General features: G+C 43.5%; 2 protein-coding genes across 2 annotated transcripts in view; one reads left to right on the top strand and one right to left on the bottom strand.

Moving 5' to 3' along the window:
* LOC137561923 (olfactory receptor 1500-like) overlaps nt 1–857 on the top strand; it is a 71,895-nt gene extending 71,038 nt beyond the window's left edge. The window contains exon 4 of the mRNA XM_068273269.1: nt 1–857. This exon is cut by the window's left edge and continues 73 nt beyond it. Coding sequence (XP_068129370.1) covers nt 1–857 — 857 coding nt within the window.
* A 20,370-nt stretch (nt 858–21,227) lies between these two features.
* On the bottom strand, nt 21,228–63,334 carry LOC137561922 (olfactory receptor 1J2-like). Its single transcript, XM_068273268.1, has 3 exons — nt 63,196–63,334; nt 61,284–61,378; nt 21,228–22,154 (listed from the first exon to the last, which is right to left on the bottom strand). Exons 1-3 carry the CDS (start codon nt 63,332–63,334, stop codon nt 21,228–21,230), a joined length of 1,161 nt encoding a protein of 386 aa, XP_068129369.1.
* Between the last annotated feature and the right edge of the window lie 8,755 nt (nt 63,335–72,089).

Genomic DNA, 72,089 nt, shown 5'->3' with positions numbered 1-72,089 from the left:
TACTTTCTTCTCTTCTGGTTGTGGCTTATTGTGTGACATTATTTGTAAACATCCTGATCATTGTGCTGGTAATCCACAGCCAGATCTTGCAATCTCCAATGTACTTTTTTCTTACACATTTATCTACAAACGATATATTGCTGACCACAAATATTGTGCCCAATATGCTACCTGTCCTGCTAAAAGATGGTGAGACAATTGCTTTCTCCGGTTGTATCACCCAGTTTTATTTTTTTGGTGCTACAGAAACATTAGAATGTCTTCTCCTTACCGTGATGTCTTATGACCTATATTTGGCCATCTGTTACCCTTTGCGTTATCCCGTGTTAATAAACCAATCCTTCTGTCAGAAATTAGCTATGGTTTCTTGGATAATAAGTTACTCGGTCATACTAATTGACACCATAACCTTATCTAAATTAGAATTCTGCAGATCAAATATCATTGATCATTTTTTCTGTGACCTTGCTCCTCTTCTAAAATTGTCTTGCTCCGATACATATATTATTCAGCTGGAAGCTTCTTTATTATGCATCCCACTTGTTGTCATCCCGTTTATAATAATCGTAACATCGTACGTCTGCATTATATTAGCTATTCTGAAGATCCAGTCTAAGGCGGGAAGACAGAAGACGTTCTCTACTTGTAGCTCTCACCTGACTGTGGTCATTCTGTTTTATGGGATTCTAATTGGAATTTATGGTCTCCCAAATGGTGGGCAAACACTGAACATAAATAAATTCCTCTCTTTGTCATATACTGTGCTGACTCCTTTGGTGAATCCCATTATCTACAGCCTTAGAAATCAAGACATCAAGAAAGCCTTGGAGAAGATGAAACCATCACTGGGCTTTTAGGAGTAGAAGCCTAAAGATGGGTAAAAAGATGTCTTAGGGGTAAAAAAAAAATAAGTTATGGTTTGTGTGTGTTATAGCTAAAATAGCATGTTTTATTTTCTTTGTTTTTTTTTTTTTTTGGTTTCAAATGGAACATGTAAATAAGATATTAAATGGGTACATATTAAAAATAAAAAGACATTTAAACAATGGGTAATGTGCAGTAATGATTTTAATGTTCTTATCACAATCACAATTATACAAAATGTTGCATAAAATTTAGCAATTTCAGCCATATGTAATTATGATTCGGATATTCAATTGATTTTGTGTAACCCATTCATAATTTCACGTAATTAAAGGATAACTTAGCTCTCATAACTTTAAAAAAAAAGTCATACTCACTTCTCCCACTGTTCTTCTCCACCCCTATTCGTTATGTTCTAAAGGCCCCCTGAAGCCAATACCGGGTCAGATAGAGACGGTGAGCAGTGCACAGGTACTGCCCGGCGACACATGTACTTGTCAAAAGCGATCCGCATGTGTGCACTTTGTAGTCTTAATGTCACAATTACATAGTGTGCATGCGTAGAGCATGTACTTGTCAAAAGCAATCCGCATGTGATGAGCGAAAGTGCAAAAATTTGTTTCGACGAATTTTCGACGAATTTCACTTCGACAGGTGAATTTTCAATAAAAAATGTTCACATTAATTTTCACCTAATGCCCGTCATTTTCGTGTTACTTGCGTATTATTGCGGACATTTTTCCGCATAAGGGCATAAGCGTCCACATACAGTGAAAATTCTTGCGCATTATTGCGGACATTTTTCCGCATAAAGGCATAAGCGTCCGCATAGAATGAATTTCCATGCGAATTATTGCAGACATTTTTCTGCATAAGCGTCCACATACAATTTTCGATGCTGGTCGAAATCGCGAATATTTCTGAAGATTTTGTCAAAAATTTGCCGAATTCGAAAACGGGATTTTCGATGCGAAAATGACTTAGGAGAAAATTCGCAATCAACACTGATGTAGAGCACTCCTGGCGGGCGACGCCTGCACACTGCTCACCAACCCTGGCCAACCCATAAGTAGCTCCAGGGTAGGGATGCTCGCTGGATTCCGCGGAATTCTAAATTCCACAATTCCGTCCAGAATTGGGCCAATTCCGATTCCGCCGGTCAGAACGGAATTGCTATACCTCTTAAACAGACTTCCGCAGACATTTTTTTAATTCTGTGGAATTTTACGGAATTAACATTTATTTCCTCACCTATCTGTTTCCCTCTCCTCCCTCCCTCTCTTTCTCCCTTTTCCCTCCTGCCGGATTGAGGAGGGTCTCATCTTCCAGGGAATTGTAGTATTTCAAAAGCCAGCTTACATACCGTGGGTGGGAATTGAACCCAGGCTGGACTGGGAATTGAACCCAGGTCTCAGTGTGTGGTTCTGGTCCATGTGATCAGTGGTGGCTGTACATGAATTCAAGAAAGTGATTTCTGATCATTGACTTTATTGCAAGAGAAGCAGGAAAAAAATTATTAGCCTATGCATTTGCAGTATGCAGCCATAGTTTTACTTGAGCCCCTTGTACACTTCTCTATAGACTGAGCCCCTTGTACACTTCTCTTTAGATGTCACTTACTTTCACTAGGTCTCTCTTCTCTGGTGTAGATCAATAAGATCTAGGCAAAGGCGAGTTTCTCTACTATTGTTCCTCCTCCAAACTTTCAGAAAGTTGATGTAACTTCCCACTGATCAGTGAAAGGGATTATAAATCCCTTTCGCTGATCGGACCCCCCCCCCGGAGAAAAGCCGACAGCGTCTCTTCAGACACTGCGGCTTTTCTGAGCTCTGGTCTTCTTTCTACTGCCTGGGAGCGAGATCGATCGCTCCCAGGACTTTTTGACTTTGGCCATCTTGTGGCCAAATAGCAAATTACACCAACAACACACTTTGTGTTAAATAAATACATTTTAATACATTAAAAAACCCTGTTTACCTCCCACACCAAAAAATACCCACATACAAGTTTAAATAAAATTTTTTTTTTACAATAATAAAAAAAAAAACATAAATAGTTACCTAAGGGTCTGAACTTTTTAAATATGCATGTCAAAGGAGTATATCAATATGATTTATTAAATTATGGGCTTCTAAATAGTGATGGACGCAAATTGAAAAAATGCACCTTTATTTCCAAATTGAATATCGGCGCCATACATTGTGATAGGGACATAATTTAAATGGTGTAATAAGCGGGACAAATTGGTAAATAAAGTACATAGGTTTTAATTATGGTAGCATGTATTATTTCAAACTATAATGGCCAAAAGCTGAGGAATAATGATTTTTTTCCATTTCTTTCTTAATATTCCTGTTAAAATGGATTTACAATAAATTAATTCTCAGCAAAATGTATCACCCACAGAAAGCCTAATATGGATATAGATCCATTCATTGTGCCAAAGTAGTGATAAAGTTATTAGCAAATGAATGGGAGGTGAAAGTTGCTCAGATGCAAAAAAAATTCAACCCTGTGGGCTTAAGTGGTTAATGTTGGCATAGCACACCAAATAAATATATGAAATATATGCACAAACAGGATAAAAAAGGCACCCAAAGGATAATAAAATTAATTAGAATCCATAAAATAATTAATGTTTGAGGTGGCTTACCTCAATGAAGACAAATTCCTATATAAATTAATAATTTTTAAAAGCACTGGTGACGCATTTTGTGGTTTTCCACCCACTTCCTCAGGCCAAATCAAGTGCCATGTCCTGGCTCTGAACATTCAATTCAATTCAATACAATTCACTTTATTGTCATTGTGTAACACAACGAAATTACTTTTCATGACAACCCCACGGTGCATATAGGGAACACAGTGATAGTAACAAGGAAGAGAAGAAATTATACAAGTATGCCAGGTATTACAGATGTTTAAACAATTTGTACACAGTGTTAATTATTTCAGAGAGGATTCAGAGTTTATCAAGTTTATGGCGGATGGGAAAAAGCTGTCTTTCAGTCTGTTTGTGTGTGTGCGGATTGATCTAAAACGTTTACCTGATGGAAGGAGCTCAAACAGGGCATTTCCAGGGTGAGTGTTGTCCTTGATAATGTTTTTGGCCCTTCTCAAGCTGCGAGTATTATACAAAAGTTCCAGTGATGGTAGTTCAGTGCCAATAATGGCTTCTGCTGTTTTAACAACTCGCTGCAGGGTTTAGAGCCAGGAATAGAGCGCCTTGGACCCGTCTATGCAACCCTGGACCCTTTTGTCCTTGAAAAATACAACCATTTCCAGCTGACCAGGACCCCCGAGTGGAGTTGGGTTTATTGATTTCCACCTGCCTGCAGTGGTTGGTTGCCCCATTGCAACCTTCCTTTGTGAATACCCTCCCTATACTATTTATTATTTTCTCTATTGAGTACTGCACCGTTGTTGTTTTTTTGTTTTTGTTTTTTCGTTTAGGGCGGCAGCTCAAACCCCCTCCCCCCTTCTATATATTTCATTTATATATGAAATATATGTTTCAGAAACTAAAAAAATAAAAAATAATACAGACTCAGGGTTATGATTTGAGTCTGTATAATTTTATCTTGTAAAATTCTAAATATATATATATATATATATATATATATATATATATATATATATATATATATATTTTTTTTTTTTAAATCACCTGCCATTTTTGCATTTGCATATTTTAAAAAGAATGTGCACCCCCCCCCCCCCAGCCTCTTTTATCCCTTATCACACATGTAAGCAGTAGAAAGGATTGGCTAGCATATCGGCTTCTCAATAGAGCCTTTATTCTCCAATCGTGTGTCAAACACCAAAGAACAATTGTTTTGGGGCCACATAGGGTCCCCTTCTTCAGAGTAGTGCAGAGAAGCATTGTTCTGAAGAAGGGGACCCTATGTGGCCTCTGAAACAATTGTCATTTGGTCTTTGACACACGATTAAAGAATAAAGGCTCTATTGAGAAGCTGGTGTGCTAACCAATCCTTTCTACTACTTGAAATTCCTGGGATACTGCTTAATATCTCTGGTTACGCACCTGATCTGATACGGCAAAGTGTGCCTCTCCTCACCTCCTACCTCTTTATCACACATGCAGACATTGTGACCCAGACATTATAAAGCCTGCCAGAGTGAGGTCCTGGCCTGTGCCTTGTATGGTCCATAAAATGTAAACTGAAAAACAGGGGCAAATGCTCCCGTCCCCTCTTTTGAAAATTGCCTTTGTTAAATGGTATGAAGATAATGCATGGAGAGGTAGGCGCTATGTGGGGTTATGGTGGAATCTGGGAGCCATGTTAACCTTTTGGGGACCACGGACATTGAATCAACGTTCAGCAGGTGGTGCTACCATTCTGGCTGGACGTTGATTCAACGTCCGCGCTAAAGAACTATCCCGATGCGATTGTGCGCACCTGAGAGGGGAGATTAAGCTGTCATATGACAGCCGACATCTCCCCTCAGTGAACAGCAGCCATCGCGTATGGCTGCTGATCACTACGATCGCCATTGGATCGTAGTGATCACTTTGACAGCGGCAGCGGGAAAAGAAGAGGATCCACTCGCCTCCCTGCTGTTCCAGCAACAATCGGTGCCCCCCTCTGCTCTGGCCGGCATCTCTGCTCCATCTGAGGTCAGCGCCGGGTCCCGGCTTGATGACGTCATCAAGACATGACCCGACCTGAGCGTCATTTGGAGCGGAGATGCCGGCTGGAGAAGAAGGGGGCTACTGCGGCTCATCGCTGGAGCCTGGAAGGTAAGTGATGGCTGCTGGCGTAGGGGGGGACACTTGCCACCATGGAGGGGACACTGCCCAGCCAGCCACAGATGGAATCCAGCCACCTGACCCCCCCAAATGTGTGCACCCACCTTCACCGCAAAATGCCCAGTCCTTAAGGGGGGCTAGGCGGCCAGTCCCGAAGTGGTTAATAATAAGGGGGCATATAGATGTTTACCCTATCTCAGCTTAAGTATGGATATTTTAACCTCTTACCTATTAGAAGAATGTCAATGAAACAGTTTATTTAAATAAAAAATATAATATTTTAGGAAAAATTGTATTTTCTTTGGATTATGTATATCTATTCTTCTCTTATTTCACCTGCATTTTCTTTATGTCATTAATAAACATGCCTACCTACAAGGTGATCTCATCCCTGCCATCCCCAAGTGGTTTGAATGACTGGTAACCACATACATCAAAGCCTCTATCCAAGCAAATCTAAATCAACACCAGTTTATCTACTGAACAAATCAACTGATGACACAATCTATGGAGGTCTACATGCTGTCCTCTCACACCTGGAATAGTATGACACCTATTTCAGAAAGCTCTTCATTGTCTACAGCTTGGCATTGAACACCATCATACCTAGCCAGCTGATCAGCAAACGCAATGCACTAGGTCTTGCTCCCTCCATATGTAACTTGTTATTGGACTTTCTTACAATTTACCCTCAAGCTGTCAGGTTAGGAAAACTCACCTCCTCAATCCTTACCATGAGCACTGGCATGCCACAGGGCTGTGTGATAAGTCCACTCCTCTATGCACTTTTCACCCTTTACTGCCAATCTAGCCATACATCGAACATACTTGTTACATTTTCAGATAATATGACTTTTGGCTAATATCAGTCAATGTACTGTAGAGTCTGCATACAGGGAAGATGTTAGGGACATGACTGCATGGTGATCGGGGTTGCTCTCCAGAGATCGAAAATTCAAATTTACCCGTGATCACGGTTAGATTTTCATGGTTGCCGAATTTGAATTCAAATTTAAAGAGCGATACTGCTCCCGAATTTGAAGTCGAATGTACCCAAATAATTCCTCTTGAATTTGAACGGGTGTTAACGCGTGATCACGAATTTGGCTTCGCCATACAGGGAATGACGTCATTGGGCCAATCAGAAGGCCCCTAGCCTGCTTTTCAACTGTTAAACCCAGCGTTTTGCATCCTACACACATTCTACACACCTTTATTATATTGCTGTATAGTTAGATAGTGATTTGATTGTTATAGTTCAGTCAGCTAGTGTAGTGTTACTGTATACTGTGCTAGGCTAGTGTTAGGTCTGTGTGCAGGCTAGGCCTGCTAGCCTAGGTAGCCTTAGCCTCTACTAGCTTAGGTAGGTTAGGGATTATAGTTAGTTGTGTACTAGTACTAGTCAGGGGCGTAACTAGATATCACGGGGCCCCCCTGCAAAAGTTTTGGATGGGCCCCCCCACCCGCATATTATCCTACTAATATAATAAATGGGAAAGTTCGGATGTTTGGATGTTTGGATGTTTGGATGTTTGTTACTCGATCACGCAAAAACGGCTGAACAGATTTGAATGCAATTTGGCACTCACATAGTACATTACCTGGAATAAAGTATAGGATACTTTTTATTCCCATAACCAAAAAGAGACAAATACAAATTTCACTGGAAAATGTAAACTGCAGCCATACACTGTTACACTGGAGGTGTGTTTAGCTTCTAAGGGTAGAATGGTTAATTTGCATATATTCAGCAGTGATGCTCTGGGAGACGTCTCAAGCTCACTCCAACCTGAATTATCGCAAATTCTTTCTGTTTTAAGAAAGCAAACGTTTGTTTTTCTTAACATCTTAGTAAGGGGACTTTTAGGACCATTGTAGTCCCTTACACACTCCAATGAGTTCTGGTGTTACAAGCCCTACTGCATAGAGCCAAATTAATCTATGCCATGCACTGATAAGGATCAAGCAATCCAAAACAGTCTGTATGCGTGTTGGATTATTATGGCTCTGCACAATTTAACAAGCTGACACATCATTGCATTCCAGCGGTTCTGGAGGTGTGTTTAGCTTCTAAGGGTAACAATGGTTAATTAGCATGTTTTCAGCAGTGATGCACTGGGAGACATCTCAAGCTCACTCCAACCTGAATTATTGCAAATTCTTTCTGTTTTAAGAAAGCAAACTTTTGTTTTTCCTACACTGTTAATGGTAGGGTTCTCAAACTTTGCACAGTTGGTCGTTGGATGACTAGGGTTATTATTCAGAAAAGTGGTTGGAGCCTATAAAAGCCAATCAAAATTCACCTAATGATTTTCAAGGGGAATTTTTACATTTCTGCCATTCTTACACTGTTAATGGCACAAGCCTCAAACCTGGTATAGTTGATCATTGGGTGACTGGGGTTAAATATTTAGAGTAGGCGGAGACAAATACAAATTTCACTGAGAAAATGTAAACTGCAGCAATTCTTACACTATTCATGGTAGGGTTCTCAAACATTGCACAGTTGGTCACTGGGTGACTGAGATTAATATTCAGAAAAGTGGGTGGAGCCTACAAAAGCCAATCAAAATCCACCTATTAATCTTTAAGGGGAATATTTAATTGATGCCATTCTTGCACTGTTAATGGCACAAGCCTCTTGCACTGTTAATCACCTGTACCTGGTACAGTTGGCCATTGGGTGATTGGGGTTCAAATTCAGAAAAGGGGTGGAGCCACAGCCAATCAGATTTATTTTATTTCAATGCAAATTATTGATGCCAAAGACCTCAAAGCTCACAAACTTGGTCATTAAGTAATTTTGTGTTTGGGTTAGAAAAAGTGGGCGGAGCTAGCACCAGCCAAATACATACCTGGGCAATGCCGAGTCTTCAGTGGGTGGAGACAAACACAAATTTCACTGGGAAAATGTAAACTGCAGCCATTCTTACACTATTAATTGTAGGGTTCTAAAACTTTGCACAGTTGGTCACTGGGTGACTGGGATTAATATTCAGAAAAGTGGGTGGAGCCTACAAAAACCAATCACAATTCACCTATTGATTTTCAAGGCAAATATTTAATTGCTGCCATTTTTGCACTGTTAATGGCACAAGCCTCAAACCTGGTACAGTTGATCATTGGGTGACTGGGGTTAAATATTTAGAAAAGGGGTGGGGCTACAAACAGCGAATCAGATGTGTTTCATTTCAATGAAAATTATTCATACCAAAGACCACAAATCTCACAAACTTGGTCATTGACTATTGACAATTGTGTGTTAGGGTTAGAAAAATTGGCCACAGCCAACAGCAGCCAAATACATACCCGGGAAACATCAGGACATCAGTGGGTGGAGAAAAATAAAAATTTAACTGCCAGAATGTAAACTGAAGCCATTCTTACACTGTCTGTCAATGGCAGGGTTCTTAAACTTTGTACAGTGGGTGACTGGGATTAATATTCAGAAAAGTAGGTGGAGCCTACAAAAGCTAATCAAAATTCACCTATTGATTTTCAAAGTAGTGGAGCCACAGCTATTTATTGATGCCAAAGACCGCAAAGCTCACAAACTAGGTAATTGTGTGTTAGGATTAGAAAAAGTGGACAGAGCTAACACTAGCCAATTACATACCCGGGCAACGCTGGGCGACCAGCTAGTATATATATATATATAAGTGTTTCTGATACTGAAACCAGGATAATTGATAGAAACATGGATATGGCGAATAATTTACTACATTGTACTAGTGCCTCTTTAAGTTGATAAAGTGAAAAAGAAGTTAAGTTTTTGCTGTTTTACCAATTCAGGACATTACCTATCGTTAAGATATATACAGTATGTTGTACCAGAACTTGGGCTGTGTTTATAACAATATTTGATTTATAAATGCCTCTTCTCTGGCAAGATGACAAATGGCAAGATTACATTTGTCTCCCTCATGGTTCCTAGGATTTGTCTTAAATGCATTTTATATTTCTGCGCAGCTACTTGCCAATTTTGAAAGATTTTTCAAAAATTACATTTAAGTAAAAGGCACAAATGGTTAAAAGGGATGTATAGCAAAGCCCCCATGTGTGCTGTAATCACCAAATTTTCTAGGTATTTTAGAAAAAATAGTGTGAACAATAAAAAAAAAAAGAAAAAAGACCTTGTAATTTTTTTTATTTTTTTTAGAAAATTGATTTTAACAATTTTGTTATGAACAAGATAAATTTTCACATTTTAGAGCTCCTCCCTTTCATTCCCCAATAACGTTATCACTACTTATCACAACAAAATGACCTATACCTTAATTTTTTTCGCCACCAATTAGGCTTTCTTTGGGTGGTAAATTATGCTAAGAATTATTTTATTTTAAACTAGCTGGTCGCCCGGCGTTGCCCGGGTATGTAATTGGCTAGTGTTAGCTCTGTCCACTTTTTCTAATCCTAACACACAATTACCTAGTTTGTGAGCGTTGCGGTCTTTGGCATCAATAATTGGCTGTGGCTCCACTACTTTGAAAATCAATAGGTGAATTTTGATTAGCTTTTGTAGGCTCAACCTACTTTTCTGAATATTAATCCCAGTCACCCACTGTGCAAAGTTTAAGAATGTACACGTATGAGGAGAGTTTTTAGAGGGTCGGCACTACACACGGCAAACTCTGAAAAAGTCGGCAGGGTATCCCTTTAAGACAATCCCACGGTGGTAGACTGCGTGCTCAGGATATGTACAATAGTGAATCTTGTGTGCAGGGAGAGGAAGGAAAAACATCCGACACTGCAGAAAGCGTGTTGTGCTTTAATTCAATTCAAGCTGTATACATATAAATGCATGCAACATTCTTGTCAGCAAATCATTGTAAAATGATACAGTCCTACCGTGGGTGTATGGCAGCGGGTGCAGGGTGCATAAAGGGCAGCCTAACGGCCGTTTCGCATGGCGGTGCTTCTTCTGAGGCTGTTCCACGGTTATGCACCCTGCACCCGCTGCCATACACCCACGGTAGGATTGTATCGTTTTACAATGATTTGCTGACAAGAATGTTGCATGCATTTATATGTATACAGCCTGAATTGAATTAAAGCACAACACGCTTTCTGCAGTGCCGGATGTTTTTCCTTCCTCTCCCTGTACGCAAAGTTTAAGAACCCTGCCATTGACAGACAGTGTAAGAATGGCTGCAGTTTACATTCTGGCAGTTAAATTTTTATTTTTCTCCACCCACTGATGTCCTGATGTTTCCCGGGTATGTATTTGGCTGCTGTTGGCTGTGGCCACTTTTTCTAACCCTAACACACAATTGTCAACAGTCAATGACCAAGTTTGTAAGATTTGTGGTCTTTGGCATGAATAATTTTCATTGAAATGAAACACATCTGATTCGCTGTTTGTAGCCCCACCCCTTTTCTAAATATTTAACCCCAGTCACCCAATGATCAACTGTACCAGGTTTGAGGCTTGTGCCATTAACAGTGCAAAAATGGCAGCAATTAAATATTTGCCTTGAAAATCAATAGGTGAATTTTGATTGTTTTTTGTAGGCTCCACCCACTTTTCTGAATATTAATCCCAGTCACCCAGTGACCAACTGTGCAAAGTTTTAGAATCCTACAATTAATAGTGTAAGAATGGCTGCAGTTTACATTTTCCCAGTGAAATTTGTGTTTGTCTCCACCCACTGAAGACTCGGCATTGCCCAGGTATGTATTTGGCTGGTGCTAGCTCCGCCCACTTTTTCTAACCCAAACACAAAATTACTTAATGACCAAGTTTGTGAGCTTTGAGGTCTTTGGCATCAATAATTTGCATTGAAATAAAATAAATCTGATTGGCTGTGGCTCCACCCCTTTTCTGAATTTGAACCCCAATCACCCAATGGCCAACTGTACCAGGTACAGGTGATTAACAGTGCAAGAGGCTTGTGCCATTAACAGTGCAAGAATGGCATCAATTAAATATTCCCCTTAAAGATTAATAGGTGGATTTGATTGGCTTTTGTAGGCTCCACCCACTTTTCTGAATATTAATCTCAGTCACCCAGTGACCAACTGTGCAAAGTTTGAGAACCCTACCATTAATAGTGTAAGAATTGCTGCAGTTTACATTTTCTCAGTGAAATTTGTATTTGTCTCCGCCTACTGATGACCCAGCATTGCCCGATTATGTATTTGGCTGGTGTTGGCTGCGCCCACTTTTCCTAACCCTAACACACAATTACTCAATTACTCAATGACCAAGTTTGTGAGCTTTGCGGTCTTTGGCATCAATAACCTGCATTAAAATGAAACAAATCAGATTGGCTGTTTGGGGCTCCACCCCCTTATATACATTTAAACCCCAGTCACGCAATGATCAACTGTACCAGGTTTGAGGCTTGTGCCATTAACAGTGCAAGAATGGCAGCAATGAAATATTCCCCTGAAAAATCAATAGGTAATTTTTGATTGTTTTTTGTAGGCTCCACCCACTTTTCTGAATATTAACCCCAGTCACCCAGTAACCAACTGTGCAAAGTTTGAGAACCCTACCATTGACAGTGTAAGAATGGCTGCTGTTTACATTTTCCCAGTAAAATTTGTATTTGTCTCCGCCCACTTATGACCCGGCGTTGCCCGCTTATGTATTTGGCTGGTGTTGGCTGTGCCCACTTTCCTAACCCTAACATACAATTAATCAATTACTCAATTACCAAGTTTGTGAGCTTTGCGGTGTTTGGCACTGCATTAGAATGAAACAAATCTGATTGACTATTTGTGGCTCCACCCCCTTTCTGAAATTGAACCCCAGTCACCCAATGATCAACTATACCAGGTTTGAGGCTTGTGCCATTAACAGTGCAAGAATGGCAGAAATGTAAATATTCCCCTTGAAAATCATTAGGTGAATTTTGATTGGCTTTTATAGGCTCCAACCACTTTTCTGAATAATAACCCTAGTCATCCAACGACCATCTGTGCAAAGTTTGAAAACCCTACCATTAACAGTGTAAGAAAAACAAAAGTTTGCTTTCTTAAAACAGAAAGAATTTGCGATAATTCAAGTTGGAGTGAGCTTGAGATGTCTCCCAGTGCATCACTGCTGAAAATATGCTAATTAACCATTGTTACCCTTAGAAGCTAAACACACCTCCAGAACCACTGGAATGCAATGATGTGTCAGCTTGTTAAATTGTACAGAGCCATAATAATCCAACACGCATACAGACTGTTTTGGATTGTTTGATCCTTATCAGTGCATGGCATAGATTAATTTGGCTCTATGCAGTAGGGCTTGTAACACCGAGAGGGACATGCTACCCAGCAAATTCATGGTGACCCAGAACTCATTGGAGTGTGTAAGGGACTACAATGGTCCTAAAAGTCCCCTTACTAAGATGTTAAGAAAAACAAACGTTTGCTTTCTTAACCTCTTGACGACCAGCTAACGCCGATTGGCGTAAACTGGTCGTCTGCGGGTTACCATGGAAACGGCCGCTCGATCGAGCGGCCTTTCCATGTCAGTTCACGGAGGGTGTCTCCGTGAACAGCCGGAGAGCCGCCGATAGCGGCTCACCGGCGAAATGTAAACAGGCGGGGAAGAAATCCCCGCTGTTTACATGATACGGCGCTGCTGCGCAGCAGCACCGTAAGTCAGATCGGCGATCCCCGGCCTCTGATTGGCCGGGGATCGCCGCCATATGATAGGCTGAAGCCTATCCCACAATGCGCAGGACGGTTATCCGTCCTGCGCAGCCCAGCAAGGGAGAGGGAGGTAAGGGGAGGGAGGGAGCGCACAAAACGCTGCGGAGGGGGGCTTTGAGGAGCCCCCCCCGCTACCCACTAATGGCCGGCGGCGATCAGACCCCCCCAGCAGGACATCCCCCTAGTGGGGAAAAAAGGGGGGTAGTCTGATCGCCCTGCTGCACTGCTGATCGGTGCTGCGGGCTGTAGAGCCCACGCAGCACCGATCAGTGAAAATTCCCCTGGTCGGCAAGTGGTTAAAACAGAAAGAATTTGCGATAATTCAGGTTGGAGTGAGCTTGAGATGTCTCCCAGAGCATCACTGCTGAATATATGCAAATTAACCATTCTACCCTTAGAAGCTAAACACACCTCCAGTGTAACAGTGTAAGAATGTCTGCAGTTTGCATTTTCCAGTGAAATTTGTATTTGTCTCTTTTTGGTTATGGGAATAAAAAGTATCCTATACTGTATTCCAGGTAATGTACTATGTGTGTGCCAAATTTTATTCAAATCCGTTCAGCCGTTTTTGCGTGATCGAGTAACAAACATCCAAACATCCAAACATCCAAACATTCAAACATCCGAACTTTCCCATTTATTATATTAGTAGGATGCATTTTAACGGGAATAATAGGAAAAAAATGGAAGAAAAATCATTATTTGTCAGTTTTTGGCCATTATAGTTTTAAAATATTACATGCTACCATATTTGAAATCCACACATTTTATTTGCCATTTTGTCCCGATTATTGCAACACTGACATTTTATCAGTTTTACATCCATCACTAATTTCTAGCCCATAAGTTAACAATAGTATGCCCTCTTGACATACATATTAAAAAATGTTTATTCACTAATGGCTTCAAGTGTAATTTTACAATTTGGCCATAAGATGTCCTCGCACAGTACTTGCTATAAGCATACAGTAAGTATGCTTAATAGGAAGCAATGCGTTACATTGTTCCTGAGAAAGTGTCACAGGCATTTCATTGATGCCTGCATGACGGTGGCATAGAGGGGAGATGAATGAATGGGAACAATGTACCCATTCATTAATCTAATGATCGGCAGCGGAAGCGTCGGAAATGAGCGAGCGGGAGACAGTGCAGTTGCATGATTTAAGAATGATCACAGTTTTTTACCAAAAACAGTGAGGGCCCGTTTCCACTAGTGCAGTGCAATTTATTGCAGAAAATGCATAAACAAATTTTAAAATTGCGATTGTGGGCTTCCGCCTGCACAATCACGCACAGAGCCCCCCAAACTGCAGGGACGTGACTATCGTAGCAGCTATCTCTGCGGACAGCCGCAGTGACACGATAGACACTGACACTGCATAGACACTGCATAGAGCCCACAGACAGTTGCCAGCAGTGGTGCTCATCCGGATTCCAGATATCCGAATTACCCGGATAATCCGAACTTTTTCCACTATCCGACCTCGGATTCGGATTCTGGATATCTGGGCAAATCCAGAATGCGGTCTCCGGATTCGCAGTGGTATCCGGATAGGAATTTGGATATCCGCCGAATATCTGAATCCGGATACTGTAACCATGGAGATGATGTCCATGACATCATTGAGCCAGTCAGAGGGCTCCCAGCAGAAGCCCTAGCAGAGGGGAACCCTGGCCAGCCCCCCCCCCCCCCCCCCCTGTATATAAAGAGACTACCATGTTGAGGGAACTCATCCTTACTTGTGACTGCTCACTGAGAGACATCTCCAGTGCTGTTTGGCTAAGCAAGTGCTTTCTACTGTGAGAAAACCTACCGTTTTTGCACATAAACACCTGTACTATACACTCTTATTGTTGTTTAGTTAGCTAGCTTGTATTTTGATTTTAGTTAGTGTGTGTGTGACAGTCCCTGTGCTGCAACAGCTCTGCTAGTTAGGTGTCTGTGTGTGCTGTTGTGCACACAGGCCAGGCCTGCGCTATATTAGCCTTAGCTACAGTATAGATTAGGGAATAGGATTACTGTGTATTGTGTATTTATTTAGTACTGCAGTGCTAGTAGTTGTTAGTTGTTAGAGTAGTACTGTCTGTGTTAGCTTCCTACTACAGATTACTGCATTTCTGCTGCGCTGCTAAATGTCAGTGTGACAGATAGACCGTTAGTGTGCACACTGTCTTCTTCTACTCTGCTGTCTTTCACTCCATGCTGATTCATCAAAGTCTAACACCGATTTCAATAAAGTGCAAGTACTCCACATCCATCTGGGGACATCATCATAACACAAACTTGCACTATGTCTGCTGGCACTGGCAGCCGGGGAAGGGCAGCAAGGCCAAGAAGAGAGGGAACATTGCTGGCACCATCACCGCCAGCAGTTCTGCCGCACCAGTGTCCATTCCACTGCTAGCCATTGGCCGTGGAGGCACTGGGCCCCCAGCTGTTAGTGGGAGTCACGCTGCAGAGGCGCGGCAGTGTGTTGCGGCCATTTTTCAGCAGGTTTGGCGGCGCAAATTGTAGGAAAAAGACGTTGAGTCTGTGATGATGTGATGATGTGATGGTGGATGAGCAGGCCACCACCACCAGCTCTACAACAGAGAGCTCCACCCCCACCACCACTCCTATTTGCAGGAGCAGCAGCAGCCACCCAGCAGTGCATGGGGACTCGTCAGTCATCATGTTGACCCCAACGGGCAGCCTACCCTCAATCAGCACACTCTGTACTCCAGGCACCGTGAGCACAATCAGAGCTGCTACTTACCAGTGACTTTAAGGAGGATATTCTGTGTGCAATGGGGTATTTGGAGGAGTCACAGATGGTGACGGTGATTATTTGGGGGGGGGGGGGGTCCTTGCCTGATGTGTCTGCAGAAGTGGAGTTTGGGGGGTCATCAACATCTTAGCAATTGTTTGAGGAGGGGAAGTATGATGCTGATAATAATGATGATGAGATGAAGGACCGTGACTACCATCCACAGGAGGGGGATGTTAGCTCTCAGTCTGAGGAGGAGGATGCGTCGGTGGGTCTGGCATGGAGGATCAGCATCGCTGACATTGGCAGGAGCAGCAGAGGGCATGGAATGCGGGACCCACAGCCTGCTGCTTCATCTTCTGCCGCTATCTCCAGCAGCACCACTCAACCCCAGGCCCCAACCACCGTAGCGGAAAAAAAAAGGCAGCAGCAGCCCATTCAGGGCATAAGGGAAAATTCCAATCCCCAATCTGGCAGTTTTTTTATCTGCCCTCAGTGGACAGCCAGTTTGTCACTTGCAACGTGTGCAAGATGAAGCTGAGCAGAGGTTGTAACCCCTACAACTACGGCACCTACAGCTTCATCAACCATCTGTCAAAAAAAACATCATCACGAGCATGAGGAGTTCAAGAGGCTGATTGAGCTGGCACTGGCAGTGTTCCGACCAAAAGCACCACCAGAACCCCCTTTGCCAGTGCCACTCCTGCCGACACTGAGGCCTGGTCAGACAGACAGTCCTCCTCAGTGGTCTCCTCTGCTCCCTCCTCTTCCCGTGCAAGCAAAAGATGCCACCAGACCCTTTTGAGTAAGTCCTTTGTGGTCAGGGCTCAGCCTCCCGGCAGCAGTTGCATCCGCCAGCTAAACGGCCTGCTTGCACGTGCCATGTCCTCCCAGCTCCTTCCGTACTCTTTTTTTTTTGCAGGAGGGGAGCGACATGCATGCGCTCCTGCAGAGCACAGCGCTAGATTGGCCAATACCCAGCCGGAACTACTTTTCACGCACGGCCATCCCAGCACTGCACCGCTTTGCGATGGCCAATGTGGAGCGTGGGCTGGATCATGCGGTGGGTGAGCGGGTCCATGTGACCATGGACTCCTGGAGACGCAGGTTCGGGGCAAGCCACTATCTGTCATTCACGGCGCACTGGGTCAGTTTGGTGGAAGAGGGTGAAAGAGAACAGCAGCATCGGGCACAGCAGCAATCCAGTGGGTGGTGCCAAGCCGCTGCAGAGTCAGGGAAAGTGCAGCAGGTTCCTATGATCCGGTTTCACCCTCCAACAAACCTGCCGCCGCCAAACACCCCTCAGCAGCAGTGTGAAGGCCTGCCACTGCCAAGCGCTGCTGGAGATGGTCAGCCTGGGGAAGCACAGCCTAGCAGCAGACCACGTCCTGGCCAAACTCCTAGAGCAGCAGAGGAGTTGGCTGACCCCCAGTGGCCTGAGAGTCGGATAGGTGGTGTCCGACAATGGGGCCAACCTTGTTGCTGCCATACACCGTGGAGACCTCACCCACATCCCCTGTCTGGCCCACGTCCTGAATCGGGTGGTGCAGAAATTTCTAAGCACCTACCAGGGGATGGACACACTTTTGAAAGTGGCTAGGAAAACGGTGGGTCATTTCCGCTGCTCGGGTGGTGCCTCAGCATCCCTGGAAGGCGTGCAGAAGGAGCTGAACCTGCTATAACACCATCTGATAATAGACGTTCCAACACAGTGGAATTCCACCCTGGCCATGTTGGAACGTCTGGTTGAACAGAGGCAGGCTGTCAACCAATACCTGGATGCCACCGTGTTCAGGACCGGCACCACCCACCTCCCAGACATCATCCTCAATGCTGAGTGGGTAAAAATGCAGCTGGCATGCTTGGTGCTGGCACCCTTCCTGTAGGCCACCAACATGGTCAGCCAGGACCGTGCGTCGCTGTGTGGGTGGGTGCCCCTGGTGTGCATGCTGGACAAGGCCCTCTATGCTTTGCTGGAAGTGGGAGAGGCAGCCTTGATCCAGCAGGAGCAGCAGCAACCTTCACAGTCCACCTCTGTGCATCAGGAGGCGGAGGTTGAGGACTTGGAGTTGGAGGAGTTAGAAGTCCCTGACCTTGAAGATGAGAGGGCACAGCCGAGTGCAGCTGCAGTGGTGGTGGAGAGAGCAGGGGGAGGCTCAGGAATCAGAGTAGAAGGACAGCACTGTTGGCTCTGGGAGTGATGATTATGCGTCAGATGAGATGGCAGCCCTCTTCCCCATGGCAGTGCACATGCTGCAGTGCCTGTGCAGTGGCCCAAGGGTGAAGCGTGCTCGGGGGGACATCTGGATCACCCTGATCCTGTGCGCCGAATGAGGGACATGCAGCGGTCCCTGGTTCGGCGCTTGGAGGAAGCCTTCCCCCAGACTTCCACCCCCCTGCTTTCACAGTCCACCCAGCACAGCAGCAGGTGCCTGCGTCCAGCAGCAGCAGGCACCCAGCAAACCTGTTGTCTCTCACGAAGGCACTCTACGCCACACTGGTACAGCTGCTGACTGAGGAGGTGCCTGCAGCAGCATCTGGCTAGCCAAGCCAGAACCAATTGCCTGACCCAGATGGTGGCAGACTACATGGGGTCCTACAGCGGGCTTGACAGCGACACCCCTGTGGACCCCTTGGATTACTGGGTCAAGCACGTAAATATATTTGGAGTGAGCTGGCGCAGTACGCTCTGGAAGTCCTTGATTGCCCCCCTTCCAGACTGACGTTTCTCAAAATAAACCAGGCTTGGGTGGTTGGTGAATTCCTGGCCCCTGTTGTTGTCAAGAGGAGGACATGAAGTGGCTGGAAATAACTATGCCTGTCTTACCACCCTTTACCACCACAACCTCCTGGCTCCATGACTAGTAAGCTTGGTTCAAAATTTTTTAACAGCCGTGGTACCAACACTCTAGGTGCCATGGTCTATCAAAACACAATCGCTGTGTAATTTTTCTGGAGGTGTCTGGGCTTATAACTGTGCTGTCCGAGTTGTTGGGAGGCCCCAACTGCGGCAGTACGACCGCTTCCTGGAACCTCTCATTTGTAATGTATTTGATGTGCCATGATACTAAAACTAGGTGCCATGGTGGACTATGCTGCCTGCCACATGTTACACTCCTTCTACACCCCCTGTCTCCTGATGCCTGTGCTGCTCCCACCAAAAGGGTGCATCTACCTACTCATCCTGCTGCTCCTGTCTGTGGTACACACTACCCACCAACACCAGGGTCCACACAGAACTATATCTTCTGCCACTGCCACCAGTTACTATGCCACTATAATAGCTGCATCTACCTACTCCTCCTGCTGCTGCTGTCTGTGGTTCCCACCAACACCAGGGTCCACACAGAACTATATTGTCTGCCCCTGTCACCAGCTACTACGCCACTAAAATAGCTGCATCTACCTACTTCTCTTGCTGCTGCTGTTTGTGGTACCCACCAACATCAGGGTCCATACAGAACTATATCTTCTGCTACTGCCCCAGCTACTACGCCACTACAATAGCTGCATCTACCTACTCCTCCTGCTGCTGCTGTCTGTGGTACCCACCAACACCAGAGTCCACACAGAACTATCTCTTGTGCCACTACCATCAGCTACTACGCCACTACAATAGCTGCATCTACTTACTCCTCCTGCTGCTGCTTTCTGTGGTACCCATCACACCACCAGGGTCCACACCGAACTATCTCTTCTGCCACTACCATCAGCTACTACGCCACTACAATAGCTGCATCTACTTACTCCTCCTGCTGCTTATTGACAAGTTTAAAAATAGGAGTGAATTGCATATGGGCCTATGTGTGCAATAGTTTTGGAGCATGTGAGTGCAATTTTATAATTAAAGTTTTAAGTTTCATATGGAGTTACGCTATGCAGGCTATTTCTTTGAGGTACTATACATGGATTATGTGGAGAATGATGGTGGTCTAAAGGGACAGCATTAAAGTGGCACCAGGATCCTGAAGCACTGAGGCTCCTGGATTTGTGCATGGTTGGCCAGTCCAGCAGTGGCCAATACATCTGGTGAGTCTGGTGGGTCTGTTTACTGTTGGGTGTCCATGGTGATGGTGGCACAAGAAATCAAGATACTGCATATGTGGACTCTGATGTGATCTTCATGTGATTTTTAGGTGGACTTTTATATGAATTAGGATGTACGCTTAAACAATTGTGTACAAATAGTGTAAGGAGGGCTGCAGTTTACATTTTCCCAGTAAAATTTGTATTTGTCTCCGCTCACTTATGATCCCCACTTATGTATTTGGCTGGTGTTGGCTGTGCCCACTTTTCTAACCCTCACACACAATTAATCAATTACTCAATTACCAAGTTTGTGAGCTTTGCTGTATTTGTTATCAATCATTTGCTTTGGAATGAAACAAATCGAATTGGCTGTTTGTGGCTCCACCCCCCTTTCTCAAATTGAACCACAGTCACCCAATGATCAACTGTACCAGGTTTGAGGCTTGTGCCATTATCAGTGCAAGAATGGCAGCAATGTATATACTCCCCTTGAAAATCAGTAGGTGAATTATGATTGGCTTTTGTAGGCTCCTCCCACCTTTCTGAATATTAATCCCAGTCACCCAGTGACCAACTGTGCAAAGTTTGAGAACCCTACCATTAATAGTGTAAGAATGGCTGCAGTTTACATTTTCCAGTGAAATTTGTATTTGTCTCCGCCCCCTTTTTGGTTATGGGAATAAAACGTATCCTATACTTTATTCCAGGTAATGTACTATGTGTGTGCCAAATTTCATTCAAATCCATTCAGCCATTTTTGCGTGATCGAGTAACAAACATCCAAACATCCGAACTTTCCCATTTATTATATTAGTAGGATTTATAGAGCACCAACATCTTCCACACCACTTTACAGAGTATATAAAATCTTGTCTTTAACTGTCCCTCAGAGGAGCTCACATTATAATCCAGACCATAGTCATATGTCCATTGTAGTCTAGTGTCAATTTTATGGGAGAATCCAATTAACTTATCAGTATGTTTTTGAGATGTGAGAGGACACCTAAATCCCCAGGGCAAACCCAAGTAGACATGGGGAGAACATACAAAACTCTGTGCAGATAGTTCCCTGGCTGATATAGGAATCTGCGACTCAGTGTTGTAAGGCCAGCGTTGTATTCACTACAGTATTAAAACATCCAATTATTCAATTTTATTAAACACATTTAATAGTAAGTCATTTTCTTATAAAGGGCTTTGAAAGCTTGCTTGATGTCTCTGTTCCTCAAGCTATATATAAATGGATTTATCAAAGGACTAAACATGGTGTAAAACATGGCCATTATCTTACTAGCCATCTGAGACTGCACCTTATTTGGAAGCATGTATGAGCCAGTAAGAGTTCCGTAAAATATTGATACCACTGTCAGATGGGAGCTACAAGTGGAAAAAGACTTCAGTCTTCCTGCAAATGAGGAGATCTTTAATATGTTCGATACAATGTACATATAGGAGAGGATTATCATAAGGAAGGGTAACACTAACACAGGAATTCCTAGCAAGGTGGATTCCATCTGAACAATGGACACGTCTGAACAAGAGAGTTCCAAGAAAGGGTTAAAATCACATAAGAAATGATCGATAGTGTCTGGCCCACAGAACTGCAACTGACTTATCCCAAATGTTAACGTGAATAGAAAACAACAACTTATCAGCCAGCATGCAAGAATGAATTTAACGCAAAGCGCATGGTTCATGGTTGAAGTATAATGTAATGGAGAACAAACTGCTAAGTAGCGGTCGTAGGACATCACTGTCAGGAGGAAACATTCAGATGTTATTGACATCCCAGAGAAATAAAGCTGAGAGATGCAGCCAGAGAGGGACAGAGAACCCCATTCATGCAGTAAAACATGTAACATATTCGGAGAAACAGCTGTGGTCAAGATGATGTCAGCTATGGAGAGTTGGGTGAGGAAAAAGTACATTGGAGAATGGAGGATCATGCTGAAGGACACCAGAAGGATGATTAAGAGGTTTCCACATAATGTCACACAATATATCACCAGGACCAGGGTGAAGAGCAATAGAGTCAGTTTTGGTGTGTGAAATCCCAAGAGGAAGATTGTGGTGACATTACTTTTAACTATTCCCTGGGTACCATGAGAGAATAAATACCTAAAATACCTCTAAAATGTTAACATATACAGTGCTTTAATGCAACATACAATTCTAAAAAAAAAAAAAAAAACTATAAAACATCTTAGACACTTTCCTAAAATGTATCTTCTTCAGTCAAAGAAGCTCAAAGTGCTGCCTACCATGTGGTCTGACAAAAAACAACAAAAAAGTAACCTATTAGTAGAATATGTACTTTTCCCCTCATACCAGGCATTCAGTTGCTGTTTTTATTTCTCTCAAGAGCAATACCAGAGGGTTGCACTCCTGACTTTACTTCATATCTTCATCTGTTGTCTTAGCTTAGCTGCCTCTTTTGTGCTGCACCCAAGATGTGTGCCATTTGATCTTATAAATTCTGGATAGAAGAAGCAGTCATTGTGGGAGAAAGAGAGCTGAAAAGAATATTCATGCTGATAATTTCTAAACCCTACTGAGAACATGTAGTTGTGATTTTGGTGCAAGTCTTTGAGCACCACCTTAGATTATAGATGTACAGTATACTGATCTCACGACACCAACACACTTTTGTTTACCTGGACACAGTTTAAGCGATTTTCGCGTCACTGTATTAATGGGTGGCTTCAAATCGGGAAACATGAGACTAACACAAGAAACAAAGTTTATACCTTGGTTCAAAACTGTAGAAGATGGTTTAAACAAGGACTCCAACTTCTTGTGCTGGTACGACGGGTTTTAAATGCCACAATTTTTAATTTTTCTATCTTTTCATTCATTGTGTGTGCCATATGCTGTGTAAGATGGTGTTCACTGTCACTATTCATTTTATTTGCTTTCATGTGCTGGTTTGTTTTAAATGCTACAATTCTCTTAAGCTTAGAATTAATGGTACATGTAACCAGCCCAGTTACAATTTGAACTCGGAATTTACGATGTCTCCCCATCACCAGAGTCTACTTTATGTTATGTTGAGGGAACTGTTGATCTGATTAATTTAGCCAGGGTGCCTGGGAAAGCCTCCTGAGTAACAGTTGAGGAATCTAATTACATTTATGTTTGCTAAAGAATGTTTCTCCTCTGTATGTCAGTGTAAATAAGCTGTGTTTTTCAGTATTTGTCAGAAACCAGTCAAACGAAGGCTTTTTATAAGCTGAAAGCTCACTTTTTATCCATCTCTAAGTTAGCCAATAAATGGGATCCTCCTGATTCAAAACTCCCTATTATTTGAAACATACAAAAATGTCCCTTTTCTAGTGAGTAGATAGAAATATTTGGGAAACTGTCCAAACAATTTAAACTTGAAAGCTATAAAGTAGTTATAAAACCCCTCATTGTGTAGCAAAAATAAAGTTAAAAAAAAATCAAAAAAACTTTAAAAACTACAAAAATAGGACAATATCAAAATATGGAACTTACAGAAGTCTCCAATCCAGGGTTAAAATCCATATGTTAAAATCCTACAAAAATATAGATGAGTGTGATTATTTTGGACATTGTTTAAACCCTGATAAAAATGTAAACATCATTTTTTGATAATTATTTATACTTTCATATAGTATACACAATTTAAAAACTAAAATAGAATGCGAAGTAATACAAAAAAATAAACTGTAACATAAAGAAATAGAATATAAGGGATGAATATAAGGGATTATTTTGCTACTGCTTTAAAATAAATAAAAAAGCATTAAAATCATATATTTTTTTTTAGTACAGCAGAAATGTACAAACTCACACTTGACTAAACTGTGTCAGTCAGTATGTTATTAGCTTAAAAATAAGATATTCTCATGAATAAAGACACGTATTTATACACCTGTACAGAATATGAATTATTCCCTTATGATTGTATCCCTAGGACCTTTTTGCTCACGTCTTTAATTAAAAGATTTTTACATATATAAATACTTTGTCTCCAAGGGATTGTGTGTAGTGTTGGGCGAACATCTAGATGTTCGGGTTCGGGCCGAACAGGCCGAACATGGCCGCGATGTTCGGGTGTTCGACCCGAACTCCGAACATAATGGAAGTCAATGGGGACCCGAACTTTTGTGGTTTGTAAAGCCTCCTTACATGCTACATACCCCAAATTTGCAGGGTATGTGCACCTTGGGAGTGGGTACAAGAGGAAAAAAAAATTAGCAAAAAGAGCTTATAGTTTTTGAGAAAATCGATTTTAAAGTTTCAAAGGGAAAACTGTCTTTTAAATGCGGGAAATGTCTGTTTTCTTTGCACAGGTAACATGTTTTTTGTCGGCATGCAGTCATAAATGTAATACATATAAGAGGTTCCAGGAAAAGGGACCGGTAACGCTAACCCAGCAGCAGCACACGTGATGGAACAGGAGGAGGGTGGCGCAGGAGGAGAAGAAGGCCACGCTTTGTGAGACACAACAACCCCGGCCTTGCATGAGGGCAAGAAGCGTGCGGATAGCAGGCTTTGTACCGCCATGCAGTCATAAATGTAATAAAGATAAGTGGTTCAATAAACAGGGACCACGCGGCAACGCTAACCCAGCAGCAGCAGACGTGATGGAACAGGAGCAGGCGCAGGAGGAGAAGGCCACGCTTTGTGAGACACAACAACCCAGGCCTTGCATGAGGGCAAGAAGCGTGCGGATAGCAGGCTTTGTACGGCCATGCAGTCATAAATGTAATAAAGATAAGTGGTTCAATAAACAGGGACCACGCGGCAACGCTAACCCAGCAGCAGCAGACGTGATGGAACAGGAGGAGGCGCAGGAGGAGAAGGCCACGCTTTGTGAGACACAACAACCCAGGCCTTGCATGAGGGCAAGAAGCGTGCGGATAGCATGCTTTGTACCGCCATGCAGTCATAAATGTAATAAAGATAAGTGGTTCAATAAACAGGGACCACGCGGCAACGCTAACCCAGCAGCAGCAGACGTGATGGAACAGGAGCAGGCGCAGGAGGAGAAGGCCACGCTTTGTGAGACACAACAACCCAGGCCTTGCATGTGGACAAAAAGCGTGCGGATATAGCAGCAATGCTTTTTGCCGCCATGCAGTCATAAATGTAATACAGATGAGAGGTTCAATAAACAGGGCCCGGAAACGCAACACCATCCCAGATGTTCATTGGTCATGTTACTTGGTTGGGGTCCTGGAGTGTTGCGTAGTCATTTCCAATCCAGGATTGATTCATTTTAATTTGAGTCAGACGGTCTGCATTGTCTGTAGAGAGGCGGATACGCCGATCTGTGACGATGCCTCCGGCAGCACTGAAACAGCGTTCCGACATAACGCTGGCTGCCGGGCAAGCCAGCACCTCTATTGCGTACATTGCCAGTTCGTGCCAGGTGTCTAGCTTCGATACCCAATAGTTGAAGGGTGCAGATGGATGGTTCGACACAGCTACGCCATCTGACATGTAGTCCTTGACCATCTTCTCCAGGCGATCGGTGTTGGAGGTGGATCTGCACGCTTGCTGTTCAGTGGGCTGCGGCTGCATGGGTGTCAGAAAATTTTCCCACTCCAAGGACACTGCCGATACCATTCCCTTTTGGGTACTAGCTGCGGCTTGCGTTGTTTGCTGCCCTCCTGGTCGTCCTGGGTTTGCGGAAGTCAGTCTGTCTGCGTACAACTGGCTAGAGGAGGGGGAGGATGTCAATCTCCTCTCTAAAGTCTCCACAAGGGCCTGCTGGTATTCTTCCATTTTGACCTGTCTGACTCTTTCTTCAAGCAGTTTTGGAACATTGTGTTTGTACCGTGGATCCAGAAGGGTATAAACCCAGTAATTGGTGTTGTCCAGAATGCGCACAATGCGTGGGTCACGTTCAATGCAGTCTAGCATGAATTGAGCCATGTGTGCCAGAGTCCTACCAGAATCCTCATCATCCTCTTGTGAGCGTTGTGATAGTTGTTGTGATGCATCATAGTCGTCACCTTCCTCCTGGTCTGCTTCTGCTGACCATTCGCGTTGAATTGTGGAAGTCCAACGTGCACCGCTCTGGCCCTCGTCAGTGGTGGCATGAAATTCCTGCTCCAACTCCAGCTGTTCCTCCTCCTCTTCTTCGTCATAGCTGCTGGGGCCAGCGTTCCCTGAGGCGGATGGCCTGATGTTGGTACCATCACGCTGATCGTTTTCTCCTTCAGATTCCCCCAGTTGCATCATGACAGCTGTTTCCTTGATTTTTAACATCGACCTCTTCAGTAAACACAGCAGTGGTATGGTAATGCTGACTGAAGAGTTGTCACTGCTCACAAGCAACGTGGATTGCTCAAAATTTTGGAGGACTTGGCAGAGGTCCAACATGTTGGCCCAATCGGATCCACAGAAGCTTGGCAGCTGGCCGGATGCGCCTCGGTACTGCGCCGTCATGTACTGGACCACTGCACTCTTCTGCTCGCAAAAGCGGGCTAGCATGTGCAGCGTAGAATTCCAGCGCGTAGGGACATCACACAGCAAGCGATGGTGGGGGAGATTGAAGCGCTCCTGCATCTTGGCGAGTGCCCCCGAAGCAGTACTGGAATTTCTACAATGTTTGGACACTCGACGCACCTTCAACAGCAGATCGGGCACGCCTGGGTATGTCCTCAGGAACCGCTGAACTACTAGGTTCATCACGTGCGCCAGGCAAGGGATGTGTGTCAGCTTAGCCAACCTTAAAGCGCGAATGAGATTACTCCCATTATCACACACAACCATGCCCGGTTTCAGGTCCAGCGGTGCCAGCCACAAATCCGTCTGTTCCTTTATTCCCCTCCAAATTTCCTCCCCTGTGTGCTGCTTATCCCCAAGGCAGATTAGCTTCAGCAACGCTTGCTGACGCATGCCAACAGCTGTGCTGCACTGCTTCCACGATCCTACTGCTGCTGGGTTAGCGTTTCCGGATGAGGTACAGCTTTGAGATGCGTTGGAGGAGAAGGAGTCAGAGAGGTAGGTGCTGCTGTTATCCAGTGGGAGGGACGGCGGTGCAGCTGTTTGTGGCGTGGGCAACACCCGTGCCGTAGCAGGTGAGGAATCGCTGCCAGGCTCCACAAGGTTCACCCAGTGCGCGGTAAGGGAGATGTATCTACCCTGGCCGAACGCACTCGTCCAGGTGTCAGTGGTGAGGTGAACCTTGCAGGCAACGGCATTCTTCAAGCTTCGGGTTATTTTGCTGACCACGTGCTCATGCAACTCAGGCACTGCAGAGCGTGCAAAGTGGTAGCGGCTGGGAACCACGTAACGTGGGATGGCCACTGACATCATGCCCTTGAAGCTGTTTGTCTCCACCAATCGATATGGCAGCATTTCGCAGGCCAGAAGCTTGGCTATGCTGGCTGTTACTGCCACGGCCCGGGGGTCATTTGCTGGCAATTTCCTCTTGCGCTCAAACATCTCCGACACAGACAACTGAACCGTAGCGCTGCACACGGAAGGGCTGTTGGTTGTTGTGTTTGATGAACACTGGGAGACCTCAAGAGCACTACTCCGGAAAGTGACAGTGTCAGCGTCGTCTGATGTTTGTGAATGTTGTGAACCACGCAATGGCTGGGCTACTGCTGCTGCTGAGGCGGGTCTGGTGAACCCAAGGGAGGCAGTGTTGTTTCTGGTACCCTGTCCTGACGCGTTTGCCCAAAGAGTGGGATGTTTGGATAGCATGTGACGGCTCATGCTGGTGGTGGAGAGGTTGTTAATATTTTTCCCCCTGCTCAGGCGGGTCTTGCACACCTTGCAAATCGCCATGGTAACATCCTCAGTGCAGTCTTCAAAGAAAGCCCAGACTTTGGAGCACCTGCCTCCTTGCTGGCGATTTCTGTTTGCTCCTCTTTTGCCTCTCACTTGAACTTCCACGCTTGTGGTGCCTGAAATTGCGCGCCGCCTACCTTGTGGCACAAGGCGAACTCGTGCAGCAGTGTGTTCTTCAACAGACTCATCTGTGCTGCTGCTACGACGGCGATGTTCTCGTTCACAAACAAAATCTGGGTCTCTGTCCACATTGTCCATACCCTCCTCTTCCATCTCCTCAAACTCGTCATATGTCATTGTGGGCCACCGCCGTGGAGTAGAGCTCCCCACAACAACCTCTGCGCAGCACACTCCAACGTCGTCTTCCAGATCTTGTCGGCCGACCTCCTGCAATTGCAACCCCTCCTGCCCAAATTGCTCTGGGATTTGGGTTTCCGAGTCCTCTTCGGACTCGCCTCGTATTTCAGTGCGCGGTACATTTCCCACAGTTAACGGTTGTGAATCCAGGCACAACATTTCTGGCTGTTCCTCCATTGACCTTTGAAAGGTGGAAGTTTGTTGGGCTGGGAATAGCTCCTGCGAATACCCCATTGTGTCCTGAGGTAATTCATCGGACTGGTTATCTGGCAGTTGTGTGCGTGGTGTCGCTGCCGGTTGTGTCAGCTTTGTGCCCACTGGCTCCTTGTAACTGGCTGAGGACTCGGACCTCGTGCGTGATGTGCTGGTGCTGCTTAACCCACTGCTGGACGCTTGAGAGGTCATCCAAGTAATTATCTGGTCCTGTTCTTTTGGATTTGTGAGGGTTGTTGTCCTGGACAACATGGGTGGTATTGAGTGGGTTTTCTTGGGTGCTCCCCTGTGGCCTGTACGTGAACCGTCAGGGGAAACACCTCTTCCCTTGCCCCTCCCTCTTTCACCGGATTTCTTCCTCATTTCACTTATCCTTACAGTACACGCTGACTGGCAGCAGTACAGTGGCAGTACAGAAATGCTATACAGTACCACTATTCCCAGCAGCGACACAGAGCACAATGCTATACAGTGACGGGTGAGCGGTGTACCACTATTCCCAGCAGACACAGAACAGTGAACAGAATGCTATATAGTGTGGCTGAGCGAGCGGTGTACCACTATTCCCAGCAGACACAGAACAGTGAACAGAATGCTATATAGTGTGGCTGAACGAGCGGTGTACTACTGTTCCCAGCAGACACAGAACAGTACACAGAATGCTATATAGTGTGGCTGAGCGAGCGGTGTACCACTATTCCCAGCAGACACAGAACAGTGAACAGAATGCTATATAGTGTGGCTGAACGAGCGGTGTACTACTGTTCCCAGCAGACACAGAACAGTACACAGAATGCTATATAGTGTGGCTGAACGAGCGGTGTACTACTGTTCCCAGCAGACACAGAACAGTGAACAGAATGCTATATAGTGTGGCTGAGCGAGCGGTGTACCACTATTCCCAGCAGACACAGAACAGTGAACAGAATGCTATATAGTGTGGCTGAACGAGCGGTGTACTACTGTTCCCAGCAGACACAGAACAGTACACAGAATGCTATATAGTGTGGCTGAACGAGCGGTGTACTACTGTTCCCAGCAGACACAGAACAGTACACAGAATGCTATATAGTGTGGCTGAACGAGCGGTGTACTACTGTTCCCAGCAGACACAGAACAGTGAACAGAATGCTATATAGTGTGGCTGAGCGAGCGGTGTACCACTATTCCCAGCAGACACAGAACAGTGAACAGAATGCTATATAGTGTGGCTGAGCGAGCGGTGTACCACTATTCCCAGCAGACACAGAACAGTGAACAGAATGCTATATAGTGTGGATGAGCGAGTGGTGTACCACTATTCCCAGCAGACACAGAACAGTAAACAGAATGCTATATAGTGTGGCTGAGCGAGCGGTGTACCACTATTCCCAGCAGACACAGAACAGTGAACAGAATGCTATATAGTGTGGCTGAGCGAGCGGTGTACCACTATTCCCAGCAGACACAGAACAGTGAACAGAATGCTATATAGTGTGGCTGAGCGAGCGGTGTACCACTATTCCCAGCAGACACAGAACAGTGAACAGAATGCTATATAGTGTGGCTGAGCGAGCGGTGTACCACTATTCCCAGCAGACACAGAACAGTGAACAGAATGCTATATAGTGTGGCTGAGCGAGCGGTGTACCACTATTCCCAGCAGACACAGAACAGTGAACAGAATGCTATATAGTGTGGATGAGCGAGCGGTGTACCACTATTCCCAGCAGACACAGAACAGTAAACAGAATGCTATATAGTGTGGCTGAGCGAGCGGTGTACCACTATTCCCAGCAGACACAGAACAGTGAACAGAATGCTATATAGTGTGGCTGAGCGAGCGGTGTACCACTATTCCCAGCAGACACAGAACAGTGAACAGAATGCTATATAGTGTGGCTGAGCGAGCGGTGTACTACTGTTCCCAGCAGACACAGAACAGTACACAGAATGCTATATAGTGTGGCTGAACGAGCGGTGTACTACTGTTCCCAGCAGACACAGAACAGTACACAGAATGCTATATAGTGTGGCTGAACGAGCGGTGTACCACTATTCCAAGCAGACACAGAACAGTGAACAGAATGCTATATAGTGTGGCTGAGCGAGCGGTGTACCACTATTCCCAGCAGACACAGAGTGGCAGTAAACAGAATGCTATATAGTGTGGCTGAGCGAGGTACACAGAGTGGCAGTAAACAGAATGCTATATAGTGTGGCTGTGCAAGCGGTGTACTACTATTCCCAGCAGACACAGAGTGGCAGTAAACAGAATGCTATATAGTGTGGCTGAGCGAGGTACACAGAGTGGCAGTAAACAGAATGCTGAGCGAGCGGTGTACTACTATTCCCAGCAGCGACACACAATGACTGGGGGGGACCCTGGCTAGCGTGGCTGGAGCGCGAACTACCCTGCCTGCCTACCCAAAGCTAAACCCACAGACAAATGGCGGAGATATGACGTGGTTCGGGTATTTATTTACCCGAACCACGTGACAGTTCGGCCAATCAGAGCGCGTTCGGGTCCGAACCACGTGACCCGTTCGGCCAATCACAGCGCTAGCCGAACGTTCGGGGAACGTTCGGCCATGCGCTCTTAGTTCGGCCATATGGCCGAACGGTTTGGCCGAGCACCGTCAGGTGTTCGGCCGAACTCGAACATCACCCGAACAGGGTGATGTTCTGCAGAACCCGAACAGTGGCGAACACTGTTCGCCCAACACTAATTGTGTGCTGAAGAATTGTCCTCGTATCAGGGTAAAGTTTCAAGCAAAACCTGTAGTGTTTATCAAGATATACCAGTTCTGTTGATCCAAATGTGAATAAAAGCTACATATTCTGATTTGAGAGCAGTTTGGTCATACAGGCCGATTAGTTGGGATCCTGTTGGACCTTGATCTAAACACACATCTAAACTTGATGCTAATAAAGAGATCTTTTTGTGGTTTCTTCTGGCATCTGGAGGAAGTAGCCCAATGCATCAAAATGGAACAGTGTCCTATTTATAAAAGAAAAGGAAAGAGTTTCACAATAGTGGGGGAAGCATTTTTTGAGAATAAGAAGACAAAATTGTTTGCAACTTTGTGTGGTCCTTAAGGCTTACAGAAAAAGTCATTCTTTGGACTCCCAGCATGACATCACATGCAGGTGCTGCTTCCTATTTTCCATATCGTAATATAGAAAAAAATAACTGTTTTGTACAAACCAGCAGTGCCCCTTGTATATAAATTTGGTAAGGATGCTCCAAGGATGCTCTAATCTAATGGACCATGCAGGGGTGATTCTAGACTTTTTGCTGCCTGCTGGAATGATTGCACAGTACTTTCCTCTGCTTCATTTAATGTCCTCAGTCAGAAAGAGAGCATATGCAACAACCAGAGACATGACATGCTGCAGCTGAACACAATGACACGCTGGCTGGCTGCGAGTCTGTGACAAACAAACTGCTCATCCCCAGCCAGCCAGCCATCCTCCATTCCTCCTCAGTCAGGACAGCTAGTGTATGGTAGGTAACTAACAGAGAAACTACCTGCCTATCTGGGGTTCTCTTTGGACAAATGTTGAACACAAAAGGCAAGGCCATGCCTGGCTACAAATACTTAAGCAGTGGCTGGATGGTGTAATGGATAAGGGCGCTGCCTCTGACAAAGGAGACCAGGGTTCAAAGCTTGGCTCTGTCTGTTCAGTAAGCCAGCACCTATTCAGTAGGAGACCTTAGGCAAGTCTTCCTAACACTGCTACTGCCTATAGAGCATGCCCTAGTGGCTGCAGCTCTGGTGCTTTGAGTCTGCCAGGAGAAAAGCGTGATATAAATGTTATTTGTCCTGTCTAATTTTTCTCTTGACAACTGTTGAACACAAAAGGCAAGGCCATGCCTGGCTACAAATCCTTAAGCAGTGGCTGCATGCTGTAATGTTTAAGGGCTGGTGCTTTGAGTCTGCCAGTAGAAAAGTGTGATATAAATGTTATTTGTCTTGTCTAATTTTTCTCTTGGATCGAGCATAAATGGTACATGCTAGGCTAGCTTCAGCTAGTAGTGTTGGTGGTATAATGGATATGTTAGTTACCTACCATACACTGAGACCTGGGTTCAATTCCCAGCCATGGTATGTAAGCTGGCTTTTCAAATACTATAATTCCCTGGCAGATGAGACTCTCCTCCCTCTGGTTGGAGGGAGGAGGGAATAGATAGAAGGTTAGGAAGGTGGAGGGACTTCCTCCAGGTATTAGATCTCTGGAAATATGTTTTATATCATTTTTCCAGCCAGTAGAAATTTTTCTAAAATTTTAAGTTCGCCTCCCCATTGAAGTCTATTGCGGTTCGCAAACTTTTTCGTTAACCGAACTTTCCGCGGAGGTTCACGAACCAAAAATCGGAGGTTCGCAACATCACTAATGGTGGTTAGAGATGGCCCGAACCTCCGATTTTAGGTTCACAAACCTACCACGAAAGTCCGGTTCGCGCGAACTTTCGCGAACCGCAATAGACTTCAATGAAGAGGCGAACTTAAAAATTTAGTAAAAATTCTGCTAACTAGAAAAATGATGAAAAAGATGTTTCAAGGGGTCTAATACCTGGAGGGAGACATGGTTGAGTGAAATACACATCAAAAGTACCAGAAAAAAAATCTGTATTTGACACAAAGCAGTGTTTTAAGGTCAGAAATCTCATTGAATGTTCAATTGCAGGCCTACACTGCTTTACATCAGGAAGTGTAATCCTCCCCTCTTCTTCCTCCGGAGGAGGGTCTTGTCTTTTAGAGAATTGTAGGATTTCAAAAGCCAGCTTACATACCTTAGCCGGGAATTGAACCCAGGTCTAGTGCTTAGTAGGCAGCTCTCTTCACCACTATACCAACACCAACACTACACGCTGAAGCCAGCCTAGCGTGTACCATTATGATGTATCCAAGAGAAAAATTAGCTTGCTTAGGGATTTGTAGGATGTCAAAAGCCAACTCACATTGGCCAGGAATCGAAGCCAAGCCTAGTGCTCTGTAGGCTGCTATCCTAACCATTGTACCACCAACACAACACACTACAATGCTACATGCTGAAGCCAGCTTAGCATGTACCATATTGATATATCCAAGAGAAAATGAGCTTGGTTAGGGATTTGTAGGATTTAAAAAGCCAACTCACATAGGCCAGGAATCAAACCCAGGCCTACCGCTCCCTAGGCTGCTATCCTAACCATTATACCACCAACACAACACACTACAATGCTACACGCTGAAGCCAGCCTAGCATGTACCATTATGATATATCCAAGAGAAAAATGAGCTTGCTTAGGGATTTGTAGGATGTCAAAAGCCAACTCACATTAGCCAGGTATTGAACCCAGGCCTACCACATGGTAGGCTGCTATCCTAACCATTATACCACCAACACCACACACTTCAATGCTACATGCTGAAGCCAGCCTAGCATGTACCATTGTGATATACCCAAGAGAAAAATGAGCTCTCTCTCTCTCTCTCTAGGACTTGACGCCATTGAAGTGAATTTTCAGCTTAAAACCATCAACGGATACTGGCAGAATTTCACAGGCAATTTCGGAATTATGCCAGATTGTAAAAGCAATTCCGTTCCAACCAAACGGAATGGAATGAACAATTTCCACCCTACATTACGGAAAATACAATTCTGCGGAAAGCGGTGACCATCTCTACGAGAGAGAGAGAGAGAGATGAATCTACCTGGCTATCTGGGGTTCTCTTTGGACAACTGTTGAACACAAAAGGCAAGGCCATGCCTGGGTGGACTTGAACCACCAACCTTTCAGTTAACAGCCAAACACGGTAACCAATTGTGCCACAAAGACTGTGCACGCAGTTGCTGTTGAATGATTTTATGGGGATGTATGTGTGTCTTTTGGAGGCAGGAAGTAAGTCTGCTCGAAGAGGTTTCAGCATGTAGTGTTGGTGATATAATGGTGTGGATAGCAGCCTACAGAGCGGTAGGCCTGGGTTCGATTCCTGGCCAATGTATGTGAGTTGGCTTTTGAAATCCTACAAAATCCCTAAGCAAGCTCATTTTTCTCTTGGATATACCATAATGGTACATGCTAGGCTGGCTTCAGCATGTAGTATTGTAGTGTGTTGTGTTGTGCTGATGTTGCAGAGGCTTCACCAGTAACAGCATGCTGTTAATGACTACTTGTACGAATATACAGAGCAAGGTTAAGCTCTGGAGACCTGGACCTTTTTTCCCTCAAGTGGCTACACAATTAGTGTTGGCATTTGGATTCGAGTTGCCCTTATATTCAACCCGAATATGGCTGTTCAAATACAGGCCTAGCTGACCCAAAAAAAACACCCGATTCAACAGGGAAATTTGACTAAATTTCCACTGGCTTTAAAATGTTATAGCGTAGCTCTTATACATTCTAGAATTATTAAATTTGCTAGGTTTAATAGTAAGGGGAAGGGAAACAAGGGGGGGGGGGTGAAAAGGGGACTGGATATTTTTTCCGAATTTCAATTTAAATATACAATAGGAAAAATGTTTTTGTTTTTTTTAAATGTTGTTAAATGGCAAATAATGTAACTTGTTGGTAGTGAAAATGTGCAAACTTTTAAAAGGAATAGGGAGGCTTCCAGTGTCTGTCTGTCACACTCATGTCTCTTTCCTATTCTTTTCCCACCCTATTCATGCCCCTCTCCACCTCATAAAACTCTCTCCCAAGTGACCTGAGTGAGGACGTAGCAGACCCCAGAGGAATTTTCAGGGCTGGCACAATTTTTCAATGTGGTGGTGCTGGGTTTCAGAAAGGAGTAGCAGATGAATGGGACACCTGAAGGACTCAGAAGATGCTGTATGGGGTTTTCAGGGGGTGATTACAATATATATTTCTTTTACAGGTTTGTTTTAGGTAAGCTGTCCTTTTCAGGATGAATTCAAATGTCAATGTTGGCCTCATAGACAACTTTCATTTTTCGTGACACACCAGTATAAGGCCAGTCTTTCCAGAGCTTGCACAAGAAGAGGTTTAAAAGACATCCAAGGTGAAAATAAACTGATGAGTAAAACAATTGTATCTGTCCTCTTTCTGCTAAAAATGACCTTTTTAGATATCGAACAGTTTTATTTTATATTTGAAACTAGTTTTTAAGTTTGTACTGTATTTTTGTTTCTGCTCAATGACACTTTCATTGAAGTAATCGACTAAGTATATACTATGAGCGTCCAACCCAATTTTGAAAATGCACTACTCCGCGGGGAGGAGCTGTATTGGTTAAATACTGGTAACTGTGACTAATCAATGGAGAATAACCAATACTGCTACATGTGCTATATGGAATTGCAAAATTTATTATGCGACATTTACCACAACATTCACTGGTCAAGACAAGGACAAAAACTTAAAATTGCCTAAAAACATGAATCAGCTTGGTGAGCACATTTGTTTGTAAATAATTCAGACCTTGGATTGTTTGCACACACTCCACATATCTACTACTCTTCAACATTCTTTCTAGTATCCTACTAATATAATAAATGGGAAAGTTCGGATGTTTGGATGTTTGTTACTCGATCACGCAAAAACGGCTGAACAAATTTGAAAAAATTTTGGCACACATAGTACATTACCTGGAATAAAGTATAGGATACTTTTTATTTCCATAACCAAAAAGAGACAAATACAAATTTCACTGGAAAATGTAAACTGCAGCCATTCTTACACTGTTACACTGGAGGTGTGTTTAGCTTCTAAGGGTAGAATGGTTAATTTGCATATATTCAGCAGTGATGCACTGGGAGACATCTTAAGCTTACTCCAACCTGAATTATCGCAAATTGTTTCTGTTTTAGGAAATAAAGCTTTTGTTTTTCTTAACATCTTAGTAAGGGGGCTTTTAGGACCATTGTAGTCCCTTACACACTCCAATGAGTTCTGGGTCACCATGAGCTTGCTGGTTAGTCTGTACCTCCTCGGTGTTACAAGCCCTACTGCATAGCACCAAATTAATCTATGCTGTGCACTGATGAGGATCAAACAATCCAAAACAGTCTGTATGCATGTTGGATTATTATGGCTCTGTACAAATTAACAAGCTGACACATCATTGCATTCCAGCAGTTCTGGAAGTATGTTTAGCTGTTGAGGGTAACAATGGTTAATTTGCATATATTTTGCAGTGATGCCCTGGGAGACATCTCAAGCTCACTCCAACCTGAATTATTGCAAAGTCTTTCTGTTTTAAGAAAGCAAACTTTTATTTTTATTACACTGTTAATGGTAGGGTTCTTAAACTTTGCACAGTTGGTCGTTGGGTGACTATGATTATTATTCAGAAAAGTGGTTGGAGCCTATAAAAGCCACTCAAAATGCACCTATTGATTTTCAAGGGGAATATTTACATTTCTGCCATTCTTGCACTGCTAATGGCACAAGTCTCAAACCTGGTATAGTTGATCATTGGGTGACTGGGGTTAAATTTCAGAAAGGGGGTGAAGCCACAAATAGCCAATCAGATTTGTTTCATTCCAATGCAAATTATTGTTGCCAATCACCGAAAAGCTCACAAACTTGGTAATTGAGTAATTGATTAATTGTGTGTTAGGGTTAGGAAAGTGGGCACAGCCAACACCAGCCAAATACATAAGCGGGCAACGCCGGGTCATAAGTGGGCGGAGACAAATACAAATTTTACTGGGAAAATGTAAACAGCAGCCATTCTTACACTGTTAATGGTAGGGTTCTCAAACTTTGCACAGTTGGTTACTGGGTGACTGGGGTTAATATTCAGAAAAGTGGATGGAGCCTACAAAAAACAATCAAAAATTACCTATTGATTTTTTAGGGGAATATTTCATTGCTGCCATTCTTGCACTGTTAATGGCACAAGCCCCAAACCTGGTACAGTTGATCATTGCGTGACTGGGGTTTAAATTTATATAAGGGGTTGGAGCCCCAAACAGCCAATCTGATTTGTTTCATTTTAATGCAGTTTATTGATGCCGAAGACAAAGCTCACAAACTTGGTCATTGAGTAATTGAGTAATTGTGTGTTAGGGTAAGGAAAAGTGGGCGCAGCCAACACCAGCCAAATACATAATCGGGCAATGCTGGGTCATCAGTAGGCAGAGACAAATACAAATTTCACTGAGAAAATGTAAACAGCAGCAATTCTTACACTATTTATGGTAGGGTTCTCAAACTGCACAGTTGGTCACTGGGTGACTGAGATTAATATTCAGAAAAGTGGGTGGGGCCTACAAAAGCCAATCAAAATCCACCTATTAATCTTTAAGGGGAATATTTAATTGATGCCATTCTTGCACTGTTAATCACCTGTCCTTGGTACAGTTGACCATTGGGTGATTGGGGTTCAAATTCAGAAAAGGGGTGGAGCCACAGCCAATCAGATTTATTTTATTTCAATGCAAATTATTGATGCCAAAGACCGCAAAGCTCACAAACTTGGTCATTAAGTAATTTTGTGTTAGGGTTAGTGGGCGGAGCCAGCACCAGCCAAATACATACCTGGGCAATGCCGAGTCTTCAGTGGGTGGAGACAAACTCAAATTTCATTGGGAAAATGTAAACTGCAGCCATTCTTACACTATTAAATGTAGTGTTCTAAAACTTTGCACAGTTGGTCACTGGGTGACTGGGATTAATATTCAGAAAAGTGGGTGGAGCCTACAAAAACCAATCACAATTCACCTATTGATTTTCAAGGCAAATATTTAATTGCTGCCATTTTTGCACTGGTAATGGCACACGCCTCAAACCTGGTACAGTTGATCATTGGGTGACTGTGGTTAAATATTTAGAAAAGGGGTGGGGCCACAAACAGCAAATCAGATGTGTTTCATTTCAATGAAAATTATTCATGCCAAAGACCACAAATCTCACAAACTTGGTTATTGACTATTGACAATTGTGTGTTAGGGTTAGAAAAGTGGCCACAGCCAACAGCAGCGAAATACATACCTGGGAAACATTAGGACATCAGTGGGTGGAGAAAAATACAAATTTAACTGCCAGAATGTAAACTGCTGCCATGTTTACACTGTCTGTCAATGGCAGGGTTCTTAAACTTTGCACAGTGGGTGACTGGGATTAATATTCAGAAAAGTGGGTGGAGCCTACAAAAGCTAATCAAAATTCACCTATTGATTTTCAAAGGAGTGGAGCCACAGCCAATTAGATTTATTTCATTTCAATGCCAATTATTGATGCCAAAGACTGCAAAGCTCACAAACTAGGTCATCATTGAGTAATTATGTGTTAGGATTAGAAAAAGTGGGCAGAGCTAACACTAGCTAATTACATACCCGGGCAACGTCGGGCGACCAGCTAGTCATGGAATAAATACCTCAAGATTGTCAGTGCATCTTTATCCCATGAACCTGAGCCTGGGATACACAGTACATTATAACTTCTTATAAAAGCAACCATATTGAAAATCTTGTACATGATGGCCGAACCTGATTCTGAAAGATGGTCTGGATGATCCTTCGCATGAAATTAATGATTGATAGACACATAATGTATGTCCACACCTTACTGTGTATGCTGTCCTACTTGTGGGACCTCTGAAAATACAGGAGCCCTCATTCAACTAACTTTTTCTCTTACGTTTTCCGCTAGCAGATAATTTGTCCTCCTCTGCTTAAAATAATTTTTCAACACTCTGCAATTGGAATATTACCTAAAAGAAGCTGGGAAAAAAGTACTTTAACCACTTTGTCCTCCTTGACGTAGAACTACGTCAAGGAGGACATGTGCGCTCCTGCGCACTCCCGCGGCCGATCGCGCACGTGCACACGCGCTCCCAGCTGCGGATCGTTAGCCCAGGAATCAATGAATTGTGCCATGGTGCCCGATCACTGATTCCTCTCCCCCGCAGAAAAAGTGACAGCTTCTCTTGGAAGCTTCGCTTTTTCTGCCTGCTATGTCCCTCTAAGCATACATGTTAAGCTTAGAGTGACGTCATGTTCACAAACTCAAACAAAAAGTAAAACTACATCTAAATGTAAAAAAATATAAAAATACACATATATTTACCCAAAACAAATACTATTTACATCCCACCCTCCCAAAAATACCCACATAAAATGTTTAATAATAAAAAAAAAACATTACAATAAAAAAACACAAATATTTACCTAAGGGTCTAAAATTTTTAAATATCTATGTAAAGATGAAAATTTTTTTTTTTCATAAGCTTGTAAATAGTGATGGCTGCAAAAAATTTCCAAATAAAATATTGTCGCCATACATTGTGATAGGGACATAATTTAAACGGTGAAATAACCAGGACAAATGAGCAAATACAATACGTGGGTTTTAATTATGGAGGCATGTATTATTTTTCAGTTTTTTTTTCTTATTCTTACTGTTAAAATGTATTTACAGTAAGGTAGCTGTTAGCAAAATGTACCACCCAAAGAAAGCCTAATTTGTGCGGAAAAAAAAGAGATATAGATCAGTTCATTGTGATAAGTAGTGATAAAGTTATAGGCTAATGAATGGGAGGTGAACATTGCTCGGATGCATAAAGTGAAAACGACCGAGGGCTTAAGTGGTTAAACATGAATCTGAGAAATTCCTTGCTTGCTGGTGGCTTACAAGACATATTTCCTTTGGAGACTTAGAAGAAAAAGTGAATTTCAATAAGGGCCATGGCCTTTAAACCTTTATTTATAATATTGGCTTACCCTCTTTGTTGTCATTATTACTATTTGTAGTTCTAATGTTGATGCCTACTGTGTCTCCATTGTCAACATTCTAACAACAATCATTTTAAAATTTATTTTCATAACATTTTAATGGTTTAGTCTTTGAAACTTTAAAATGGAAATTATTTATTGAAAACTGTGAGAACACACAATAGCTTTAAGATTGTTTTTTTGTTTTTGTTTTTGTTTTGGGGGGGGGAGGGACTGGGTTGAAACTGTTGTGAGGCATACTCACACCAGTTTCATAACAACAGCATAACAACAGCAGCAGAAGGGGTATAAACCACTTCTTTATCCACTTCAGAACGCAGTATTTCTGGTCCCCTGAGCACCAGACACTTTCTTTCTAAAGAAACAGAGTAACCAAGCAGCTCAGGGTAACCCAAACCACTCGGAATGTATAGGGGGATAAAAGGAACCAAAAAGACCTCCTACTAAAAAAGCAAAGCTTGGTGTAATTGCCTTCTTAAAACAGAAGGAAATTTGCAATAATTCAGTTGTAAGTGAACATTTGTGATTACCCACAATGCACTACTACTAAATATGCAAATTATTCCTTTTCGCCCTTGTTAAGCCAAGCAAGCATCCAGAACTGCTGGTGTATAGCAAGCCTATAGCTATAAGTTTTACACAGCCATATCAAACCCACATATAGACAGCCTGTTTCGGACTTTTGGTTCTCATCTGTACATGGCAAGGTTTGATAAGGCTGTATGAGATAGGGCTTGGACCAGTACAACAGAGTAACCAAGCAGCTCAGGGTGACCCAAACTACTAGGAATGTATAGGGGGATAAAAGGAACCAAAAAGCACTCCTACTAAAAAAGCAAAGCTTGGTGTAATTGCCTTCCTAAAACAGAAGAAAATATGCAATAATTCAGCTATAAATGAACATTTGTGGTTACCCACAATACACTGTTACTAAATATGCAAATAATTCATTTTCACCCTTAGTAAGCCAAGCAAGCATCTAGAACCACTGGTGTATAGCAAGCCTATAGCTTTAAAATTTACACAACCGTATCACACCCATATGCGCCAGCCTGTTTCAGACATGTGGTCCTCATCAGTACATGGCAAGGATTGATATGGCTGTATGAGATAGGGCTTGGACCAGTACAACAGAGTAACCAAGCAGCTCAGGGTGACCCAAACCACTCGGAATGTATAGCTGGATAAAAGGGACCAAAGAGACCTCCTACTAAAAAAAGCAAAGCTTGGTGTAATTTGCCTTGCTAAAATAGAAGGAAATATGCAATAATTCAGTTGTAAGTTACCCACAATGCACTGCTACTGAATATGTAAATTATCCCTCTTTGCCCTTGGTTTGATATGACACTACTTCTTCTTCTTGCTTGGACCAGCCTCTTCTTCTTGCTTGGACCGGCCCTGGGGGCAGGGTGCTACTTCTTCTTCTTGCTTGAAGGGTGAGGCACTTATTCTATTACTAGCTGGTCGCCCGGCGTTGCCCGGGTATGTAATTGGCTAGTGTTAGCTCTGTCCACTTTTTCTAATCCTAACACACAATTACCTAGTTTGTGAGTTTTGCGGTCTTTGGCATCAATAATTGACTGTGGCTCCACTACTTTGAAAATCAATAGGTGAAATTTGATTAGCTTTTGTAGGCTCCACCTACTTTTCTGAATATTAATCCCAGTCACCCACTGTGCAAAGTTTAAGAACCCTGCTATTGACAGACAGTGTAAGAATGGCTGCAGTTTACATTCTGGCAGTTAAATTTTTATTTTTCTCCACCCACTGATGTCCTGATGTTTCCGGGTATGTATTTGGCTGCTGTTGGCTGTGGCCACTTTTTTAAACCCTAACACACAATTGTCAACAGTCAATGACCAAGTTTGTGAGATTTGTGGTCTTTGCCATGAATAATTTTCATTGAAATGAAACACATCTGATTCGCTGTTTGTAGCCCCACCCCTTTTCTAAATATTTAACCCCAGTCACCCAATGATCAACTGTACCAGGTTTGAGGCTTGTGCCATTAACAGTGCAAAAATGGCAGCAATTAAATATTTGCCTTGAAAATCAATAGGTGAATTGTGATTGTTTTTTGTAGGCTCCACCCACTTTCCTGAATATTAATCCCAGTCACCCAGTGACCAACTGTGCAAAGTTTTAGAACCCCACAATTAATAGTGTAAGAATGGCTGCAGTTTACATTTTCCCAGTGAAATTTGTGTTTGTCTCCGCCCACTGAAGACTCAGCATTGCCCAGGTATGTATTTGGCTGGTGCTAGCCCCGCCCACTTTTTCTAACCCAAACACAAAATTACTTAATGACCAAGTTTGTGAGCTTTGAGGTCTTTGGCATCAATTATTTGCATTGAAATAAAATAAATCTGATTGGCTGTGGCTCCACCCCTTTTCTGAATTTGAACCCCAATCACTCAATGGCTTGTGCCATTAACAGTGCAAGAATGGCATCAATTAAATATTCCCCTTAAAGATTAATAGGTGGATTTTGATTGGCTTTTGTAGGCTCCACCCACTTTTATGAATATTAATCTCAGTCACCCAGTGACCAATTGTGCAAAGTTTGAGATCCCTACCATTAATAGTGTAAGAATTGCTGCAGTTTACTGCTGACCCAGCATTGCCCGATTATGTATTTGGCTGGTGTTGGCTGCACCCACTTTTCCTAACCCTAACACACAATTACTCAATTACTCAATGACCAAGTTTGTGAGCTTTGCGGTCTTTGGCATCAATAACCTGCATTAAAATGAAACAAATCAGATTGGCTGTTTGGGGCTCCACCCCCTTATATAAATTTAAACTCCAGTCACGCAATGATCAACTGTACCAGGTTTGAGGCTTGTGCCATTAACAGTGCAAGAATGGCAGCAATGAAATATTCCCCTGAAAAATCAATAGGTAATTTTTGATTGTTTTTTGTAGGCTCCACCCACTTTTCTGAATATTAACCCCAGTCACCCAGTAACCAACTGTGCAAAGTTTGAGAACCCTACCATTAACAGTGTAAGAATGGCTGCTGTTTACATTTTCCCAGTAAAATTTGTATTTGTCTCCGCCCACTTATGACCCGGCGTTGCCCGCTTATGTATTTGGCTGGTGTTGGCTGTGCCCACTTTCCTAACCCTAAAGCCGCATCTACACGAGTAGATGCGGCCGCGATGCTGCTTATCAATCGAGCCACTGATGCGGCTCGATTGATAAGATCCGACAGGACGGATCTCCGTACCGCCGATTCCCTGCTCGATCCCCGCGAGGGGACAATGGCAGGGAATCGTGCGGGAGATAAGCGGCACCGGCGGGGACGAGCGGGCACGAGCGGGGAATCGAATGCGGCGCACGCGCGGCGAGCGGGGACGCGGCGGGCACGCAGAAAAGGGGATCCGGCGGCTAATCGAGCCGCCGGATCACTACAATGTCCCTCCGTGTAGATGGGGCTTAAAGTGAACCTAAAGTCGCTTAAAAAAAACAAGATTAACTCACCTGGGGCTTCCCTCAGCCCCCTGCAGACGATCGGTGCCCTCGCAGCTCCGCTCCGATGTCCCAGGACCCGCCGGCGAGCACTTCCGGTTTGGCCGTCACCGGCCGACAGGGATGGGAACGCAAGTGATTGTTCGCGTTCCCAGCCTGTATATCGCCCCCTATGCTGCTATTGCGGGCACCGATCGTCTGCAGGGGGCTGAGGGAAGCCCCAGGTGAGTTAATCTCGTTTTTTTTAAGTGACTTTAGGTTCACTTTAACACACAATTAATCAATTACTCAATTACCAAGTTTGTGAGCTTTGCGGTGTTTGGCAACAATAATTTGCATTGGAATGAAACAAATCTGATTGGCTATTTGTGGCTCCACCCCCTTTCTGAAATTGAACCCCGGTCACCCAATGATCAACTATACCAGGTTTGAGGCTTGTGCCATTAACAGTGCAAGAATGGCAGAAATGTAAATATTCCCCTTGAAAATCATTAGGTGAATTTTGATTGGCTTTTATAGGCTCCAACCACTTTTCTGAATAATAACCCTAGTCACCCAACGACCAACTGTGCAAAGTTTGAGAACCCTACCATTCACAGTGTAAGAAAAACAAAAGTTTGCTTTCTTAAAACAGAAAGAATTTGCGATAATTCAGGTTGGAGTGAGCTTGAGATGTCTCCCAGAGCATCACTGCTGAATATATGCAAATTAACCATTGTACCCTTAGAAGCTAAACACACCTCCAGTGTAACAGTGTATGGCTGCAGTTTACATTTTCCAGTGAAATTTGTATTTGTCTCTTTTTGGTTATGGGAATAAAAAGTATCCTATACTTTATTCCAGGTAATGTACTATGTGTGTGCCAAATTTCATTCAAATCCGTTCAGCCGTTTTTGCGTGATCGAGTAACAAACATCCAAACATCCAAACATCCGAACTTTCCCATTTATTATATTAGTAGGATGTGTACCCATGGTCGAAATGACCTAGTACCAATTACGTTAACACTGCTTTTAAATTACTATATGATCACAAAGAGTGAAAAAGTTCCCTGCACCAGGGACTCCTTCTATTTAACCCTGGTAACCCTGCAGCCAACAATGTTTTTAAATATTGTTATATTTGACATACCATATTTTGCCCACCTTAGCCTAATCTACCTCCCTTTCTTCCCTTTCTTTTTCCTTTATCCAGCCCACAACTATAAATCTCCCAAACTGCACCCCATTACCATATATTCATATAACCTCGGCAGTTAGAACCTTTTTTATCCATACATATATAGATTGCTCCTCTATATGCTACACTTGCAACCTCTGCTCACATAAAATATTTCCATACTGTTATAGTTATAGTTATGCCCCAGATATTAACGTAATTGGTACTAGGTCATTTCGACATGGGTACACATGCTTATATAAACGACTGATCCTATTAATGATTTTATATGCATGCTCGTTATTCGAAATGTATGATATATAGAAAATCAATTTAAGTTTTATGTTGTTATAACATTATCTGAGAGTTGCCACTTGTCCTTAAAGGCACTTGCATTGACCTGAAGAAGCGTATGTGAGCCGAGAAACGCGTTGTCAAAGTGCACCAATAAAAAACCGAATGCTTATTCGTAAACTTCTACTTGCTTTTATATTCTGCCGAAAACCTATGAGGTAGGACGATCTTATTATTCCATACTTTATAGTGGGTGGTTCAGTCGCCATGTGATATCCCGATTTAATACTATTTCACACTATGATGCAACGCCTCCTACCCATTTTAAACATAGTTATTTTCCCTCATACATACACTGTATTGAGGGTGGTTTAGTCGAGTTTTGACAAAAATAACCATTTTGTCAGGAGCAGCGACCGTCTTGGGAATTAAAGGCCGAGTGGGGACGTTTTTTCTCCACCTGCGCACACGAGTGGTTGCCTTGCTGCAACCCAGCTTTGTGAGTATATACCCAATTGCTTTTTTTCCATATCCATATCCACTAACTTTATTGCACCAGATTGGGCTCCCAGACCTGTTTGTGTTTTTCCTTCAATACTCTATAGTTATTCCCCACATGACTTTAGTAACGTGCTCTTTCATAGCTGCCAGTCACATCTCTTCCTGGTAAAGCCCAGACAGCAGCTATACTGTGAGATATTTTTATGCTGCAGAAGTATCTGGACAGATTGACATAATTCAGTCCATCCTACCCTGAGACATGCTCTGACTGCTGCTGTTTACCTATTAAAATACCATTGCGAGTCATATTTGTCTGTGTTATAGCTGCCACAGCACATCTTACCTCACTCAGAAGATTCTCTCACAGACTGTACTCATTCTGAGAATCCTTCTTATCTCCTCCTGTTTTAGAACAGTTCTAGAAGGAAATTGCACCTTCTTAAAATGTCTGAGACTGTGCTGCATGATTTCTAGAAACTTTCTAAGATTGTTATCTCAGACACTACTGATAAATCTGGCCCACATGTTGGGGGACGTTTATCAAGAGTGACTGGGCCAGATCTATCAAAGCATTACCAACAGTTTTTTTCATATTTAACAGTTCTTACCAGCAGGGGAACTGTTCTGCATGATAATAAGAAGATTCTTAAATCCTACATAATAGCAGCAGTTTAGCATGAATTGCTAGAACTGCACTACAGTTAAGAAAAGTACAAATTCATTCCTAACCTGCCACAGATTAAGAAGTGCTTAATAGCAGTTCTACAGAGTTCAGCAGTGCAGGCTAGGCAGAATTTGTGAAATACTCATCCCCCTGCTGCCAGGAGTCCATTGAAGCTGTTCTATGCTTAACCCTTCCAGTGCTGGGCAGTGACGCAGTACAGCAGATGTATTGGTTACCTTGGCAACAGCTATTTCCCTCACACACTGCACTGTCTGAGAAATTCATCCTATTCTTCAACAGTTTTAGAAGGAAACTGCACTGTCTAGTTATTTCTTAAGATGTATGAGACAGTTCTACATATATTTCTAAAAACCTGCCAATATTTTGTGTCAGACACTCTTGATAAATGTCCCCTCTCTGAGACAAAATATTGGTAGGTTTTTAGGAATTAATGCAGAACTGTCGCAGACATCTTAAGAAAACACAAAAAAGTGCAGTTTCCTTCTTAAACTGTTCTAAAATAGGGGGACTCATACAGTGCAGTTTGTGAGGGAAATTGCTGTTGCTGAGGTAATCATATATCTGCTATACTGATACAGAAAACAGAAGTTATAATAGTATACATATATTATTTCTGGTAGATCATTTTAGGTTAACTGACAAGATGTGATGTAAATAAATATACAATATACATGTGTTAGAAGGGAAGGGTTAAGCACAGAATAGCTTCAGAGGACAGAGGGCACCCTGCAACAGGCAGCTCTGAGTGAGGAGTTCAGCGGTGGGGGGCTCTTCACAAATCATGTCTATGATTTTTGAAGCCTGCAATTGACAATAAATGTAGAAATATTATTAAGCACTTCTTAATCTACGACAGTTCAATAATGGATTCGCACTTTTCTTAGCTGTAGTGCAGCTCTAGCAATCCACGCTAAACTTCCACTATTAAGTAGGATTTAAAGTGAACCTCCAGACTAAAAATCGACTCAGCAGCACTGAAAAGCCCTGGTGTTTCTTTAACAGTTTCACAGCATCAGAACTTTGTTTCTCTTATACAAGCCTTATTTTTAGCTGCACAAAAGAAAACTGCCCAGGCTTTTTTCCCCTGATGCTGTGCAAAGCATGATGAGATTTCTGATGTTGTTGTTCTCGTTCTGCTGTTTTGGTGCAATTTTTTTTTTTTTTTTACATTTTGAATTTGACATTTGAAGCCTAGCGTGTGCAGCTGGGAGGGGTAATCGGGACACAGGATAGTTGGAACTGTGTCTCCTGTTCCTTGTCACCTCCTTTCATCCAAAAAGATGGCTGCCCCCATGACAAAGATGGCAGCCCCCATGAATCACAAACCTTTGCCTGTTCTTTTAAAACAGGGTGGGTAAGAGATTATATTACCTATCTATTCTAATTCACATAACTAATGTAACTTGATGACAGTGTGTTTGTTTAGGCTTAGGTTCCCCTTTAAGAATGTTCATTTGTCATGCAGAACTGTTCCCCTGCTGGTTAGAAATATTTAGTAAGAAATAACTGTCTGCAATGGTTTGATAAGTCTGGCCCACTGTGTCATTGAAATGAAAGAAAACATTATACTAAAACAATTATTATATTTGTTTTCTAGACTTAGAACAACAAGTCCCTGTGTTATAAAACAATTTTGTTAAAGCTTCTTTGATATCTGTATTTCTCAAACTATATATGAAAGGATTTAATAAGGGTGTAAAGACTGTGTATGATGTAGACATTATTTTGCTCATATGCGACTGTCCTTGGTTTGGAAGCATGTACGTAGCAAAGAGAGTACCATAGAATATTGATACTGTTGTCAGATGAGAACTGCAGGTGGAAAAAGTTTTCAGCCTTCCTGAAAAGGATGAAATTTTATTAATTATTATAACTATGTAACTATAAGAAATAACTATCACCAAGAATGGTACGACTATCACAGGAATGCACAACAAGGTGGACTCCATTTGAATTATAGATACATCTGAGCAGGAGATCTCGGCAAGTGCATTCAAATCGCAAAAGAGATGTTGAATAGTGTTTGGACCACAGAACTGTAACTGGCATGCCCCAAGTGTTAAAATCAATAACAGAGAGCAGCTCAACAGCCAAGATGCAAAAATTAATCTAAGACAAAGTGCCTGGTTCATAATAGAAGCATAACGGAGCGGAGAACAGATAGCAAGATATCGGTCGTAAGACATCACCATCAGAAGAAAACATTCAGATGCTATAGAGAGACCTGAGAAATAAAGCTGAGTGATGCAGCCAGAGAGGGACATGGAGGTTTGTTCATGCAACAAAATATTTAGGATGTTAGGAGAAATGTCTGTGGTCAACAGGATGTCAGTTATGGAGAGTTGTGTGAGGAAAAAGTACATGGGCGAGTGGAGGACTTTGCTGCAAGACACCAACAGGATGATCAAGAGATTTCCACATATTGTTACACAGTACATCATAAGAAGCAAAATGAAGAGAGTTAAGTTCATTTTATCCATGTTGGGAAAACCCAAAAAGATGATTGTGGTGATATTGTTCTTATATAGTAGCTGCATTAAAAAATATATATATATAACAACAGGAAAGTAAAAAAGCTAAGGCTAAGACACTAGCATTCTCACTTTGCAGTGCTAATGGTCCAGCATTGAATATTCCTGAGTTACAATCTACATGGAGTTTTCATATTTTGTACAAATGCTAGCGCCTCATTTAATGGAATGTTAAGTCTTTTAAACATTGGAAACAGGTAAATTACCGTATGCACGATGAGCATCAACAATAATTATATCACAATTTGTTGAATCTGAGTTTAAGATATGATGACGTTATCAAAATGTAGAGCTTTATAATTTAAACATTGTATTTCATAGCCATATAGTATTATTTTTCATGGCAAAATATGTGGGAAGATTGTCTGCAAAAAGCACTTGCACTGCCAACTGATCCTTCATGTAAAGCCATGTGTTATACTGAAAAACAAATGCATACATCAAAATCAACACAGTAACATTTAGATAAATAACATATTTTTATAATTATGTATATAGAGCATTCATGATTGTTTTGTTTGTTTGTTTGTTTTATCGGCTTTATCAACACAACATAGTATTGAAAAGATGAGACATATTTTAGAATATTTTTTTTTATTTTCTTATCAATGCATTTATTACTCTTGAGCTGAAAATGTTGTACTTTGAGTTCTGATACCAGCCAAGAAAATAATCTAGATTTACAGGTGCAACTCGAAACATTAGAATGTTTTGCAAAAGTCCATTTATTTCAGTAATGAAACTTAAAAGGTCAAACTTATGTATGAAATAACAACCTTTTGCAAGTATTTTGGATTAATTAGCTAATTAGAGTCTGACACTTTAAATGTAGACTATTGAACATTTTTTTTTACAATATTCTAATTGTCTGAGTTTTGATTCAGCTGTTTTTATAGGCTGTAAGTCATAATCATCAAAGTTATAACAAATAATGGCTTGAAATATCTTGCTTCACATGTAATGAGTCTATCCCACATACTAGATTCACCTTTAAGGTTGAATTACTGAAATAAATGGACTTTTGCACAATACTCCAATTTTGTTTTGAGTTTCTTCTGTAAAGTCTTAGAAAGAGTAAATAGTTTGTATTTACATAAAGATTTTTTCATGGATTAAATTTCTAGTTGATATTTTACAAGTACAATAGAAATGGACATTTCATTTTGTTTAGAAAGTTAATAAAACATGATGAATATGAAGGAGAGAATTACAGAAAATACACTGTACTCAGTAATAATTGAAAACATTAACAAACATAGTTGCTTTTTTATACTTACTTAATAAATAAATAAGTTGCTTTTAGTATTATTTAACCAAGTAATTGGTAAATGAATAGAAAGAGAGAAAATGTTGCACTCACTATTACGCTAGACAGATAGCATAGTGCAATGAAATCTCTTTCTACCCAGGTTTACATTTATACATCATAGTACAGATCATGATTCCCAGAAGGGCAAGTCTCTTGATCCCTCTGCATTTACGTTTTTCTAATTATGTTAATATTTTGTTGTGTTTGTTTGAGAATTGTCTCAAGTAATTATATACTTAATATTACCTTATATGCTCATGTACAGTGGGTTGCAACAGTATTCGGCCCCCTTGAAGTTTTCCACATTTTGTCATATTACTGCCACAAAACATGAATCAGTTTTATTGGAATTCCACATGAAAGACCAACACAAAGTGGTGTACACGTGAAAAGTAGAATGAAAATCATATATGATTCCAAACATTTTTTACAAATAAATAACTGCAAAGTGGTGTGTGCATAATTATTCGCCCCCCTTTTATCTGAGTGTAGTCAGTTGCCTATATACATTGCCTGATGAGTGATAATGACTAAATAGAGTGCACCTGTGTGTAATCTAATGTCAGTACAAATACAGCTGCTCTGTGAGGGCCTCAGAGGTTGTCTAAGAGAATATTGGGAGCAACAACACTGTGAAGTCCAAAGAACACACAAGGCAGGTCCAAGACAGGTCAGGGATAAAGTTATTAAGAAATGTAAAGCAGGCTTAAGCTACAAAAAGATTTCCAAAGCCTTGAACATCCCAAGGAGCACTGTTCAGGTGATCACAGGCCGAACAAGGAGAGCGCTGATCAGAAATGCAGTCAAGAGGCCCATGGTGACTCTGGACAAGCTGCAGAGATCTACAGCTCAGGTGGGAGACTCTATCCATAGGACAACTATTAGACATGCACTGTACAAAGTTGGCCTTTATGGAAGAGTGGCAAGAAAAAAAGGCATTGTTAACAGAAAGCATAAGAAGTCCCGTTTGCAGTTTGCCACAAGCCATGTGGGGGACACAGCAACCATGTGGAAGAAGGTGCTCTGGTCAGATGAGACCAAATTGGAACTTTTTGGCAAAAATGCAAAACGCTATGTGTGGTAGAAAACTCACTCTGAACACACCATCCCTGTCAAATATGGTGGTGGCAGCATCATGCTCAGGGGGTGCATCTCTTCAGCAGGGACAGGGAAGCTGGTCAGAGTTGATGGGAAGATGGATGGAGCCAAAGACAGGGAAAACTTGGAAGAATACCTCTTGGAGACTGCAAAAGACTTGAGACTGGAGCAGAGGTTCACTTTCCAGCAGGACAATGACCCTAAACATAAAGCCAGGGCAACAATGGAATGGTTTAAAACAAAACATATCCATGTGTTAGAATGGCCCAGTCAAAGTCCAAATCTAAATCCAATCGAGAATCTGTGGCAAGATCTGAAAACTGCTGTTCACAAACGCTGTCCATCTAATCTGACTGAGCTGGAGCTGTTTTGCAAAGAAGAATGGGCAAGGATTTCAGTCTCTAGATGTGCAAAGCTGGTAGAGACATACCCTAAAACACTGGCAGCTGTAATTGCAGCAAAAGGTGGTTCTACAAAGTATTGACTCAGGGGGCTGAATAATTATGCACACACCACTTTGCAGTTATTTATTTGTAAACAATGTTTGGAATGATGTATGATTTTCGATCCACTTCTCACATGTACACCACTTTGTATTGGTCTTTCACGTGGAATTCCAATAAAATTGATGCATGTTTGTGGCAGTAATGTGACAACATGTGGAAAACTTCAAGGGGCCAAGTACTTTTGCAACCGACTGTATAAGCCTAGTTTTTCAGCACAAAAAAGAGCTGAAAAGTTACCCCTTGGCTTATATGCAAATCAGTGGAGCAGGTTTTAGTGATCTGCTCTTACCAGCTGTCTCCCTGCTGTGTCCTTTCCCCCATCCCCTACAACATGGTGTGCAGAGTGTGCTGCTCAAACCACTTGCGTCCCTTAGCTTGTAGATCAGAGCAAGCGAGCAATGGGTCAGTGGTGCAATGATCAGGGATTCTTCTTGTGTGGCAATCGCTGTGTCGCACTTCTGTGACATCATCTAGTGGCATCTTGAGACACAGATGTGGCAAAGGGGATATAATGGAGAGGGGGCTTATACGTGAGTCATCTTTTCCTAGTTTCTGAGGGTAAAGTGGGTACCTCAGCTTATACATGGGTTGGCTTATATGCGAGTATATATAGTACTTAATACAGTAATAATCCACATGCATTTTTGACAAATTCCCTCTCCAAGTTAAGTTTTTACTGTTAAAAATGTGCTGTTTTTAGAGCAAGCACAGGGACAAACTAAATCAACTAAAATAGGTGAGGGCGCAGGAGGGAAAAGTACCTAATGTTTTATTTATTTATGTTTTATTTTATTTTTTTCTGTTTATTATTATTCTGGTTGGACTTGATAGACAGATGCTTTTTTTCAACCAAAAATAACAATGTAACGGTGTTAGTTGTGTCAGTCAACATCACTCTGCAATGAACAACAGGTATGCTCATTTGGACTCCATGGAAATGTTCAAATTTCTGATTGGAAATCGACAATTCAAAGGAAATCAGATTTCTGTGGAAATACCACAATACCACAACTCAGTAATTTTAGTCCAGTCACAAAACTCAGAAGCATTGGACCAATTAGAGAATACAGAGTCAAGTGGGGAGTATTTCACCAATCAGAGAGTGCAAAAATTGCTAAAGAAAGACTCCTCGGAAACCAGAAAACAGAATTTCCCTAATCCCTAACCATCCCTAATGAACAAACCACTTTCAATTCGCAATCTTGAACTTGGACAGATAACTTATAAGTAAATCTAATTGCCAGATAAAACTTATTTCCAGATACCATCCTAAATGAAATTTCCGCTCTACTAGCAATATCCCCCTGTCTTCTTCTCTGTTCACCTCTTCTCACTCCAACTTACATGACTTGCCTTAATCCTCTCCCCTCCTCTGGGACACTGTCCCTCAACAAATCCGCCACTCACCCACACTCACTCTTTTTAGTCGCAATCTAAAAAGTTGCGTCTATTTGAAAAGGGCGCCTGGAAAAATGGGCACCTGGTGTAGCCCATATATGCCAAATTTGGCAACAAAAAGGGCACCTGGTGTAGCCCATATATCAACTTTGGCTACAAAGGGTGCCTGGTGTAGCCCATATACCAACTTCGGCTACAAAGGGTGCCTGGTGTAGCTCATATATGCCAAATTTGGCTACAAAGGGCACCTGGTATAGCCCATATATGCCATATAGTTGTAGTTTATAAAACGGATGCTGTTATAGGCAAAATTTGTTGGGCTATAAAAGGGCTCTAGATATAGCTGAGAAAAGTGATTGCTATGACCTAACCTCTCCCTACTCTCACACAGAACCCTCCCCTGATGGTGCCTAACCCTAACCCCCTGGTGGTGCCTAACCCTAACCCCTCCCTGGTGGTGCCTAACCCTAACCCCTCCCTGGTGGTGCCTGACCCTAACCCCTCCATGGTAGTGCCTAACCCTAAGATAGCCCCTGGTGATTACTATGACCTGACTTCTCCCTACTCTCACAAAGAAACCTCCCCTAACCCTAACCCCCTTGGTGGTGCCTAACCCTAAGACCCCCAGGTGGTGCCTAACCCTAAGACTCCCCTGGTGGTGCCTACCCCTAGACCTCCCAAGGTGGTGCCTAACCCTAAGACTCCCCTGGTGGTGCCTAACCCTAAGACCCCCAGGTAGTGCCTAACCCTAAGACCCCCCCAGGTGGTACCTAACCCTAAGATTCCCCTGGTGGTGCCTAACCCTAAGACTCCCCAGGTGGTTCCTAACCCTAAGACGCCCCAGGTGGTGCCTAACCCTAAGACCCCCCCCCCGGTGGTGCCTAACCTTAAGACCCCCCTGGTGGTGCCTAACCCTAAACCCCCTAGTGGTGCCTAAACCTTAGACCTACCCACCCCCGCTTTTGATGCCTAATCCTAAACCCCCTGCGCCCCCAAATCAAAAATCTGGGCTATAAAAGGGTGCCATTTTGTAGCAGAGTCAAAAACCTTGTAGCCGAAAACCTTGTACCCGAAAAAAATATGGGCTACAAAGGGGCGCCCTACTGTAGCCGAAAACCTTGTAGCCGGAAAAAATATATACTACAAACGGGTGTCCTACTGTAGCCGAAAACCTTGTAGCCTATATCAAAACTCAGGCACCCTTTTACCACCTTGTAGCCCATATTTGCAGAAATAACATGATGTCTATGGAGGCGCCCTTTTCCTACAGGCAGCTCAGGCCGAACATGCTGAAACCAGTGCAGGATATTTGGGTGCAGCAGCAAAGGAAATGTGGGCGCAGCCGGCGCCACCATAGGCCGTAATAGGAATTACGGCTATAGCACAGGGAGTAACTTTGGCGCCGTCAGAAGATGGAGCTGAATTTACTTTTAAAACATAATAATACGGCTTCCAGCACTTGCTGGAAGCCAAATTATTTCATTCCCCATGGCGGCCTGGAGGGGGAATAGTAATTAACACGGCACGGACTTGTGCGCTAGCAGGATCAGCCATATACAGGCTGAATCCTGCGCCCAAGTCTCCAGCGCCATTATGTCTGGTACGCGCTCAGGCCACTTCTCATACCTCCATTGGCTTTATCAATGATTTCAGTATTCTCCTCCTGTTATCGATCTCATTGTAATCCCCCTTACGTATGCTTCAAACACGCTGTTGTCAGCAATGTGTGTTTATGTTTACAAGGCTGTTGTCCTGGCAACCACGCTCCATCCATAGACGCGGCTACGGCCGCTCTCAATGTGACATCACCTAATTTATGCACTGCTTGGGCGCATGGAAAGGATATACGGAAGCCGGGCAAAGTACACAACGGCTTCTCATTGGCCCACGAAAGTAGTGAACGCGCCCTGATAGGCGCAGGCAGTACGCCCTCTGACATGCCTCCTAACCAATCAGGACCTGGCGTTTACGGACGGGGGATTTTCAGTATTTTATGACTACTCTATGGGATGGGAGGAATCTGTTTTTTTCACAATGGGTAATATATATCTTAGAGTATTGATCTATGTTAATAGAGCGCTGTAGCTTACTTTTTTGCCACCTTTTGAAACACTATGGGCTCGATTCACAAAGCGGTGCTAACAGTTAGCACCCTGGTGAAAAGCCCTTTATCATGCCTAAACTCAGTTTAGGCATGATAAGTTTAGGTGTGATAAGTTTAGGTGTGATAAGTTTAGGCGTGATAAGTTTAGGTGTGATAAGTTTAGGCATGCTAAGTTTAAGCGCCAACTGCGTTAGCACCGCAGTGCACAGCTGATCAAAAGTTTTACGCTAGCAAAGACTGGTGCACTTTGTATAAAGTTTAATGGCGCTGCTTTGCGTGCGGGACTTTGCAAGCGATCTAAACTTATCTAAACTTAGCATGCCTAAACTTATCACACCTAAACTTATCACACCTAAACTTATCACGCCTAAACTGGCTTTTCACCAGCATGGTGCAATGGTTATCATGCCTAAAGTCTTTTAGGCATGCTAACTGGGTTAGCACCGCTTTGTGAATCGAGCCCGATGTGTTCTTATGACTGAGTTACCCATTGGCCAATATTGCGAATGACACTTTTTAAAGCCAATTGGAGGGCTTTGTGTGGGCAGTACAGTGGGCGTGTCTGAATATGGACTCTCCCAGCATTCCATGCCAATCCTCTCACAGTATAAAAGGACAGCTCAAACGGTCAGTACTCATTTGGCTGCCATCTGGGGCCATACTAGCTACTACTTTAATATGTTTACCATGTGATGTGTATAATGTCTTTATTATTTTAGCACGTTTTGGCACTCTGGCACTTTAAATAATGTTCACTCCTGACGGAGTAGTCGTAAAATACTGAAAATCCCCCGTCCGTAAACGCCAGGTCCTTTCTTGTCTCTCTCTTTTTATTCTGGCGATATGTTGGAGATAAAGGCCTCTGATGTAAGCCTTGTGGGCGGACCAGATCGTAGGTTTCCTTACTTCAGGCGTATTATTGATAGAGTGGTTCATTTTCCATGATTTGGGTCTATAGGAAAAGGAGTTATTTCTGATAGATATTTGTATTGGTGCGTCGTCTGACCACGTTATGGTGCCTATTGTAGCATCCTCTATTGATTGCAGTAGGTTTCTGTCAGTCAAGAAATAGTCGATACGGGAATAAGAGTGGTGGACTGTAGAGTAGTGGGAGTAGTCTCTTTCTGTTGTGTGCAGGATTCTCCAGGGGTCTAGTAAACTATGCCATTTCAATACCTTGTCCAGTAAAGTAAGATGAGTGGTTGATTTAGCTGTGGTGTCTAATTTTGTGATGCATGCATTAAAGTCTCCACCTATTAGGAGGTGACCCTGTTTGAGTTCTTCCACCTTGCGTAATAATTTATTGAGGAAGTGTTTTTGTGAGGAGTTGGGGGAATATAATGATACTATGGTGTATGTCTGATTATTAACCTGACCAATAAATATCACACATCTACCACCTTCATCTGTGGTAACTGAGAAAGGTTCAACTTTAAGGTTTTTATGAAAGGCTAATAATACCCCTCTTTTCTTCTTATTAAAGGTACTGTGATATAGAAGAGGGTAGTGAGGGGATATGCAGTATTTAGAGTCCTTCTGTAGTAAGTGAGTTTCTTGGGCCATCAGAATGTGAGCTCCTTGTGACTGAGCATCCTTCCACAACATCCTTCACTTGAATGCTGAATTAAGGCCACGGGTATTAATGGAGTATAGCTTTAAATAATAGTCATGTGCCATCTGGACCAGGTTGAGTTGGCATAGGAAAGGTAATTTTGGCAAACGAGGTATTCTAGTAGGAATAGTAAGTGAGAAACACCACAACAACATATTTAAAACTATTAACATCAACAATAGTAAGTAGTTAACTGTAGAAACAAGTTCACTTCTACACTATGTGTGTGTGTGTGGGGGGGGGAGCAATAATCAAATTGCACAGTGCTTGCAATTGCAGGCCGAGGGTGGAGCAGAGTACAAATGGCCTGGTTCGGCATGTGTTCCATTGCTATCTTCAGGTACGGTTGTCAGAGGAGGGAGGATTTTTCTGGCTAGCTTGTGGCTTAGCCGCATATATGGTTTCTTCTTGTATTTGTATCTTTAGTTGTTTAAGCAGCTTCATTCCAGCATCTGGTGTTAAAATAGCGTAGTGCTTGTTGTGCACTGAGAATAAAAGTTTAGTGGGAAAGCCCCATTTGTAAATGACCTGGGCATCTCTTAAAGAGACTCTGTAACATTCAAAAGATCCCCTGGGGGGTACTCACCTCGGGTGGGGGAAGCCTCCGGATCCTAATGAGGCTTCCCACGCCGTCCTCTGTCCCACGGGGGTCTCGCCGCAGCCCTCCGAACAGCCGGCGACTGTGCCGACTGTCATTTCAATATTTACCTTTGCTGGCTCCAGCGGGGGCGCTGTGGCGGCTTTCCATTCCGAACTACACGGAAATACCCGATCTCATTCGGGTCCGCTCTACTGCGCAAGCGCAGGAAACTTGCGCCTGCGCAGTAGAGCGGACCCGACGGCGATCGGGTATTTCCGTATAGTTCGGAGCCGACAGCCGTCAGAGCGCCTGCGCAGGAGCCAGGAAGGTAAATATTGACGTCACCGCTGCCCGGACTCCACGGAGGGCTGCAGCGAGACCCCTGACGGATGGAGGACGGCGTGGGAAGCCTCATTAGGATCCGGAGGCTTCCCCCACCCGAGGTGAGTACCCCCCAGGGGATCTTTTCATGTTACAGTTCCTCTTTAAAGCTTTTGCTACAGGTTGCAGTGTTTTCCTGTGCTGCAGTGTGGATTGAGATAGATCCAAGAAAAGTGATATTTTGGAGTAAGGATCTGGTAGGGAGCCAGATTTCCTTAAGGCCAGCAGCAGGTTCTCTTTGATTTGAAAAAATAAGAAGATCTCTAGGGATATGCTCAGCTAGGTGTGCAGGTTTGGCTAAGCGGTGCACTCTGTCAGAGGCGTAGCTAGGATTTTCAGCGCCCGGGGACAAAGACTATTAATGCGCCCCCCCCAAAGTTAAGGTTGCGGCGCGCGCAGCTCGCCGCGCCAAAAAGGGGCGTGGTCACATAATAAATGTGGGCGTGGTTATGGGTGGAGCCAAATGTATATGGAGGTTAGCAGGCTCACGCTCACCCACCCTCCCTCAGTATGTACCTTCCAGCATGTTCCAAGACAAATTCAGCAATCATGAGCCCCCCCCCCCCCCCATCAAGACAAATTCAGCAATCATGAGGCCCCCAACATAACCAACTCAGCAATCATGAGGCCCCCAACAAGACAAATTCAGCGATCTTGAGGCCCCCAACAAATCATGAGGCCCCCAACAAGACAAATTCAGTAACCATGAGGCCCCCAAAAAGACAAATTCAGCAGTCATGAGTCACATAAATAGACAGCATTTCACATAAATAGGTAGAATGCCCCCTTAATATGGTAGACACCTCTCACCTGGCAGCAGTTCTCCAAAATACACTCAATCTGACGTGGTTCCCCAAAAATAGGTAGCCCCAGGTCTATAGTTGTCCCCAGAATAGGTGGCCAGCAGTATAGATGTCCCCAGAATAGGTGGCCAGCGGTATAGATGTCCCCAGAACAGGTAGCCAGGGGTAGAGATGTCCACAGAACAGTTAGCCAGGGGTATATGTGCCCAGTATATGTAGCCAGAGGTATATGTGCCCAGTATATGTAGCCAGTGGTATATATGCCCAGTATATGTAGCCAGGAGAATAATATGTGCCCAGTATATATAGTCAGGCGTATATGTGCCCAGTATATGTAGCCAGGGGTATATATGCCCAGTATATGTAGCCAGGGGTATATATGCCCAGTATATGTAGCCAGGGGGTATATATGCCCAGTCCACGTAGCCAGGGGGTATATATGCCCAGTATATGTAGCCAGGGGTATATATGCCCAATATATGTAGGCAGGGGGTATATATGCCCAGTATATATAGGCAGGGGTATATATGCCCAGCATATGTAGCCAGGGGTATATATGCCAAGTATATGTAGCCAGGGGGTATATATGCCCAGTATATGTAGCCAGGGGGTATATATGCCCAGTATATATAGGCAGGGGTATATATGCCCAGTATATGTAGCCAGGGGTATATATGCCAAGTATATGTAGCCAGGGGGTATATATGCCCAGTCCACGTAGCCAGGGGGTATATATGCCCAGTATATGTAGCCAGGGGTATATATGCCCAATATATGTAGGCAGGGGGTATATATGCCCAGTATATATAGGCAGGGGTATATATGCCCAGTATATGTAGCCAGGGGTATATATGCCAAGTATATGTAGCCAGGGGGTATATATGCCCAGTATATGTAGCCAGGGGTATATATGCCCAATATATGTAGGCAGGGGGTATATATGCCCAGTATATATAGGCAGGGGTATATATGCCCAGAATATGTAGCCAGGGGTATATATGCCAAGTATATGTAGCCAGGGGGTATATATGCCCAGTATATGTAGCCAGGGGTATATATGCCCAGTATATGTAGCCAGGGGGTATATATGCTCAGTCCACGTAGCCAGGGGGTATATATGCCCAGTATATGTAGCCAGGGGTATATATGCCCAGTATATGTAGCCAGGGGTATATATGCCCAGTATATGTAGGCAGGGGTATATGTGCCCAGAGTAGGTAGCCAGGGGTATATGTGCCCAGAGTAGGTAGCCAGGGGTATATGTGCCCAGAGTAGGTAGCCAGGGGTATATGTGCCCAGAGTAGGTAGCCAGGGGTATAGGTGCCCAGAGTAGGTAGCCAGGGGTATAGGTGCCCAGAGTAGGTAGCCAGGGGTATAGGTGCCCAGGGTAGGTAGCCAGGGATATATGCCCAGTATATGTAGTTAGGGGTATATGTGCCCAATATATGTAGGCAGGGGTATATGTGCCCAGAGTAGGTAGCCAGGGGTATATGTGCCCAGAGTAGGTAGCCAGGGGTATATGCCCAGTATATGTAGTTAGGGGTATATGTGCCCATTATATGTAGGCAGGGGTATATGTGCCCAGAGTAGGTAGCCAGGGTTATATGTGGCCAGAGTAGGTAGCCAGGGGTATATGCCCAGTATATGTAGTTAGGGGTATATGTGCCCAATATATGTAGGCAGGGGTATATGTGCCCAGAGTAGGTAGCCAGGGGTATATGTGCCCAGAGTAGGTCGCCAGGGGTATATGTGCCCAGAGTAAGTAGCCAGTAGCCAGGGGTATATGTGCCCAGAGTAGGTAGCCAGAGGTATAGGTGCCCAGAGTAGGTAGCCAGGTGTCCCCCTCCCCAGCAGTAGGGGAGCAGCGCAGAGAAGAGCTGCTCTCTCTCTTCCTCGCTGTCCCCTCCAATGTCTGTCCGGTGTCTGGCAGCGGCGGGCGAAACTTACCTCCGTCTCGTCGCAGCGCCAGATGGATCTGCCGCTACTCTGGTCTGGTCCAGACCAGAGCAGCGGCTGCGCACCCGAACTTCCGGCCGGTGTTCCGACGCGGCGCTGGAGCGTGACGGAGGTGAGTTCCGCCCGCCGCTGCCAGCCACCGGACAGACATTGGAGGGGACAGCGAGGGAGAGAGAGAGCACCTAAGGTGAGGGAAGGAGGGGGGAGATGGCCCCCCTTCCCCACCGTCCGCACAGCTCTCTCTCTTCTCTGCGCTGCTCCCCTCAGCCTCAGCCCCGCAACAACAAAAAAACCCGAAGCTCAGCTGGGCGCCCTTGGGGACCCGGCGCCCCGGGGCACTTGTCCTACCCCGACCCCCCTAGCTCCGCGCCTGCACTCTGTCAATAGTGAGTTTAATTGCTGTTGCTTCTGGTAAAGTAGCTTTAGCAAGGGAAGTGACAAATGCTTGTAGATCCTTTTGTGCAACTGACTCTGGTATGCCTCTTAATTTTAGGTTGTTCCTCCTGGAACTGTCTTCCAGGTCAGAAGATTTGGATTTAAGCCATGTAATATATTTGGTATGTTGATCTGAGGTTTCTACCATTACATTGTGCTGGTTAACAAGGTCAGTGATTTTGTTTTCAGTTAAATCCACTCTATATGTCAATTCAGATATGTCTCTTTGCAGGGAGGTGTGGATAGATGTGAGTTCCTTCTGGTCTTTTCAAACTCTGACAACTTTGAATGACCAACCTGCATTGGTTCATCCGAAGTAGTCGTGACTGAAGGGGCAGACAAAACTGTTCTGGGAGTACCACATGGCCTGCCCTGTTTATAATAGCGTACCCGGCGATACATTTTTATAGCTAAAGCAATAGCTTTGTCTAGGGTTTTAGGCTCAGGGTGGCTGATCATGATGTCTGAAACTGAATCAGATAACCCTGAGAGAAAACAGTCAAGCAATGCTTAGTGTTCCCATCTGGAGGAGACTGCCCATTTTCTAAATTGCAAAGCTTAGTCTTCCACAGTACCATGCCCCTTGCAAAGCCTTTTTAAATTTCTTTCTGCCATGGCTGCAATGTCTGGGTCATCATATATGACCGCCATAGCATGAAAGAAAGCCTGAACAGACCCCAAAGCCTCATGACCCTCAGGTAGATTATAGGCCCAAGTTTGCGAATGCCCGCTTAACAGGGTTTTAATCAGCGTTACCCGCTGTAATTCAGAACCTGACAAAATGGGCCTCATTTCAAAATACGACTTACACCTGTTTCTGAAATTTCTAAAACCTGACTTATGACCTGAGAATTTCTCAGGAAGTGCCATCTTAGGTTTACGGATAAGAGAGGGAGGCGATGATGATGCAGCTCTATGTGAGCGGTTCACAGACAGCCTGCTGTGATGCCATAGTGGCAGTTAACCGCTCAACAACTACAGTTAACGCCTGAACCTGAGCCTCCATTGATCTTTTGGTCTGCTGTTATGTAATGATCGGTATGAGCTCTAACAGCACAGTAGTCAGTATTTTATTCAGAGTGTGATCACACATGTTTTTGTGCACAGTATAACACAGGAGTACTCCTATGTGATAGCCCTTGGCTGTAGGGACTATCATGGAGTAGAGTGGTCGTACAGGCAATGTCGGTAACGGGTCAGTCAGGTAGCAGTACAATATCATCAGGCAAATACATAGTGAGTAAACAAGCCGAGGTCGGTAACGGGTCAGATGAGCGAAGGTACAGAATCAGGAGGCAATATCAGAGTCGGGGTGGGGCCAAGGTCGGCAGTTAAAAGATAGGCAGAGTACAGAAACGGAAGGCAGAAGAATAGTCGAGAGTTCAGGCAAAGTTCATACACAATAAGAATATACAATATGTAGTTACAATTACGTAGATAATATATATACTAATCCTAAACTATGTGTGAATCCCCGGGGTCCTGCCGGATCAAACACACCAGGAACTGACTAAGGTCTGAGAGCTTAACCGCAAAGTATCAGCAACAGCAGACAATGAGCCACTGACAGGTCAGGTCTTAAATACAGGTAGGTAATCCAGAAGTTCTGCCCAGCGAACTTCAGCCACTCAGCGGTGATAGACAGCTCAGCACTGTCAGCTGACCCGCCTCCTCAATGCATAAAGGTCCTGTCTCCTTGTGTGCGCGTGCTCTATTCTGTCCCGATGCACCCTGGAGAGACCTGTTCTGCCTGAAAGAGATGAGCGAGAGGACGCTGCAGAGGTAACAATATTCCTAACACATATCTGTAATTCTTTAAAAAAAGAGAAGGGAAAGCAAACAAATGTGTGAGCGTGGCAATCTTTCTAGGTGGCCTTACAGCCATTTTTATGCTCGATAGACATTTTCAGAAGCCACGTAGAGATGTTTACAGTACTAACATCCATTTTTTCTGCCTGGGGTCACACACCTAATGTGTGATACAGAAGTGTGCTAATGCAAGTAAAAATGTTGTTACTATTTAATAGATAGGTTAAAAAAAATATATATTTACTTGATTTAATATATTTTTTTCAGCATATAAGACACACTATAAAACACTCCTAGGTTAAGAGGAACTACACTACACACTAGACTACACTAAACTACACACTACACTTTACTAGACACTTTACTAGACTAGACTACACACTACACTACATTAACCCCTGCTGCCCTCACAGCTAAGCTACACTATACTACACTAACCCCTGCTGCCCTCAGTCACAGCTAAGCTACAATACACTAACACTACAGCTCTCACCTGATCCTTCCACCTCCCCTCGCTCTGGTCCTGTTTCTCCAGGTATTAACCTTCTCCTCTTCTCCTCCTGCATCTTCTGATATCGCAGAACACTATGGCCTCCTGCTGCTATACAGCTCTGGTCCATCTTCCTGTTCATCTCCCTACTTCCGCACTATTGTTTCCCCTGTACTACATGACAGCAGCAGCCCACATGCGCTATAGGTCATGCTTGACCCTGGTGCATGTGGCGCTTTGAGTCCGCAAGGAGAAAAGCGCAATATAAATGTTATTTGTCTTGTCTTGTCTTGTCACGCAGTATGGAGGACACAATAACGTGGAGGTATGGAGCCAACCAGTAAGAAAGACCGAAGCTGTATAGAAGCAGGTGTCCACAGTGTGCCGTGATATGGAAGATGCAGGAAGAGAAGAGGAACATGCAGAGAAGAAGGACCAGAGTGAGGAGGAGAGGAGAGTGGTGGCAGGATGTGGTAAGTGCGTCCCTGCACACTTCGCATCCTATTTTACAGTATCTTCAGAATATAGGATGCATCAACTCCCCCCACCCCCCCCTAATTTTTTGGGGGTGAAAAAAAGATGTGATATATTCTGAAAAATACTGTAGACATTTGCACATCCCTGAAGTCACAGACTGTCCTGTGGCAATGTACCCATAATTCATAGCCTAATTCAATTGTCACTGCTTTGTCTGTTGAATAAAAGTTCACCAACTAGTGTATAAAAAAAAACCTAAAAACTAACAAGATTTTTTTTTCTTCTTATGAAGAGAGCTTTCAAACTCCATAAAATTATGTTTTCTGGCAAAAAGAAGGGCAGGTGAGTGTTACACGTATCACCAACTTTGCCCCGGTGATAACTCTTTGATAAGACTGCTCTAAGAATGATGATTTTTACACTATTTTTTGTTAATTTTTTTATGTTTGTTAGTTAAAAAAGACATCACAACAGGAAAGGGAACGAGATCATTCCCCTTTCTTGAAAGGCTCTGTTGTTAATGTTTAGGACAGGGGGTTTTCCCCAAGGACTTCTTACTGAACAGGAACAGTCAAGATTTAAACCCTGGACTCCCAGCAGGCCCAGATTTACATCATAGGAGCCTATAGGCACAGATGTCGTGTCACCCTAGACTCCACCCTCCATGAACCTACAAACACCCACCGAATCACACTGCAAGTGTGCTGGCTGTAACAACTGTCACTTTTCCCTTATTTTCTTTGTCTGTCTAGCTACAGGTTCCCCTTAATACTGAGGCTACCTCTGGCTACCTGATGCTAAGTGGCCCCTGATTGAAGGGTGATCTTGTCATTGGCATGCAGAGAGCTGGGTGAGTTACCTCTCATATACACTCTCATCAGGACTCTGCATAGGGAAGGAGGTAGGGAGCCACTGACGGAGCAGAGTGAGCTGCCTTTCCATCCTCAGGCGCCTGTAGGCATGTACCTACAGTGCCTTATGGTAAATCCGGTCCTGACTCCTGTGTCAGAGGCAATGACCTTAACCAATACATTATTATACCACTCATCTATGGCTAATAACCTATGCTATTAGCTATCTTAAAATCATTGGGAACTGCTGTAAAAAAAAAAAAAAAAAAAAAAAAGAAAAAAAAGATACTTACCTAAGGAGAGGGAAGTGTAACGATCGGTGTCAGCAACACAGATTTTTCTGATTATTGGTGATCTGCAGTATCACCAATAATACAGATGCTATACTTGATTATGTGATGATCTGCAGAATCACCAATAATACAAGTATAGCTAGACACAGGACACCCAATGTGGTATAGTGTCTGATGCAACAGTAATTGGAGAGGTTATCTCCTGAAAAGTGGGAGATACAGACCCTACTGCAGCCCAGGATTCCCTGAGGAGCAGGGAATCAGACTTAACTGCAGCCAGTGGACCTCTGAGGGGCAGGGTCCCACTGACTGTGCTGCCAGGTAATGATGTATAATGGAATGAGTGATTCAGATAGACCTGTAGCCGAGGATCTCCTGAGGAGCAGGAAATCAGACTGTACTGCAGCCAGTGAATACCTGAGGAGCAGGGATCACTGACTGGAGTAATGTGATGAGAATTGGTCTGCAGCTAGGGATTCCCTGCGAAGCAGGGAATCAGACTGTACTGCAGCCAAGGATTCCCTGAGAGGTAGGGAATCAGACTGTACTGCAGCCAGTGGACCTTAGAGAGGTAGAGACCCACTGACTGAGCTGCAAGATGGTCTCCAGAGGAGCCGGTGACCATAGGCCTGATCTTGCAGCTAGTGACCACCTGAAGAGCAAGTGTCACAGATGTACAGTAAGGCTGATCACCCAAGGGCTAGGTGAAAGCCAGAAAGGTCAGACAAGCCAGGTCGGCAACACATGGACAGATAAAGTACAGAGGCGGAAGACTGATTTGGTATCCAGGGACAGGCAACGTTGGCAACAGGTAATTAGATGGGCGGAAGTAGCAAATCAGAGGACAGGAGAGTAGTTGGGAAAGCCAAAGGTCATAACAGGTAACAGTAACATATCTCAATCCTAGTCTTAGGTGTGAGGTCCTTGGTCTCAACACCTGGGATCTAGTCTAACAGATAAACAGTAGCGATGTAGCAATCTCCTAGTCTTAGGTGTGAGGTCCTTGGTCTCAACACCTGGGAACTAGTTTAAAGCATAAACAGTAGCAATGTAGCAATCTCCTAGTCTTAGTTGTGAGGTCCTTGGTCTCAACACCTGGGAACTAGTCTAAAGCATAAACAGTAGCAAGCAATAGTACTTTAAAGCTATCAATGGAATATGACTCAGTGTGAACTCCCAGCTCTGGTTGGTTCAAACACACTGTGGGATCTGACTCAGGTCTGAGCGCTCACACGTATATGTTCACAACAGCAGACAACTAGCAAGTGGCAAGCGAGTCCTATATATACTAAAAGCGCTCCACAGCGCCGCCCCAATCATTTAGCCAATCCGGAGAATAGCTGGAGTCAGCTGATCGGCATGATCAGCTGACTCCCCTTCTGCTAGCATAAAGGTCCCTTCGCCTGGCGCGCGCGCGTAGCTCTCATCCTGTATGCACTAGAAGGACCAGGCGAACCAGCAGCATGTAACCGTGCGGCAGAAGCCGCCGGCTGGAACGCGGAGATGGCCGTCCTGCCGCCCATGCGGCAGCATCTCTGCTATTCATTACAGGAAGGCTCTGAGTCCTAATGAGTCTTCTCTTTCCTCTCCCGGTGCCCGTTCCATAATACATGTTCATGTGATATGGGCTGGTTACGTAGGCCCAGTAATACAAGTACAGGCTGTCATAGGACAGGAGCACTCAATCTTGTAGATTACACTAGGGAAGGAAGGACCCAGTCAGAGGCTTACAATCTAAAGGGGTGGGGTGGAAACACTAGGTGGGGCTGTGAAATAAATCTCAGTAGAGAGTTAGTGTGTGGTAGGGGGTGGGTAGGCCGTATGAAAGAGGTGGATTTTGAGGGTTTCTGACTTTTTTTTACAGCGGGTACCAATGCCTTTAACGATGCTAAACTGTCCATGGCACTAGAAAGCATGAAGGAATGCAACTCAATCATTGCTGTCCCTATTGAAACCCCTTTACAGGATCATCAAGATGTGTTCACTATTAACCAGTTTGTGTTCCACTGTTTTTACTCCTTAAGGGTTCTTTTTCATTTTTGACACTTTCGCTGTGTCACTTTGATACAGCCGTAACTTTTTAATTACTTATACCATCTTAGTGATATATATCTTGTTTTTCAGTGGAATCTAGACATTCTTTGGGTAATGTTTTCCCCAAAAAATATTTTATTTTATAGTCATTGTATGGGGGCAAATTAGGTGTAAATGCAGAATATATATATATTTTTTCCTTTTTCCCCTTCCTAATTTTCCCATGATACATCCCACAGTTGTAAAACATATAAAAATGAATTATTTGGCCCTTACTAGTTAAAATGATACCCCATATGCCATATTTTATTACTAGCTGAGCATGTGGGGGACCGTTATCCCCACCCTGCACATCTGTAGTAATTGGATGCCTACACTAGGACGACAGTTCAGGGGCCATATTGCTGTGCAGATGCATCGCTAGGAAACAGCAGAGTGATACATTTGTATAGCAAATTGATTGCATCTGATTGCAACAGGTGGAAGTCATTAAAAGTTTATATGCATGTATAGGTATTGCAGGAGTTAACAATTGGAAAATAGGCTAGGTTGGTAAAAAAAAAAAAAAAAAAAAAAAAAAAACATTAGTGGGGTTTTGTAAAAATCAAAACACTTTTTTATTTTATTGGGACCATGTTACTTTATTTATTTATTTATTTATTTTTTGCCTAGTTTTATTGAATGATTGTTGCTATTTGCAAGCAACATGTGCGCATGATCACAAGCACATGCATGAGTGAGCACGGGCGGCGGTGGAAGGGCAGTTTTTAATCTTGGAATAGATTCTGTATCCTGGAAAATTCAACAGTACTTTTAATAACATAGAATCTATGTATTAAAACAGGAACTAGTTAATTGGTGGGTATCTAAGGGTTTCCTTACTTCCCAGGATCTGTTTATAGAAGGTAAACTTATAACGTACTCACACCTAAGAGAAAAATATGATATCCCACTAAGAGAATTCTTAAGGTACTCACAGCTATGCCACTGTATCAAATCATGGGGGCCCCAAGAGAGCAATATCCCCATCACTCCTCAGGAACTAGAAATTCAAAAGCATAAAAAGATTATGAGCCCAATATCTTATATTTATAATCTACTAACTAACCACTCAGTGTCTGTTAAACTTAGGTATCAGAGTTTATGCGAAAGGGACTTGAGTATGGAACTACCCCAAAACCTATGGGAACAGATTTGGAAAAACACAGCTAGATGCTCAAACAATATTAGCCTCACAGAAACCTCAGTCAAAGTCATGCTCCGCTCATACATTACTCCTTCTAGATCCCATAAATACAACAAAAAAGGCTCCCCTAATTGCTTTAGAGGTTGCAACAAAATAGGTGATTTCTACCACATATGGTGGTCGTGCCCGGTTGTGGCATACTTGTCGATCCATATGTACTCAATTTGCTCAGGTCTCTTCCATAAGCAACTGACTCACTCAGCCCTCAATGCGCTACTTAATACTAAACTAACAGCACTCTCACACAAGGAGAACCTCTTGCTGATCAAAATGGCCACCGCCATCAGTATACAAATAGCTCAAGCGTGGCTCTCCAAAACTATCCCTTGGGACAAAATAATTCAAAGGATCAACAACATCTGCCTCAATGAATACCTGAAAGAAGACCCCTCACACTTTCTGGACATTTGGAAACCATGGCTTAACTCGCATTATGGCCAACATATGGCAAAGCATATAAAACTTCAATAACTCTAGGACTATGTATACACTCCTCAGTTGCATCGAACTACTGCTCATCTCTCTGGATACACAGACCACTATGTATGTTATACTCGATAAAACCAATCAACCTGATAACACCTCTTACTAATTTTCACACCTATGCACCAACTAACTCAACTAATACTCCCTAACTAACCAAGTAACAGCCTATATTACTTCTTTCTAAGGTATTCTCAAAAGAGTTTCACCCTTTCATATAGTCTATAGGATAACAATATTGTTATGGATACGGTTAAGTTCTGTCAAAGTGGAAACACCCTTTGTTGATACTGCATCCACACTTGTCTCACCCCTACACTATCTGTTACCATCAATAAGGCCCGCTTCACATTAGCGGTCGCCGTCCGGAATCGCCGTGCCGGAGCCGGACCGCAGGCAGAACGGACGGAACGGACGCACGGCATAGCAATGAAAGTCTATGCGTCCGTTCACATGCGCCCGTTTCGTCCGGACCGGAGCCGGACCGGATCCGGACTCCGGCATAAGATCCAACATGCGCTATTTTTTGGTCCGGCTCCTCCGGCAGACGTATCCGGAGCGGAGCCGGACTGTTGCATCCGGCCAATACAAACCAATGAGAACCGGAGAGCGCACATCACACTGGCTATAAAAACCGGATGTTCTACCCCACTTCCTATGCTTTTTCTAGTGGCCATTTTGGATGGGGACCACATGGGCCCAGCGTTCACAGAGTGGAGCAGCAGGGATTTCATGCTGGAGCTCTTTGGCAGCAACATGTCTGATGCTATGTCTGATAACGAGGAGGTGAGGCCTTCTCCCCACATAGTAGTAGGTGAACAACAGGAAGGAGAGAATTCCCAGGTATGAGTAAAAAATGACTGGATCCATGGTCCCAACTGCAGTCTCTGTATCCACGGATGGTCTCCACACGTCCACCTGTCTCCAACAATGACCCCAGAGCTTCTGCTGACCTCCCAGACCCCAGGTATTTACAGGTTGTTATCTCTTTAAGAAACCGGATCCGGACCGCAACCGTGTTCATACCGCATGGAAAACGGATGCAAACGGACCGGATCCGGACCTGATCCGGATAGGAACCGTACGGATTAGGTCCGCTCCGGATCCGGTGCGGTCCGGACATCCGTTCCGGTTTTTACAAAACCGCAAGTGTGAACGGGGCCTAAGTAGTGTATATAAGGTTTTACTGTGGATTGCCACAAATGTTCACTTTATTTGTCATTGTTAATTTGGATTTTCTAATAAAAATGATTTGAGAGAAAAAAAACAGGAACTAGTTAATATAGGAACAATGTTTCATATCTGTTTTCCCTTGGACTTTTACATTTTATTCAGGGAAAAAATAAGTGGATATTGTAAGATGTTAAAATACACAAATACATCAGGTACATACTGCATATATATGTGTTTATTAAAACAAAGCCACTGATACTCTCGCTATCAAAAATATCCAGCTTACTGGTTTGATGACTAAGTTCTACAACACCAAGGGCGTAACAATAGACCCTGCAAGGGATGCCTCAGCAGGGGGCCCAGAAGCCACAGGGGGCCTGTGGGGGAAAAGTTTGAGAGACTGACAGCTAAGGGCTTGGAGTGAAAAAACATATTCTGCTCTAGCACCATTGTTATATTGACTTTTTGTGTCCACCACACAGATAAGGACTCATACACACTTTGGAATTTGTACACTGTCCCTGCTCCCTAGGGTTCGTAAAAAACATCTGTCTCACACTGCAGCTACGTTTGTTCTGATGACTCCATATATACAACCTAACAAACAAAGGAGTCACATTTTGAAAAAAAGTTGTAGTCTTTCCCTTTTCAGCAATCACTTCAAAAGGATTCCTAGATTCTTATCTCGCATAGGCTAATGACGTTATGGCCTCTAATTACTTTTACAACACAGTGGAGTGGAGATTGATGTCTGACTGTTGCTGCTTCATTGAGAGCTTGTTGTCTCAATGAAGTCCAAGATTCCTAACAGTATCAATCAGTGACATTCTGAATGTTTTGCCAAAGTTACAGTGAATACTATATCTTATGTTCAGCATGTCATTGTTGTTCCTCCATATAGCATGTGCTCTCATGTAGTAAAATAATACGGCTGTGTGTGTATGTATGTACTGGGAGCAGAGCTGCAACGAGAGACTTGTCAGCTGCAAGGGGCTGGAGGAAGCCCCGTGTAAGTAGATCTAGGGGTAGCATAGATTGCCTGACGTTTCCTTTAAGTCTAAGTGTTTTTATCTGCATGGGGAAAACACATTGGTCCTCAGTTTTCCTGTGCAGAAAGCGGGGGGAGAGCATTCAAAGTTTCACAGGGGGGCCCTATCCAAAGTTCCATGATGTCTAGTAACGCCCCTGTACAAAACCATTATCTCCTGAATTGGCTGAGGTGTTCACCGCCAGTTTCACTGAAGTTATGCTTTCACCTTCCATAGATTGCCAGTAGCAGTTCTCCTATCATTGGGTAAGGATTCTGTGATGACTTACAAAGTGTGTCCCATCAGCTTTCTCTATGTCCATAGAAATCATCAAGTTGAAGGTCTTGAAAACGTGAAGGGCTCTGGCATGTTTAATTACACATTTATAGACGTAGGCAGTGCATGACAAATGTACTGGTTTTTTTTTCTGCAGCAGTTTAGGTAGCATGCATGGTGTAATTAGTGCATTTCATGGTACCCAGGAAAAATCTGCATTGCTAAGGTAACTCCCATTACATAAGTATCTTAAAGCTCCATAAACACAACATTTTTACTGTTTTTTGTCTGAAAATCCCAAAGTTCTCTAGGGGAGGGGGCAATCTGGAATCTCTGCCTCTACTGCTGAAGAACCTTGTCCCAGCCCTGACGTCAGCAATAATGCTTTTTGCAAGGCCAGTCTAAGCAGTGGTGAATTGGTGACTTCTTACATACTCAATACACAATCGATGTCCCTTACTTCGAGAATAAATGTTTAGCTATCCAGATTTGCCACCATCACAGGCCTCAGCCATGTCTTCCATCATAACAGGTGGTGAACGTTTTATCAAACAGACAGATAGGGATGAGCAAAATTGTTGCTTTAAAGGCAAAATAAATACCGAGAGGACAATCTAGTGTAGTATGCAAAACAAGGGGTTGGAAGTAAAAAGTATATAATGTATATACTCACAAACGTGAGTTACCACCTAGGTAACCACTGTATAGGCAGGTGAGGAGATTAGACCTGTCCTCACTCAGGATTAAAAGTCGTTCTCTGTAGATAAGGAAAAATGGGGATCAACCCCTCCACCAGCGGTGGATATTGATAATGTAAGAGTGAACAGAGGCGCCAGCAGGATGAAAGGTTCTAAAACGCTTAAAATCCCTCAGGAGGTGGTGGTGGACTCGCCTCCCCGAAGCAGACAAGGTACCGTCAGTTTTATGACAACAGGTTTATTAATATACTCCAAAACAAACAGTGCAACACATTTCAAGGGTATGTTCCCGCTTCCTCAGGCAATAAACAGATAGGAGTACACAGTATAGTCTCCAG

Source organism: Hyperolius riggenbachi, chromosome 3 (assembly GCF_040937935.1).
Source record: "Hyperolius riggenbachi isolate aHypRig1 chromosome 3, aHypRig1.pri, whole genome shotgun sequence".
Taxonomy (NCBI): Eukaryota; Metazoa; Chordata; class Amphibia; order Anura; family Hyperoliidae; genus Hyperolius; species Hyperolius riggenbachi.
The sequence above is the reverse complement of the archived record's forward strand: the minus strand, read 5'-3'. Positions and strand labels throughout refer to the sequence as shown.

Bases quoted from the DNA above. Each gene is read 5' to 3' on its own strand.
- LOC137561922 (XM_068273268.1), bottom strand. From the start codon at position 63,334: ATGAACAGGAAGATGGACCAGAGCTGTATAGCAGCAGGAGGCCATAGT. The intron at 61,379-63,195 runs GTGAGAGCTGTA...GTTTTCTCTCAG, and splicing joins AGGGGAGGTGGAAGGATCAG to GGTTATCTGATTCAGTTTCA. The intron at 22,155-61,283 runs GTACGCTATTAT...CATGGTACCCAG, and splicing joins CTATAAAAATGTATCGCCGG to GGAATAGTTAAAAGTAATGT.